The sequence below is a fragment of the Lemur catta genome, chromosome 1, assembly GCF_020740605.2.
Source record: "Lemur catta isolate mLemCat1 chromosome 1, mLemCat1.pri, whole genome shotgun sequence".
Lineage (NCBI taxonomy): Eukaryota > Metazoa > Chordata > Mammalia > Primates > Lemuridae > Lemur > Lemur catta.
Window position 1 is genome coordinate 36,916,560 of NC_059128.1, and position 72,089 is coordinate 36,988,648.

A 72,089-nucleotide genomic window follows, 5' to 3' on the forward strand; every position below is an offset into this window, starting at 1 on the left:
GGGTAACTTTCAGTGTGAAGCTTCCAACTTAACCTTCACTGCTAAAGGATTTTTAAAGCTTCCCAGGTCATTCTGCTTTGCTGGCAGGTTGAGAACCACTGCTTCAGAGAAGCCAGGGAACCAATAAACAGAAGGGAAATCTGTAATATTTTATTTTAAACCTCATTTTAATTGCTTTCCTGATCAAACCTACAAATGACAGTCAACAATCAAAGTTGCGTCATCCCTTCCTTCCCCTAACTCAGCCCCTTTGGAGGGAATAGTAAAAACATAATGGAGGGAGGGAAAAAAAGTCATGACTAATCTACCAGCCACTGACGCATTAGTGACTGCTATAACATGAGGATGATTTATGGTGCCTAAACTAATTTCATTTTGAATTTCAGAAAAATATAATTTCCTTAACTTTTAAAAAACACAACACTTTTTCACTTTAAAACAACCCTCTCTTCTTGACCTTAGTTATTACCTCCTTTTCTTTCCCTCCACATTTCCTTTTCCTCTTCCTCCCTTGCCAAATAGAAAAATGCCAACTTCATTAAATGACTCCATGTTAAAGTCAAGAAAACTGCAGATTCTAAGATTAAAAAGTATACTCATTTTCACAAAAGTATTCAAATTTTTATACCCGAACAAATGACTTTTTGAACAGAAGTGTTTGACATTCAGTCCAAGAAACTAAAATATCAAGACAGTTCCAAGAGACTTAGGAGAACCAACCATGTGATCTTCAACAATTGCCACTGCATTCATCCTCATCTCAAATTATGGACACTTGCCCTCCAGGAAGTTTCCTTCTTGGAACCCTGCTCCTCTGGAGATGAGGCTTTTACTGACATGTGGGTCCTGTCAGATGCCAAATCCATCTGGTCGTGAAACAGGCAAACCATTCTGAATGTCAAGTTGAACCAATAACACTGACAGTCACTGTAGAGTTGACCTTGAACAAGGACATTTATACATGCACATGTAATACACTTAAAATCATATTGTCATTCAATAGTCCAGCCTATTTGATATGTCGCAAAAATCAGGACAGAGCACATAGCAAACAGGCCGGGCATAGTGGCTCATGCCTGTAATCCTAGCACTCTGGAAGGCCGAGGCGGGTGGATTGTTTGAGCTCAGGAGTTTGAAACCAGCCTGAGCAAGAGCGAGACCCCGTCTCTACTAAAAATAGAAAGAAATTATCTGGCCAACTAAAAAATATATATAGAAAAAATTAGCCGGGCATGGTGGCGCATGCCTGTAGTCCCAGCTACTAGGGAGGCTGAGGCAGTAGGATCGTTTAAGCCCAGGAGTTTGAGGTTGCTGTGAGCTAGGCTGACGCCACGGCACTCACTCTAGCCCGGGCAACAAAGCGACACTCTGTCTCAAAAAAAAAAAAAAAAAAAAAATCAGGACAGAGCACATAGCAAACAAACCCTTATGAAATGCAAGGATGCAGAATTCAACGACTTCAGACTTTTCTAAGAATATTTACAGAAGCCCTAAGCCAGAAAGTAGTGTGGGACCTAGTATTTAAAACAAAACTAAAGAAAAGAAACAAAGCAAGCATTCTGATTTCACACATAAAATAATATGGAAGACACCAAGCAAGCTTCCTTTCTGTGATCTAGGCATAGAAGCAGTTTCATTGCTCTTATGAAGTGCTAAGACTTCTTTTATTTTATTAAGGATCATTGCTGCAGGGTGTCTACTGAAACACACCAAGAAAGGTGGACAGTTATAAAGTCAAATTTATATCAATTACATGAAGATGTATTTGCTATGCTTTTTAAACTATGACTAAAAAGTCACTAGGTAATGTATCTCTACTATTTCTCATCACTAGAAAATTTTAGTTTGTTAAGAATGTTCTGAAAACTTTTAGTTAAAAAATCTTTTCAGGTTGTTAGTAAGCAGTTAAAAGTTCAATGGCTAAAATAATTGAGAATAATTCTGCTCTTATAATCATATACAATGAATCTTTGCAAAAATATTTTCTTCATTAAGTAGAATCAAATATATATATTCAAGACTAATATACTGAGAATTAGAAAAATAATTCCTGGTTTCAGTGTGCTAACAGAAGGTACACACATAACTCCTCTGACCCTGAACAGTAACAAACTCTTCTAGTAAACCCTTTGATTTTTAAATACTAATACTGGACAATTTTAGTCGACTGTTACCAAAATAAACACAAAGAACAAAATACAAAAAAGATCTTCAGAAAAGGCGCAGCACAGCCACAGCCTAAGTCAGAGTCTGAATGACACCTAGAACAGCTAGAACACTCAGTCACCTTTAACAAAGATTGCACTTCAAAACAATTATTTTCAGAGAATTCCTCAGTGAGGTCTCAGAGTCATAGACTGAGGTGGATCCACACATCTCATCACACTAATAAAGTATTAGAAAGGAACTCTCTACTCACCTAGCTTATGTATTAATAATTCAAAATAAATCCTTAAAATTATTTTCCCACCTTTAGTCTTTATTATAATCCTGCCCTGAATATTTAAATTCATTATCATTCCCAGTCACTGCTGGAATAACAGTACTCTTAACAGTGTCTAAGCATGTTGATATAGTACTGGGGCATCTGTATAAATTTGATTTGTATGTTATCAAACCTCACATTTGCAAATTTATTCAAATATATATAGCTTTTCTTTAAACCTGTCATCTAGTTCTAAGGAAACCCACTTAAAACATAAATAATGAGAGAAATACCAAATACTGACTTGCTATCTGATCATTCAAGAATAACTTCAGAAACTATGAAATTGAACTAGATAAAACTGCCATTTTGGTAGATCAAAAATGGTCAAATATTGGAAATTTTGCCGGTTCAAATTAATTGCTGGAAAAACTTTTGTTAGAGCTACAGGAAAGTCATACAGGAAGTATTTTGGTCTGAAAGACCCAAGCTTGTACCTAAATTATAGCAGAGACATATAGTATGCTTTGCTAGTCCACTATTTAAGTAACAGTACAACTATTAATATGGAACACAATTTTACAAAAAGCGTTTAGATACTCTGAATCACTTAAGATAGGATATTAGAACAAATGTAGACAACAGACTCTTGCTAGTATCTGGTAAGTGGTTGGTGTTCTATCAAACAACCGAAGTTCTATAGAGGGCATGCAAACCAAGTTTTCCAGGGTTGTTCATCAAAAATTATAGTACTTTTTAACTAGAATAAAATTTGACTTCATGAGAAGTTTAATCTGACCTATTAAATGACAAGGAAAGAGAGAAGAGTACTCCAATATTAGTTTCTTCGTAAAGAATTAAGGGAAAAAATAACTGAAATAAACAATTAAAACCTACCTCAACACTCAGGAGAGAAACTCCCCCCGCCAAAAAAAAAAAAAAAAACATAAACAAAACTGCAGGATACACTTTAACAAGTGAATCAGTACCAGTTATACATAAATCAGATGAATCCTTATTTGCTTCAACCTTAGTTCTGAGAGTTGCTACCTTTCGTTATAACGCCTCATTACTGTTTTCATTACACATTTTACAATAAACAAAATGAGCTCTTGCAGCTCACCAAATGTCACTTTTATCACAAGTTCAATTCTAAAATCCCTCTAATTATGGAAGCTATGACTAGATTTACTCAAACCATCACTTTTAGACATTAATGAACATAGGATATATGTAATATAACCAATGATCAGAATTAGTAGAGGAAGTAAACACCTCCTTTTCTGTATCCTACACACACACACACACACACACACACACACACACACACAGACACACACATATTTAAGGGCTATTTTGAAGCAAGCACTATACCACAGATACTAGGTGAAGAAGTCCTTTCTCAGAGCACTCCCAATTCCCAATCTCAACACTTCAAGGGAGTAAGAAAAATATCATCTATTAGAAGACAGACAAATGGCAATGTTCTTGCCAGAAACAACTCTGGCTTATTTCTGGAATGTTTTCATGACAATAACCATCAACTTAAGCTTTTTGGCTTTCAGTAAACTTCCTAAAATTAGGAAGGGACAAGTCTAATTCAAATTGTGACTATCAGATTTAGCTCTTTAAGAAAATTAACAAGTTCAATTGAAAAAAAAGTCTTCAAGTCTCCCAATAGCTAATTCAAAATTTCTTGGCAGTACAAAAATGCTGCTTGCAATATCAAACAATCATAAATACACACACATTATTCAATTGCCTGTTTATTTAGTGGCACCAGTTTTGCAAACTAGAAATTATTTCTACTTTTCATCTCAAATACAATCTGCAACCATTCACAGGCTGAATGCAATTTCTTCAATGGACTTAAAAACAAAAAGTACATTCTTAAAGTCAGAACTGAGTTCACATATTTTCTTTGGACCAGGAAATGATACATAATACAAAATACACATTTATGGAATTTCTTTAAAAGTTTGGATCACATAAAACTGGAAACTGGATGAGTTACTGTGGAGAATTCTGTTACACATTGTGTTTAAGAAAAATATTTCTGCAATTGTATTAGTCTTATATTTATAGATTTTTAAAAAAATGATTCTATATATAATGCCACATGCTTTTAACATGTACATGTCTCTCCACTCATAACATTTACACAATTAAGTGAAATAAATCATTTCAAAAGTGAAATCAATCAGTATTGGGGCATATCACTGCAAACAAGGTATTTTCCTGAAAATAAGCTATTTAAGTCAAGGGCTAACAAGGTAAAACAAGCTTCTATGCTCCAACATTCTCACAAATGGGAATTAAGATGTAATTGAACATCTAATTTTGGCAACAAATAAAATTTTCATTGTATTTATATTGTAGTACAAATCTCATAAACCATGTATTGGTGGTTTGTCCATGTTAGATTCTATTTTAACATTCTGTACTAGTAAGTAAATACCTAATTCCCTAGAATCTGAAATGAATTGAACATTTAACGAACTCTAATACCTGGAAGCTCAAAATATTAAAACCTGAGCAAGCTCTGACAGTTAAATGTGCTGTTAATATAGTCTACCTGCACGATGGCAGTCAGAAACATTCCAGACACATTCAATTTGTTTTACCTCTTCTCTGTAGAATTTTAAAAGTGGCAAATCTTAGAGAAAGATATTACCCTCCAAAACTAGTTAGAATACTGTTTTTTTTTACCTTTAATCATTCTTTCCCCCCCCAAATATAGTTTTTAAAAAGTATATTTTAATATCAGATTCTAGCCAGGCCCCGATCCACCTCCTCTATCTTTTAGAGAGTAAAACAATTCCTTAATATTACCTTGAAATATATGGATGGGCTTTGCAGGAAAAAGGATGATGCCCTAATATACTTTAGAATGGGACTTTAACTAAGGGGCCAATGAACCACTGCAATATCATAAACTTCAGGGAGTTATATATATTAGATGCATTTTCCTGGATGAGGGAGTCCCCCCTGGGATTCATCAGTCTCAAAGGGCCTGTGACCCCAAAGGGTTTTTGTTTTTTTTTTTTTTGAGACAGAGTCTCACTCTGGTGCCTGGGCTAGAGTCCCATGGCGTCAGCCTAGCTCACAGCAACCTCAAACTCCTGGGCTCAAGCAATCCTTCTGCCTCAGCCTCCCGAGTAGCTGGGGCTACAGGCATGCGCCACCATGCCCGGCTAATTTTTTCTATATATTTTTAGTTGTCCAGCTACTTTCTATTTTTTAGTAGAGATGGGGTCTCGCTCTTGCTCAGGCTGGTCTCAAACTCCTGAGCTCAAAGGATCCACCCACCTCGGCCTCCCACAGTGCTAGGATTACAGGTGTGAGCCACCGCGCCCAGCCCCCAAAGGGTTAAGAACCATTGCTATTAATGAGTTTGTGCCATTCACTATACTTAATTAGCATATAACTAATTTTGTCCTGCTGCTACCCAACCTCTTACACAAATCTACCTCACTTTAGATAGTACCATACAAATGCACATAGTACTAAGTAGTCTTTCACTGGATCAGGAGGACTATGAAAAAGGAAAAGAAAAACTCTCAACAATTGTTCTAAACATTTAGTTTAATGAGAAAGCCATTAGTAGAAAACTGGGTTTTAGAGCAATGAAAGGAAATGAAGGGTTCAGTTTTGCATTGAAGAAGCATTACATTTATTTTTCTCAGTTGTTTCTATGTTGAAGAATCAGTAAGTTTTATCATTATCTTCCTTGTTGGAAAACCAAAATATCTGAAGCAGCAAAGGCTGATTCTTGCTGGTTTACGTGACAAAAAAAGTTCTTAAAAATCTACAGCCAGGTCCAAGGAAGACTTTCCTATGGCTTTTAAGAATTGAGAGTAATCCTCCCCTGCCCATCTCACTGACATTTCCCCATTCCTTCATCTCCCAAGTTTTCTTATTTTCAGCCCAGTTTAACATAGTATTAATAATGTTAATTGGCCTTGATGAGGTAATGCACTAAGCTTTCTTGCTCAGGAAAATGGAATTGGCCTGTTTCGGTTTGAAAAAAGAAAGAGACACCATAAATGAAATGGAGGAAATGGGAGCAACATTTCATGCAGGATAAGTAAAAAAAAAATGTCACTTTGTTGCTATGTCAACTTAATCCTTTCCCATCTCATAAAAGTATAAGTTGTTAACTGCAATTTCAATACCATCTGAGTTTTTCTAATTAGCACTCCCACCTGCTGGTAATATAAATAGGAAAACAATGACAGCAGAGGCCACTAGCTTAGTATAAAAAACAGGTAAAAGGGAAAGAATGTGTTGAGGTGAACAAAAGTGGAAAATGTTCATTTAACAATGAAGTGGAACAATGTCCCTCATCATTTCTGTGGAACATTCTATCAGTAACAACACTGAACTGAGACTTAAAATTTTGACCAAGACAATAATACAGTATTATACATTTTAAAAATGTAATCTTAAATATTTCAAGCATATTCCAAAATAATATACAATTTAAAATACAAACCAAAACACATGGCACATTATTGAATTAGGCTTCTAAAATTTTAAAATATTAAGATGACCTCCTAAAGCCTAAAAGAAAAACTAATTAGAAGATTAAATACTCAATTAAAAAATGGTCACCTCACTAGCAGTATCTGTAAGCAAAAGTATATGAAACTCTTTAAGGTCCCTTCAAAGAAAAACCTCAAATGAGAAACATTTATATACTGAAATATTTACATATCTTTTCTAATACCAAATCCTAACACAATACTGTACAAAATATTAATAGCAAAGTATGAACTAAAAGTATACACCATGAAATTCAAAATTAAAACAAAAAAAAAAAGAAAAAGCAGTACCCAATTTCATCAGCTCTTTCAGAAATCATAAGTTGAATTCCCAGATGAATTTGTCCAGTGAAGATGAGCAGTGAAATTATTTTAAAATATTAAAACACAATAATCATTTGGCTAAAATTGGATATAATACTGGCAGTTTGATATAAAGAACAGAGTTTTACTTAAATAAGATAAATTTAGCTATTTATATTTTTAAATGCCATAAACTCAACCCCATCTGTATTTCTATGGTTGAAGAATCTAAGAAATACATTACCTATTTCTCTGATTTACTGTTATCAGCAGGAAGAGTAAAGGCCAATCGTTAGAGGCAATCAAGCATGGACTTAAGCCTCCTAAGTCCTGTTTTATTCTTATGCTGAGCAAAATTTTCTTCTGAATGAGATTAACTTTGGTGAGAAGAAAATAAACAGAAGAAAAGTTCACAGGTGAATAAAGTACAAACGGACTCTTCAAGGCAGGGGCCTGCTTTGTTCAGGTAAGTTCCTGGCAGATAATAAGTGGATAATAACTATTTTTTTAATTAGTGATCCAGTTATGACATTAACATAACTAAATTATAAATGTTGCCTTCATGTAAATTTCTTGAAGGCAAGAACCTCTTCATCTCTTTATAGTCCCAAGGTGCTTAGCCTAACACAGTGTTTTGCAGATAACACTCAAAACATTTTGTGGAAAAGCTGAGTTATTAGCTGGATTAACATATGGTCAAACAGATCACTAAAAGTACTGCTGTAATTCAGATTATTTGAATTACATAACTAATTTATTCCTTAATTCAAATTTCTTAATGCTATGAAGTTAGTATAAAAAATTAAGTGGCCACAGCAGTTGCATAGTATTCTAGAAGTTAATCCACTACAATTAAAAATGTTTGAGATAGTTATAAAGCTGTGTAAGTAACACTTTGATTTTTTAAAGTCAATGCTGATACTTAGAACTGCTTCTGTCATCTGTAAAAGAATATTCCCCAAGAAAGTGGAAATTAGGAGATCCTACCTTATTAAAACAGTAATAGATCACTGAAATTTTTTAATGTTAGGGTAAAAAGAGTCTGCTATATAAAACTGAATTTCCTACTAAACGCAGCAAATAAGACATTTAAATGAAAGTATATTTTGAATACTATATTACTGTCACACAAGAACTTTTTCCCTCCAAAGAACATAGAACGCATCAAACATTTTTGAGGCATTGCCCTGAGATGCTAATTAGCACAAAAAAGTGGGGTAAGGGGTCAAGAATTTAAGTGGTACAAAAAACGAAGTGCACAACAGAGGTGCAAAAGTGCCTTTAAAAAGTGTAGTTGGTTCTCCTTCCCCATCATTACCCCCAGGAATCAGGAACACATACAGTCTGCTGTTATAATGTACAGTTCCTTCCTGTATTTTTATAATGAAAAATTATATCTAGTATGGCAGTGCTGACTCATGTGGAAAAGATTTAGTCTTCTTAGATCATACTTAAATACAATTTTCTCACTTCCAAGCATAATTTCAATACTAATAATTTTAACAGGAATATTTTAATTTCCTCTTTTTTGTTTAAAGACTCTTAAATTTAAAAAGGCTCTAAATATGCTGTTAGCGATTGAAATATAGCTTTCCATAACATACTCTACTTGTGACTTAAGTTTTGCATCTCAAAAGATTACACAGTCCAGTTCAAGGTTTTGAAATTTCTGGAACTAAAAATTTCCGTCTACTTATAAAATTAAGGAACTGGCTTGTTATTAATAGGGATTTAGCTTTCAGTACTAGTATGTCTGGTAATCAATCTACACTAGAAGCACTGGTATTAATTAAATGCACATTTAGATGCTTGCAAAGCCATAACTTAGAACATTATCATACTTCGCACTCTACCACAGATTTAGACATTAAGCATTTATTGTAAGTACGGAATTGGTTCTGTAATTCCAACTGTTATGAATTTCTAAATATAAATAGTACTTCAGTTTTTCTTCATTCATGCTGGATTAAGATATAAATTAAATACAATTAAGTTACATTTAATCACCTCACAAATAAGAGGGATAATGAAAAGATTTTGCTGGTATGTAACTACTTAAATCTGAGACATTTCACATTACTTTTCCCACTACTCCCCTAACTTTACATTAGTTTTAAGGCTATATATACAAATATGTATATTTCCAAGTTAGGGAAAAAAACAAATATAACAAAATGGATTATACTAGCTTTTATACACAAAGTTTTGATTTTGTAATTCAATGTTGTATTTTAGTCTTACATTTTAATAGTTTTCTAGTGGGGAATCTGCCTACTGAATGATTAAATTACATGGTGATAAATACAACATTCAACTTAAAGAGACAAAAATACAGAAGGGCACAGAACAGTAGTCTTTTCAATGTGACAGATTTTAAAACTTACTTTCACATGCTTAATCAGAGGACTTTAAGCCTAAATTAAATTAGGTTTTTATATCTACAATTCTTTAAGCTTTGAAAGTTATTTTTAAAGGCCAACAGCTAAATATTATCAACATGCTATATTTCAAATCACAAATACATCTTAACCACTTGGATTCTAAAGACATGGGCCAATTAAAAAACACAGGCAAACACACACTCACAAACACACACATACACTCCTACCACAGAGTGTTAGATTGTCAAACTTTGACAATTATTTTAATTAAACAGTAGGCAAATTCAAGCTGATGCACATCTTAATGAAAAATAAGCAGCCCAAAAGAAACCTATTTGAAAAACAGATTAAGGAACAACAGAGACTTGAATTTTTTAGTCTTTCTAATGTAAGGGTAACAGTTCCATCTATGCCTTGAGTAACAGAGTTGTCCAATTAAAAGAGACTAACATCTTTTCCTATGAGAAACATCTCATTTACAATGGTATGGTGTTTTAAAAGGCCGGGGTAAGAGAGGAATTACACATACATGATTAAATTTCTTGTTTGTTAAATCAAGCTTTATTGATAAAATGGAATTCAGAATATCTTACTAGGAACAGCAGCAGGCCCAGCCAATCATGATAGCAAAAATGTGGCAGTCTCCTACTATATGTAGGAAGCTGCTGCTTATCAATTAGTAATTAAACGTAAGGACTTGTAAAAGAGGTGCAAAGAATCAAGGCATTTTAGCCCCAAGATTGATATTCTTATGAATATACTGTATTACCTGCAATACTCATGGCAACAAGGAGAGAACATCCTGACAGTTAAATGAAGGGACCAGCTTTATCAACAATGCCAATCCCCTACCAAGAACATTAAGATAGTTTTCAATAACTCCTTGGATGTTCAGCTTTGTAAGATTTGGAAATTATTCTCCATCATCATGTGCATGTTTGAATATCTAGCTGAAGTGGCTGCTGCTCTCCCTGTCCCAACCCCAAGTCCAAACACAACATGACTTGAAAGGGCTATATATCTGTTGCATCACACAACAAGCCAAACATTTCTTGTAACTTTGATAGTGATTTAAAGCAGTTCATAATTAAATATGAGCATTTTGTACAAGGACAATTACACTTTACAAAAAAACAAAATCATACAACAAAAATTGCTGGAGTCTGATTTACAACATGAATTATGGTTTGAAATCATGTTTACATAAGTCTCAAATTTACAAAAAAAAAAAAATTCAGTTCTGGGCTAGCTGTTGTACTGCTGAAGTTCTCTGGTGTAATCACTCTCACCCACGTCATATCCCCTTCCTTAAAGTTGAGGATGGATGTTAAAAAGTCAACAAAGTTGAGCTTTACTCTCCTTTGGAGGTGAAGGTAAACTCCATGGCTAGATGAGCAGTTTTACCACATATCATCAGTTGATGTAGAGTCCTTTATAAAAGGAAACAAACAAAACAAGGAACTAAATTAAACCTTAGAGATGCCAAAATACACTACTTTCTGGATAATGCAGAAAGATAAGGTTTTTGTAAAGCTGACTTTTAGAATATAAATCTTTTAAAAAGTATATAAGCATGTATGTGTGTATATGAAATAGCAATATTTAATCTGTTCAAAGAATTAACCCTTTGTTTTGGAAAATATTTAAAATATGGTATTACAGTGAGTTTGACCAAATGTATTACTAACTCAATAAGGCTGCTAAAAAGAATTTTCTTTTTGATAAAACCCAATCTACTTTTAAAACACCACTTTTATGGCATCAGAAAAAATTAAGATCTCAGATAATAAGAAATTTGAGGAAGCTTCATAATATAATACATAAAATATTTCAGAGCAGTGCCCAAATGATTTTAAGTTACTACTTTTCTATAAACATCATACAATAGAACTGCAATAGTAAATTTAATTGGAAAATATGGCATTCTAATGTCTATTTATATAAACCTAATACTCTACGTTAATATTTAAATGAAGTACATAGTTCAGGATGCTTGACAAAGGTATTTTCAACCATAAAAACTATTTATTGGAGATGGACATTCTGATGTTCTGTTGCAGCTGCTTACAAAACTCAGAATAATTCAAGATTCTCTGAGTAGAGATATTTTTCCCATTCAAAAAAATAATTAGTGGAGGCAAACCTTCTGAAGTTGACTGCTTGCAGACTCTTAATAAAAATTAGAATGATTCAAAAGGACTTTCTCCTTTTTTGAGAGAGGTGGCCACTCACCATGATTATGTCCTCAATCACTAGAACTGTGGTGCAGGCAGAGATCAGAGCAAGCAGAGCTCAGAGCAATCAATCAGGGGTGTGTGTAAAAGAATGGGTACAGTGAACAGCTCTGCAAAAACAGGTAGGAAGGATATGCATTTAGAGTGGAGGGGAAAGGAAAGCAGAGGGAGCCAAAATGCTACTTACAGTGTCATCATTTTTGTAAGGATTCAGTCTATTGTAAACGGCTTCAATTACATTCCGCCTAAATTGAAAAAAATGCAGAAAATTAATTCTTCAGAAAGCACAACATTGCCTAATAACTCACAGCCAGGTGTTCATTAAGATTTCAGAGATTATTTTACACTTAGAAATTATTTTAGTTCTATTTATTGCTGTCAATTAGCAAGACCCACTTTAAGATATTTGAGTCCCAATGTTAAAGTAGAGGTAAATTTATTCTAAAATGCTAACATTCCACCAAACCAGTTAATAGAAGGCTAAAACTCATGGTTTTTAAAAAAACAGTCTACATGGTCTACTACTTCTATTTGAACTGGATTAAAGTGGTTATGAGTCAGCAATGGCTATGCTGTTTTTAAGATATAATACTAATATATATTAGTTAAAAGGTGCATCTTAGTTTTGAAGTAGAAATAACTTCAACATCTGTTGTAAAATAATTCAGATATAAAGTTTCTGCTTTTCTTAATCCCCCTTTTAAAAGCTCTATTAAAACTGAAATGTCAAATATGTCATCTCCACGACAAGTCTAGGAGTTAGTGTTTGAGTAATATTTTATTAAAAAATCTATAGTGGTATTTATAAGTTATAGCCTCCCTACTTCCAAAATGGATTTGAAGTAGTTTTATTGATAGTAATTTCATCAAAAGTCACACAGGAAAATTTTCTAAAAAATAAAACTTCAAACAGGAACTTTTATAATACAATCACTATTTAGTGAAATTATTACAAACAACATGGCTACACTTGCAAAACAATGGAGAATCAAGAAAGTTAGTCAATAATGTATTTTTGTAGGTCAATTATACGAGTATTCGGGGCAAAACTTTTAAGCTTTATTTATAAAATTGCTTGAATTCTCTAGTTTATTATGTAAAGTTGTAAGCTTAATATTTAACAAAATTAGTCCAGTTCTATAAGTGGAAAGAGAACAAGAAAAATATGCATCCTCCTGTATCTTCCCTGCCACCAAAGCCCAACTACCCAGCAATCAACAACTAAAAATGGTGGGAAAATCATATATAGAAGCATGGCCCAGATGAACTAAGAGAATCTTTCGGCTGCCATGTTTTCCAGAGTTTGACAAAAAAAATTATAATATTACTAATGACACTTAGAATTTTGCAGTTCTGTGTAATTTAGTTTAAAAAATTCTTTCATTATATTATCTCATTTATGCTCTATGAGGAAATCAATGTCACCCAAGCTTCCACTAAACACAACCCTTGGTATAATTAACACGTTGACTGCACATGAGAAAAAACATTTTTTTTCCTCGGGGTCATGGTGTTTTATTACGAAAATAGAATAAAAACTTTGAAAACAAAACGATCCTCTCTAATTTAATGAAAAATTTGTTATTTTTTATTGTTTTCTGTACATGAGTCATATGAAATTTGAAAAATAGTTCACTCGGCTCCCAAGGTAAGGAGATGTGTGTGTTACATACGCTTCACGAGGTCCCAGGCTCAAAACTAACATGAGTTAAATGCAACTCACACTGCAGTTAATGTGTTAAGTTATAAAAAATAATATTCTATGCCTATTCTAAACAAGCACCAGATATCTTAACACTAAAAAGCATTGAAATCACAGGTTAAATATTTTAAAAACATAGGTAAGTACACATCACTTTAGAAATTAAACACACATTTTATTAATGGACACCTAATATTTTCATATACTGACAAAATGTAAGAATGTGCAGAATGTAACTTACTTGCTTGCCAATTCACCCCCTGGTGGGAGGCTGGGGATGTTCTCACTCGCTAATGTGCGCATCACATGGACTAAGTCGGGGACGCCTTCCCCCTGCTTCTTTATGATTTCTGGGAATCAGAAGTACTTTTTTTGTAAGTGTTATCAAATTTAATTAAAAAGAAAACTGAAACAAAGATAACTTAGGTTTTTAAAGATGACATTTAACAGATCTGAGATTTTCTAAACTGGTATCATAAAAAAAAAAAAAAAAAAAAAAAAAAAAAGCAGGTTGACCATTCAAATTTATGACAAAAGGATGTACAAAATGACACAAAAGATTAACTTTAAAGAATGAAAACAATCAAGATAAAAATGTGAAAAGAAAAAAATATTTCATGTTAAATCAATGTATTACATAATCAGGGATATGTGTATAGAAATGAAAATATCCTTTCTTAAGATGACAACTAGTTATTTCTAAGATCACTCTTCTCTTTAGACTGGAAACATATTTCCTGAACTTTACTCTATAAAATACATTGCACAGATTTGAAAAAAAATAAACAATTTCAAGATTTAAAAAAAATAACTTTTAAGTATAGGGGAATTTATTGATTATATACTAACCCAAATTATTTTTACATGTACATTTACACTTATAAGATGATACTTAAGTAGCATGTACAGATTAGATTATGTACTTGAACATCACTCTCAGTTTTTCTCTAAAGTATCTTTAAACAATATATTGTATACATATACCATTTCCTTCGTTGATTACTTGAACAAAGCCTTGACTAGAAAAGGTCTAAATTTCATTACAAAATTTCTAAAAAGAGAAATATTTGATAAACCATACAACTGCATTTAAAATAACTTTAAAACATCCAGTTATTAAATAGGCATAGTGATATGATTTGCAGTGTTGTCATGCAGATGCATATTGCTATTTATATCACAGAATATAAAAAATTATGAACAAAGAAACTTACAAAGAATTTTAAAACTATTCAATTTAAGTAAAAAAAGTTTTAGCACACTTTATGTGCAAATTCAGGCCAAAAGTATTTGTAAGTTATATGTTCAAGTTTTGTTTTCCAATGTTTATAGCAAGAAATGGTATTTTCTTTGTCATCACTGAGGCAAGAAATTATTATACTTCTCAATTTGTAAATACCTTTGAAAATAACAATGCACATAAAGATCTTTCATCCTTTGATCAAGCCTCAAATTATTAAAAAACAGACATGGCTACCCATAATATTTCTTTACATGGTTTGAATTTTCCTTTTAGAATAAAGGCCAAATTTTACCATCTATTATTTTTCGCCTTTTTTTAAAACGAGTCTTAAATCTGAACAAAATGCAAGGATCTCAGATTTGGTTTGCCAAGTTCCTTTATTGTGCAATCTTTAACATCTAGTATATTTATTCTACATGGTTCTAATGCTGAAAATCTACTGTACAAAAATAAAGGGATTTGATGTTTACCTGAACTGCACAATATCACAATCTAAAGCTGTAAGACACTTAACATACAGTCTCTGCTAAGCCAATACAATTATTGGATAGATAACTAGATACAATAGAAATGAACACTGATGATAAATTCAATCAATATGGTTTCAGGTCTAAAAAAACATTACCTTGAATCATCTCTATTTGATGTATCTTACATCTCCTTTGTTAAAATATAAATTAGGATATTTTAACTGTGAAGAACATTACAGGAAAACAAATTCTTTTTTGAAAATGTAAGGCTTTAAAAACAGTTAATATCTCCTATTCCATATGGGACAATACATTTAAACTACCTGACCATTAATACTATACTAGCCTTGTTTCTTTCTGCTTTCAAAAAAGAAAAAGAGATGAATTTTAAGAAATATTCCTTTAATTGCTATTGGACTATGCATTTTAATTAGAATCTTAAAAAGACTGAATGGTTTGATAAAAAATATATATGTATAGAAGATCCATGTTTCACATGCATATATACAAATACATTCTGATCCCCTGTGACTCCCCTCCACCAAGTTTGAAGGATTCTATCAGTTATCTCCAAATTCACAACTTTAAAGCTCAGGTAGTCTGTAGCAAAGATTTGAGAAATATATACAAGAGTATAATCTGAAATTGGCTTAGAAGGACCACAAACTTAAGAACAGTATGGTTTAAATTATGAGCTGAATCTTTTCATATCTCCAGAGAGCCAAGTATTTAGAAAGGGACAAATAACAGGAGAAAGGAGAGCTGGAAAGCCTTTGTCGTTTTCTATGCTGTGGACAGAGAAGCCAACAATGTTTGAAGCAAAGTGAGGTTTAGTAGCCACAATAATCTTGTGAAGGCATGTATTTATAAAAACAAAGGGAAAAAAAGAAAAAGGTATTCGGTGTCTGCTTTGGAAGCTGAATGCAGTATTTTTCACTGATGAGATACAACAACTCTTACAATACAAACAGTTACATTTTTTCTATGTCTTTGAATAGTAACAGTTTTAATTAATGTAATATTTATTCTCTAGTTGCAGTCTCATCAAATCCATCTAAGTAAAAAATACCATATTTATGACATAATCTCTAATTGAATGGTACAAGTATAACAACACTTCAACATATCAAAAATACTAAGTATAATGTAAACTCTGTCCAGATGGCATCTCTTCTAGCTTGGTAAGTAATATAAAACAATATAACAAAATTATGTAAAGTAAATATTTCATAATTCCATCTAAAACTTAAAGAGTATATACTAAAGAGAAACGTAGCAATTCATTTCTAAAATTTGATCCCATTTCTTAGTAAAAATACTGAAGCACTTACGCTTATGTCTTTAAACCACTAAGATAACATGTATGCCCAAGTTAAAGTGCCAACACATTAAATATCAACTTATCCTTATACATATTCTTATGGTTTCATATGCTTCCACTAATCAACAGTTTGATCGATGATTGTAGCATTCTAAATAGTTTATTTTACTATATTATCTATAAATAATTTATATTGAAATAATTAATTTAAAATATAAAAATTCCAGGACCTTTGGTAATAGTAAGGAAACAACCTCATTGAATAGTACGTCCACTGAATGAAATACTAAATAGTACAAACACATACTAGATGTATCACTATCAAGTAGGGGAGGGCAATAAAAACAAAATAACAGCTCTAGACAGTACTGAAAATCAAAGACAATCATGATTCTAATATTAGGCTGATTATGACTGCTATCAAATAGCTAAAAGGGAAAAAACAAAATTAAAGTGAATATTAATTTTAATAATGCAGGCACAGTGGGATGTAATAGTGTGATAGGTCAATGCGTGCATGCTAGTAGAGGTCTTTAATGTGCAAATTAATGACATTAGGAGCCCAAAATGCATTTTAACACTATTAAAGTCATGTCAGGTTTGTCTGCTTACAGAAACTACACTGCATATATGCATATGCAGTAAACTGGAATTCAACAGAGAGATAATGTTTATATCAAGTAGTAGCTGCGTCAAAAATCATTTTAAATTTTTTCAAATATTTAAAGGTATTACATGTGAGAGGTATGAACCTTTCCAATTGTTTCAAAGTAATTTGCAGATTTATAAGAAATATACTTCTGGAATTTCCTAGTCTTAATTAATTTCTTAATTTTACTCAGCAGTTAAATTTCTGCCAGGTAGAGAACTATTATGTCTTCTATTCAGGTCTATCTTGTTTAGGTGAGACAATTTATGGCTTAGACAAGAAGCCTTGAAACAGTTTAAAGCAAATTTTTTAAAGCTGTGGTCAATGAAAATTGTTAATAATCAGGCTGTGCCCTTCAAGTTAGCAAAAAACAAAAACAAAGTCCTAGAGATTTTAAATTAACATACACAGCATTTCACAGAAAGATGGTATTCAAATTATCACCATCATAAATAATGTCTTGGCAACTAAATAAAGCATAAATCAGATTTTCCTGGCATAAAATTATTCATGCCAGTGAATTCTTCAAGAATTTTAGAGCATATGAACATTTTTAGCCTTTTAAAACAAAAGTATCCCTGAATAAAATGTAGGATACTTTCCACAGTAATTGTTATTTCTAATATAACTGTGTTAGGACAACTGCATACATCTAAACAACTACTACAGAAATGCCCTTTCCCACTTTTGTACCCTAAACCTAGATGTCAAAGGCATGTAAAGATCTAAAAGCTAAATTAAAGTTTGATTGTGTTGAAGATTTTTCTTTAATAAAGCTACTTATTTTTTGTTAAATGATCCACCTTCCACTCTGCATTCCAGGTACTTGTCCAACTCTGCTTCCTTCTTCACTGCTTCTGGTGATACTTTGGGTGCATTTGGAAAACAGATCAAAATCACACTCATGTTGTCTCGACTTCCCTGGGAAGAAAAAAGGTTAAGAATATTTTGGTTTTCTCTTTGCTCTTCAAACCCTTGAAAACCTTCACAGCCATGCCAATTGCAGTTATACACGTTCTAGTGAAACTATGTTATTTTTAAAGAGGAAAAGAAATGCAACCACCTCCAAAGTCCCATACACTATATAATTCAATATAACCAACACTCCAAAAGATAGGAGAAAAACATTACAGATTAAATCCCACTGTAATAATCATTTTTTGTAATTCTATAAAACAAAACAATTTCTAAACACTTACTAGTGGCCTACTTAACTTGAATTGATACCTAACACAAATACACACATACACACACATTCATTCCACACCAGACAGAAACTTCTAGTGGTATTCTTTAAAACAGGGTTTGACCTTCAGTTACATGTATATTTGACAATTTTACATTTAAAATAAATTATAATAAATTATGGGGCTAATATATTCATTTCTTAAGTAGAAATATGGAATAAGAAGTAAAACTATAAAATTTATAAACCAGCTTTTAACTTTCATAATTAGAAAAACTGACTTTTAGGAAGTATATTCATTTGAAAAGACACCTAAGTAATTAAAATATTTGAATCAGTGTTAGCTTCCCTGGACGTATTAGTAATTTTACATTTAAGTATGTAAACCAGTTATATGGAAAAACTGACCTTACATGATTAAACAACAAACAATACAGTTTGTCCAAAATTCAGAAATTTGACAGAATGCACTGTCAAGTTGTTACTCTATTGATTTTTTCAACATATGTGTTGGATGTTACATAAACCTGATTTCTAAGTATAATCAGATTATAATTAAGATTTTAAATACAGCTGGCAGTATGCATAAAACTGCAGAGAGTATTATGTTGGATTTTTATGTCTGCATGCTAAAATATCAAATATATGCCCTCAGAAAAGTTTTGCAAAATCAACATTTGTTTAAAAAAAATCAAGAAATGAGTTAATCAGCATTACTGACAAAATAGAATGTGGTAGAAAGAACACTGAACCTAAGTTAAGGACCTAGATTTTCTAGTCTTAATGCTGCTACTAAAGATGTACAACTCTGTATAAGTCATTTATAAATATGTATGTATTAAAAATACAATATATAAACTCATTAATTCCTTAACAGTCCAGTGAGTGAGATACTATACTATTATTTCCATTTCATAGCTGAGGGGGGTCAAATAATTTGTTCAAGACTGTAGAGTACAAAAGTAATAAGGGTAGCTTTGATCCCACGGCTGTCTGACTCTTAAGTCTGCAGAGCCTTCTCCAGCTTCAGTTTCCTCGTCTGTAAAATAAAGGGGCTGAACTAGCTCAGCTATGTACATGATCCCATTTGATCCTCTCAACAATCCCATGAGACAGGGCAATAAAATCTGTCTTACTCTTTTTACAATTAAAGAAACTGACTTTCCAGAGAGTTTAAATAGCTTACCTAAAGTCATACATAGTCTCATATCAAGTTCTTCTGACTCCATGTCCAAGGCTATTTCTATTACATCACACCAAACAATCACTAAAGTCCCTTTGTAAGTACTACAGAGTCATGAAACCACAGTCTCAAAGTACTGAGATATCATAAATATACTGAGATATCACATGCTAAAAAATATTAAAACTCCAAAATGCTTTTCATTTATAGACACTAAGGCCTAACCCTCCCCACTTTCTTTCTTTTCAAAACATGTACTCTGATATAATCTTTTTACCTCTGATAATCTTCCACATTATTACAAAACTCAAATAGGGTTACTAAAAGACTAAATATTCAGATTGTAACTCTTATATAGATGGTACCTGGGTAATTTATTTCTAAAAAGTGTTCCTCTGATATATTTTCGTAATTGGTGAAAAATATACTGCAATTGTGCCAAAAATTTATTTTTGAGAACTACAGGTTCTAAGATGATTAAATACTAGAATAATTAATATGACATAAGATAATTTTATGATTTTTTTAAAAAGTCTAGCTACCTTATACAAACAGGTGTCGACTACTTCATTGCAAACTTTCTCAAGGTCATCAGTGACTTCAAGTCTGGATCTTACAAAATCACAGAGCTCTTCGTTTCCCATAACATCCCAGATACCATCACATGCAAGTATAATGAACTGATCATCTTCTTCAGATCTTTCAATATCATGGACTTCAGGCTCTGGTGAGACAAGCTGCTCTGTAGGACCTTTTCCATGGACACATTTGTAATCAAAATCCCCAAGGGCTCTTGATACAGCCAGAGAGCCATTCACACGCTGAATCATTACAGAGCCACCTGCATTCTGAATTCGTTCTTTTTCCAGAGGATTACTTGGTTTGTGATCTTGTGTGAAGAAGTGAACTTTCCTGTTCCTACAAAGTAAACCTCTTGAGTCTCCACAGTTAATGAAATAAGTATGTTGGGGAGAAATTAAGACACCCACAGCTGTTGACCCACTTCTATCTGCACCATGCTTCTTCTCTGACATAACTCTCATGTGTTCATCAATCTCCAGAAAACCTGTTCTGATTCCATTCTTTACATTTTCCACAGAAGGTGATCCTGCAGACCCTTTAAAATCCTGGTTATTGGTAATGTGATCTAACAAATGCTCACAGCAGTATTTGGCAACCTGAGAACCAGCATGCCCATCATACACAGCAAAGAATGACCATGTTTCAAGTCCACTTGGCAAACCAATCACAGCTGTATGTGCATCCTCCATTTCAACACGCCAACCTTGCATGCTGCTTAGCCCATATCGCAACCCATTACCCTGCCCCTGGGCATTATGCTTTTCCATCTTTGGCTTGTCTAAAAATGCTCCCATTATGTCTTGATCCTCTAGGTCTGCAAAGGAAGAGAAACAAGAAAAGTTAATAACTGTCTTATAAACAAAATATGTGCCAAACAATCTTCTGAAGAGTGAAGGAGATACACAGCAAGCATTAAATAAGAATTTACAACTCTTGCAATAAACAGACACTACTTGTGTTGCTGACTTGGCATCTGGAGATTAACAAGGAAAAACTGAGAGGAAGGCTGATTAAGCACAGATCAACAGGCAGAGAAAACTAAAGCATTGGGACAAAGGGGAGCAAGCAGAAGGGAGACCTGGCAGTGGCCATCAACTTAAATGAACCAGGCCAAGTGTTTCAGGATGCACTGAACATGTGCAATCTCTTAGGGAATCTCAGAACTAAGTTGTGTGTATATCAATCAAGACAAACTAAATGAATTTATAGGACATATCAAAAACCTGCTAATTCAAACATCTTAGTGGAACATTCAGAAATTGTCAGTTTGATTTCAAACTACCTAGCTTTACTCCCACCACATGAACCCTTTGAAAAACTAAAAAATAATCTACTCAAAATGTTCCAAATTTGCATTCTCCTTCCTTTAAGCCTTTGCTCATGTCAGTCTCCGTAACAGGTAAATCTATTAATCTAATGGTAATAACGTATCATTATTATACTCTGTTACCATTAGGTATAAATAGTAAAGGAGATCAAAGAGTCTAGTGACAGCCTTGCTGACAAGCCTGAAAGTTCAGCTAATTTAATCCTTTCCCAATCCTCAAAAGTTAAAACCCCATGGTCAGGAATGGGCCCATACAAGGCAAGGAGACAGTTTGTCAGGATTTAGATTGGCCCTTACTTGAGTAATAGCTTAGGAATGTGCAGACTTGGGGTTCAAGTAATCAAATGAGTTACAACTGAACTAAAGGCAATCTGAAAGAATAGAATGATAAATGGAGATTTAATGGTGGTGAAGAGGAATTGGGTAGTAGGGGATAAGGGTGGGTAGGGGATAGGTAAATCACTATGCAGTTTTGAGACTAGGAGATTGATGATGTTAGTGATGCTGAGCTCAGAGAGGAAACTGGGGGAGAAAGAGAAGAAAACTTCCTAGGAAGGAAATAAAAACATTTGTTTTCCCAGCAACGCTTTCCCCCTTCTTTTTCCTCATTGGTCCAAACTATACAGGCAGAGAAGACTGGCTGATTGGTGTGACAAAAACAATCTGCCTGCTTCTCTATCTCCTACTACAATTCCACTAATGGAAGGTAAAGAATGAAAACTAACTATCATACATCCCTTACGGTGGTATTTATCAGATTACTCTTTTCTGACACTAAGTATTTTTCTCACACCAAGTTGATACACATTAATGCAAAAGTATTCTGACTGGAGAAAGGACAACGTAATGATAACATCTTATCAGCAGACAACGTTTAAGAAGAATTATAAATCATTCTGGTGTTTTAAAAGCATTACCTCATTTAATCTCCTCAACAACCCTCTGAGGTGAGTAATAATATCATCTCTAATTTATAGATGAAGAACCTTAGCCAAGGTTAAAGAACTTGGCTAAAATCACTCAACTAATAAGCTTAAAGCAATCAGGATTCTAATTCAAGTCTGCCTGTCTCTAAAGCATCATTAACCACTAAGGCAATGGGTTCCAACCATAGCTGTGCGACAGAATCTACGGGCCTTTGAAAAATAAATATTTCCAAATCAGAATTCCCAAGGTAGGGCTGAAACCTAGGCATCTGTGTATTTAAAATTTTTCACATGTGATTCTGAGGCACAGCAAGGTTGCAAACCACTGGAAAAGATTATACAGAATAGTAAGGTGGAAGATGAGGAGGGGAAAGAGATAGTCAGATAAGGGCCAAAGAGAAAGAATCAACTCAAAATGTGATCAAGACCAGAATCCTAGGTTGCAAGACCACTATCCTAGGCTAGAAATAACAAGGAGAAGTTGTACATGAGAAAAGAGTTCACTGCCTTGAGAAAGAAAAAAAAAAAGGTATCAGTGAAACTCAAAAACATAAACATATTTAATAGACAAACCAACAAAAGAGAGCAGCAATGACAAACTTTCCTCTGCTAAGAATTTACCAATAGCATAAAGTACTAAAGAACAGAAGTTATGAAGTTACAACAACCTTGATTTAAATTCTGGCTCTACTACTTAGTAATGGTGTGACTAATTAACCTTTCTGAATCTCTCCATCTGTATAATAAGGAGGTACTAATCTTACAGGGTTCTTATGAGGATTAAATGAAATAATATACACAATGCACTTAGTATAGTGTCTAGCACATTGTTAACACTCAATATGACAGATATTTTTTATTTTTATTTTTATTTTTTTTTGAGACAGAGTCTCACTTTGTTGCCCAGGCTAGAGTGAGTGCCGTGGCATCAGCCTAGCTCACAGCAATCTCAAACTCCTGGACTTAAGCGATCCTACTGCCTCAGCCTCCCGAGTAGCTGGGACTACAAGCATGCGCCACCATGCCCGGCTAATTTTTTCTATATATATTTTTAGTTGTCCAGATAATTTTTATTTCTATTTTTAGTAGAGACGGGGTCTCGCTCAGGCTGGTCTCGAACTCCTGACCTAGAGCGATCCACCCGCCTCAGCCTCCCAGAGGGCTAGGATTACAGGCGTGAGCCACCGCACCCAGCCGACAGATATTATTAAATAATTATTACACTATTCTTTTCTACCAGAGGGAGTAGTCAGTCATCATAATGTTTCCTCCTTGTCACCAGCTTTGACTACCCTTAAATTAAAAACTTCTACATGATATAGTTTAAAACACACTTTAAACACCTCATTAGTAAATAGGGGAAAGCAAATTTAAAACAAAATGCCATTTCTCATCCATCTGGCAATATCAAGAATTGGTAAGAATGTGGGGAGACAGGAACCCCTATACTGCTGACGGGAGTATAAATTGGTTCAACTACTTTGAAATGTAATAGGCAATAGCCAGTGAAGTTCAAGATGTACATAAGTAACTCCTCAGTAATTCCACTTCTGATTATATACCCTAGAGCAATGTTTTACAAATGGTAGATATGGGTGATGAAATCAATTTAGTGGGTTGTGTGTGACCTGTATTTGGAAAGGATAAAATAGGGTGCATCCCAGGTAGAAAAGGTAAGTAAATACTGTTTCTTGAGGTTTTTGTTCCAGATGTATATGTGTGCTTACTAAGCTGAGGTATATACTTCTTACTGTGGTCACAGTCAAAAGCTTGAGCTAGGCGCAATGGTGCACGCCTGTAATCCTGGCTGCTCAGGTAGCTGAGGTGGGAGGATTGCTTGAGCCCAGGAGTTCGAGATCAACTTGGGCAACACAGAGAGATCTCCTGTCAAAAAACAAAACAAAACAGAAACCAAAAGAACAAAAAGCTGGAAACATGCTGCCTTAAATGAATTGTCCCATCTGCCCAAGGTGACATGTTTAATGATCTTTTTGGAGAACTGTAATAGTAAACATGGGAAACAAACTAACTGCTGATTAGAAGGTAGAATGGATAAACAACAGAATACTATTTAGGTTTAATTATATCAACACAGATACTTTCTCAAAAACAACAATAAAAGGCAATATGCTGAATAATGCAGCAAAACAATTGTATTACTAATATATACATATTTGGTAAAAATGTAAAAACAAGGTTAGGCAGAATATATACAAACTTCAGACAGAACAGTAGTTGTAAGCTCCATGAGAGCAGAGACTTTTTTTTTTTTTATTTACTGGTGTCTCCCCAGCACTTGGAATAGAGCCTAAAACATAACAAATTCACTATTATTTGTTGAATGACAAGTTTCTCTCTGGGAATAAAAAGAGAGAAGGGAATGGCTTCAGGGAAGGGTCCAAAAAGGGGATTCAGCTGTATCTGCAACTGGTATTTCCTGGACTTTGAAGCAGTAACAGGGATTTTAAGAACATAATCTCTGCTTTACCTTTTTTAGTTTTTCTTTGGTTCATCTAAGGTAAACTGAACTCCCTTCAAAAGTTACTTGTACTAAGAAGTCAAAACAAAACCAAACAAAATCCATACCAGGAGCCAAAGAAAAGTAAACTAAGAAAAATTTTTTAAAAGCACATAGGATTCTCTTAAAACTTCACTAAGATTTACCTCTAGATTAGACAGATTAGGAGCATGGCTTTTTCTCTCATTCTTCTCTATAGCCCACATCCTCAGCTCTGAACAACCACGTGAGATAACAGGCAGGTACAGGCTTCATAACAACATCTAACATTTATGGAGGGATTACTACTAGCCAAGCACTGTTCTGAAGTTTCATATATGTGTTAACTTCTTTAATCTTCATACTAATCTTAAAAAATAAGTACTTCCATTATCCCTGTTTTACTGATGAAGAAACTGAGCCACAATAAGGTTAAGCCATCTGCTGAACCTCCTCATCTGTATAATGGGCATATTAATACTTACCTCTGAATGTTGCTGCAAGGTTTAAATGAGATTATGGCTGCTTTGTAGCCATACAGAGCCTGGCAAAAATGAGGTACTCAGCAAATGGACACTATTTATCATTACTATGTTCCTACATACACTGCCACATCTAGATTCTGATCTCAACTAGCAGGGAGGCCTTTTATAAACAAGTCCAGTAGTTACTTTTCCAGATATGCATATGAAACTAACAAATAAATAATTCTTTGAAGATAGAGTATACTTTCTAAAAACAAATCTCAGGCTTTTGAAAAATATATAGTATACTGGAATGTAAAATGGTAACAAAACAAGTCAACCATCTGATAAAATTTTAGGTCTAGTTCCACAGCAACTATAAAAATACAGTTAAAATCAAATTAATTTTGTGGCTGGACTTTTACATAGCAAAAATAGGCAATTCAGAAATCTTACCTCCTTGGGTTCTGAGTGATTTGCAGAGTCCTGGTGAAGCAGCCAACTATAAGCTACATAAATACAGCAGCTGGTTATGTAAATATAATACCAAAAAGTATTTACTTATTATAAATACTATGTTTACATAGTCATCTTCCGTAAGTGGACTACTAAAAACTCTTTTATTTAGTCAAATGATTAAATTGACATATATCTATAAATAGTAAATCCCAAGAGGATTCAATTTGTCCTTGAAAGTTCAAGTTAGTTCTGAGAGAAATTTTAGTTCTCATCTAGAGTCTTAAATCTACTCCTGAGTATATGCTGAATCTCATCACAACACTGGTATTATCAGTTAATCTCAACTTTTCAAAATAAAATACTATGACAATCATTAAGACTGAATTCATCTTTGAAATAATCAGAAAATTTGGTGAACATTTTGTCTTTTAGAATCAAACTAATCCCTAAACTGAAAAATTCTAAGGCTGGACCAGGAAGTCATTCACTAATGTTCAGCCGTTGCCTTTTATTAAACAAAGCTGATCTCACAGCAGAGCTCTGAACCTTGTCATTTGATTTAAGCCACTAAGAATTATACTGAATAATAATTTTAAAAGCTCTATTTTATTAAGATCCTTAAGCAATATATTAGCCCCAAATAAATAAGAATTATTCAACAAACAATTTGGGCAGAGTACTTAAGAAATTGAATAATAAAACTCTACCAGGTATTTTTCTGTTTACCTGTGGACACAGTCTAATATACTCCTCCAGGCTCCATAATCAGAGGAAAAAATAGATACACGTAAACCATGTGGAGAAAACTGTATTCTCTTAGCAAATGATACCAGAACTATTCTTAGGGCAATCCCCAAATTTTTCTGAAAAGCACTACTTTGATAAGATGCTTAAGGTAAGGGGTGGTAAGGCTCAAAAGATCATACTGTTTAACAAAATGTCACTGCTAAACAGGCATTCCAAGAAGGGTGGATACTGTTAACTAGAGGTCCTTAGTTTGATGAGTACGAAGATGGGTTTGGTTTTAAAAATTTGGGAGGAAAATCTGGAGTAGACTTGCATAAGAGACGAGAATTCTAAAGACTGAAGGGAAATCCAGAGAGAAAAAATATATAGCAAGAGAGACTAGAAGTTCCTTGGGGAAAGTAGGAACCAAAGGAATACTAGCTAATGGATAGGCAGTAGTGTGTAACATGGCAATATTCAAGTTATTTGCAGTGGAATGTAAACCCTCTATTACTACCAAATCACTATATTCTCCACTGCTCACTAATGCTTATATATTTTCTAAATATTCTCCACTGCTCACTAATGCTTATATGTGAATGGACTTTGTCCTCAAAGACAAGGACAAATGGTCTTCTGGAATATACAGTTATTGAATGATAGAATATTAAACAATATATTACATAGCTGGAGTTCAGTGAAGAAACACAGAAACACATACTCTTCTAGTCAAATCTCTGTAAAGGATAATTTAGGCTATATTAAAATACTTTTAAATTCCCAAATTGTGACACAGTAATTAAAAAATTGTATTTTGTAATTCAAGGCAGTCATCTCAAGGTTATCTATGGTAATGACAAATAAGCACCTTAACAAAACTACAGTAAATCTTGGGGGAAAAAAGGCTAATTTTGGGGTCATTTTTCTCCCATTTGGAGTCTGAAATTTCTCACTGATCATTGCTTTAAAAAATGATTACACATATTTATATTTAAAAATTTGACTTTGGTAACTTGTGTAATTAATTAGAGCCAAAATGTAGAAACAATCTGTCTAAACCTACTTTACAAATGACAAGGCTCAGAGAAATAAAATAATTTGCCCAAGGTTACAAAGATAGTTCAGCCGTTTCTGGACTTGCACTTCAATTCTTCTACACATGCTATCCGATATACTTGTAAATGAAGTAATAAAAATCTAAATATGTAGGTTTTTAAAAGATAACATAGAAGATAGGGAAGATTGTCACAGAACAAAGCTGAGACTTCCTTCAGTGCCATATTTTTCTCTGCCTACAAATCTATATAATTTCTTCTCTGAATCTCTAAATTGCCAAAGATAAATGACCTAAAAAAAGAGAAGGGAAAAAAGCAAGAAAAGAAAAAAATCTAAACTTACTGAAAGAAAACAACAGTGAACTAATTATAAATTCTAGCAAAGCCAATTTCAGGTACTTGGACTAGATAAAATATAAAGATGAGCACAGTAAAATAAAATGACTTTTAAAAAAATTCAGAACTTAAAACAAGGGAGACTCAGTATTCATCAGCTCAAAATTAGAAACTACCCATCAAGATAGGAGATGACGCTGAAAGAATAAAACTGCAGACTGTCAATTGAAAAAAAAAAAGAGGTACTCTGAAAATAGGTTCATGGAAATGAAAAACAATTACTGAACTAAAAATTGCAATAGAGATAATGAATAGCAGATTGGATACCACAGGAAAAACAAATAAATCAATAAATGAGTGGATCACATCAAAGAATTCTTTTAGAAACCTATCCTCACACCTCTCTGTTACAATAGAGGACTCCATGTCCTCTCCCTAATGATAAATCCCTCTACTAGAGCTTGAGCACCAATGCCTCAAAGGAATCTTAAATGAATTACATGTTTTTTCAGGAACCTTACACTATTACTCTCTTTCCTCCTTTGTTATCAACCTCTCTCTTTCAATTGCAATGTGATTTTTAAAGACACTCAAGTGTCACCCATGTCCATCCATTAAAAATAAGTCTTCATGTACCTCATTCCCCTCTAATTTACTCACCTGCCTCTCTTCTCTTTATAGTTAAACTTCTTGAAAAAAGTGTTGATACTTCAAAATATAGTCTGGCCATTCCACCAAATCAAGTTCTTCCATGTCACTTAATCCAATGGACACTTTTAGCCCTCATCTGACTGTTCCCAGTGGCATTCAACACAACACTCCCTCCTGAAACACTCTTTCCATTGGCTTTTCAAGATGCTACACACTCCCAGCTTTCCTCCTATCCCTAACTTTTCCATCATTGTCTCCTTTGCAGGCTCATCCTCATCTCCCAAGCCATTAAATACTGGCGTAAACCTCAAGGTTTACATCTAGGCCCTCTTCTACTCCATGCTGCCTTCCTAGGCACTCTTTCACATATCTGCTGTTTTTACCAGTGATTGGCACCATCATCCACCAAAGTGAATAGAAACCAAGGACATCTTTGACACCTCTCTCTACCTCATCTCCCATCAGTCCACCATCAAATCCTATGGATTATTTATTTTCTAAATATTCTCAAATCTGTTCACTGTTTTCTATCACACCCCAGTCTCTTAGCTACCATCATTCTCACTGCAGAATACCAGCTTATTTTTTCTCTTCACATGCATGCTGGCATCCCTAATTCATTCTCAAACTGCAGCCTAATTAAACCTTTCAAAATACAAATTTCAGGCTGGGCGCCCGGTGGCTCATACCTGTAATCCTAATACTCTGGGAGGCTGAGACAGGCGGATTGTTTGAGCTCACGAGTTCGAGTCCAGCCAGAGCAAGACCCCGTCTCTACTAAAAATAGAAAGAAATTATATGGACAAATAAAAATATATATAGAAAAAATTAGCTGGGCATGGTGGCACACGCCTATAGGCCCAGCTACTCAGGAGGCTGAGGCAGGAGGATTGCTTGAGCCCAGGAGTTTGAGGTTGCTGTGAGCTAGGCTGATGCCATGGAACTCTAGCCCAGGCAACTGAGTGAGACTCTGTCTCAAAAAAAAGAAAAAACAAATACAAATTTCACTATATCACTTCTGTACTGAAAGTTTTTCAATGGCTTTCCACTGTTTTGGAAGATAAAGAACTACTTAATATAGCTTACATGAAGGCCCTAAGTGGTCCGACCCTTACCTACCTTCTCCAGTCTCACGTCACTTCATACTGTCTCTGCCCCCACCCCACTCTCTACTCCAACTATAAAAGGCTTCCTTACAGTACTTAGTACTCACCATGCTTCCTTCCTCTACCTAAACAGCTATTCCCTCATCTCTTAGTCAACTGCTATTCATTCTTCAGATCTCAATTCAACCATCAGTTCTTCAGGAGAAACTTCTTTGAATTCCCTAAATTCCCCTATCACAGAACATATAGTAGGCCATCAACAGATATGCTGAATAAATGAACTCAAAGAAAAATCAGATGAAAATAAAAATCCAATAACAGAGTAAATACACATACAAAAATAAGACTTTCTGAAGGAGAAAACAGAGAAGCTATAATTAAAGAAATAAGAGAAGAAAGCTTTCCTCAATTGAAGTCTTTTCAAACTTGAAAAGATCACTGGATTAACTGCTAAATACCCACTCCTAGTTACCCACAACCATAGATATTCAAGGAAAAGAGAAAATACTAAAATGTAAGATTCTAAACAGAAAACATGAGTACTCAAAGAGCATCAAATTGGTATCAGCCATCTCAACTGCAAAACTGAATCCTAAAAGACAGAGAATAACCCAAGTTCTAAGAGTAAAGGTTCACAAACCTAGAATTACATAACCACTCAAACTATTATTTATATGTGGGTGTATACTGGGATGGAGAGGTAGAAGAGGGTACAATACATTTTAAGACACACAAGAACACAAAGAATATACCATACCCACTTTTTATTAAAAAAATTTTTTTCAAGAAAAAATTCCAACTAAGCAAACATTCACTCACTATATTTTAAAACAAAGTTCATCTTTCTATGACTTTTCATTAGTTTAACCCTGTAATAACGTTACAGGAAAAGTCAGAAGTAACCTGAATTCTTAAAAATAACATATCCAGAAAATCAAAATCCCAAATGTAAAATAAAAAAAAAACTTTAAAAATTGCCCAATTATCCAATTTAATACTACGGAGACACTCCTTTCATGTCATCCAACACATCAACATCAAAACACATATGAACCATCAAAAAATGGAACCACCTGTTATAAGAGTAAAGTTAAAAAGTTACAGGTCTATTAAGACCTTTAGCTTGTCTAACTTAATCCATTAGCTTAATGTCTAACTTCCCTCATCAGTAAATAAGCAACTTGGATTACTTGCCAATTACTTTGTTCTGAGAAATGTATAAGTTGTAAAAGTTAAGTGAGAAGACTAAAATTCTAGGAATACCTAGGTAAACATTAGTAAATTAATACTTTAGAGGTTAGTCTAAAACCATGCTGATGAATTCCAATTAAAAAAAATCTTATTCTCAATACCAAGATGAAGATTTTAAGAGACATACAAGATTATTTTACTATAGAAAGATCAACTTGTAAGAAATGAAAAAAGAAAAAAGCAGCTACAAACTAGGCCTGCAAACTGATAACCAGAATTTGACCTTGACATATGTTGTTAGCCTCTCTCCCCAGAACAACATGCATTCATTCTCTGGAGTCCCTACCACTCCTTATTAACCACATTCAGCCCATTTCATCCACTTTTCCACCGTGGCATCTGAGTTTGCATGATTTGGTAAAGAGGACAATATCTCTGATCCTAACAAACAGCACAGACTCTGTGAGACTTTAATCTGATTTCTGACTAATATGGCTGCCTCACCACAAAGGAGCAAAACAAAATGATACCTATAGTAATCTGAATAAATGGCTCCTGAAACTATCAGGTCCTAATCCTATACATGTTAACTTATTTTGAAAAAAAGTCTTTGCAGATGTGACTGAGAATCTTGACACAGAGAGAGAATCCTGGATTATTCAGAGGCCTTTAACTGCAATCACATATCTTCAGAAGAGCAAAGCAGAGGAAGATTTGATACATGCAGAGAAGGTGATGTGAAAACAGAGCAGAGAGAGATTTAAAGATGCAGGCCTTGAATAATGCAGTGATGTGACTAGAAGGCAAGTGATGTGGCTGACACCCACCAGAAGGTGGAAAACACAAGGAACAAATTAATGTGTCCCTTAAAGCCTTTGGAGTGAGCACATTCCTGCTGACACCCTGATTGCAGCCCAGTCAAACTGATTTTGGACTTGCGGCCTCCAAAACTGTAAGAGAATAAATCTGTATTGTTTTAAGCCACCAAGATGGTGCTAATTTGTTACAACAGCTATGGAAACTAATACAACATCCAACAGTAAATCCATCTATTGGGGGAAAAAAATCTGCGAAGTTAGTGAAGACAGAAATCTGTGGTATTTTTAACAAGCATTAAGAGAAAAATCAATGGAGACAAAGTTTCTTACCAGTAACAGACTAATAGGACCAGCTTCCTATCACTTCTCTTAAAAAACTGGGTATCATAACTAAAATGATAATTCTGCATAATTCAGCTCGTTAAGTTTAAATTCCAAAGGAAAGATATGAATGGTACCCAGGTATCCTGAGACGAAAGGAGTATCCAGCCACGCAATTTTGGGGCAAACAACAGAGAAAATATAAAATATATTTAAATATAAAACAGAAACAAAATTTACGGAACCCATATCAAAATTCTAAAATAAAAAATCATAATTTTTAAAAAGTACTCAAGAACATGATTTCACTGAAAGATTTAACCTAGAAAACAGAAGAAAACAAAATAACTTACATATGAGAAACTAAAAAAACCTGATTTGTGAAATAAGAGATGAAAAATAAGAAACTAGAATATAATAAGTATTAACAGAGCTAAGAAAATGAATTTAAGAGATAAAAAAGTTATTATAATATTTTAAATGGCATGAGAAGCAATAACAAGGAGGGAAGACCCTATAGCAAAAAATCTGCAAGGGTAAAAACTGAAATAAGAGAAAAACCATCCAGTAGGCAAATAAGTATAAAAAAACAAAAATGAGTAGATTGGAGAAAAAGTACAAAACCAACGCAGATCCAATAGTCTAATTAGTACGTTGTGAAAAGAAAACTAAATAATGGAAGAGAAATTAAATTTCTAAGAAAGAAATTAATCCTAAACTGAAAGACTGAACTTTATGGTTGAAAGGGTTTATCAGTACTAGATAAATTTAGTAGAAAATAACTAACACCGGCAGGGCACGGTGGCTCACGCCTGTAATCCTAGCCCTCTGGGAGGCCGAGGTGGGTGGGTCGCTTGAGGTCAGGAGTTCGAGACCAGCCTGAGTGAAACCCCGTCTCTACTAAAAAAATAGAAATAAATTATCTGGACAAATAAAAATATATATAGAAAAAATTAGCCGGGCATTGGTGGCACATGCTTGTAGTCCCAGCTACTCGGGAGGCTGAGGCAGTAGGATCGCTTTAGCCCAGGAGTTTGAGGTTGCTGTGAGCTAGGCTGATGCCACGGCACTCACTCTAGCCAGGGCAACAAAGTGAGACTCTGTCTCAAAAAAAAAAAAAAAAAAAAGAAAACAACTAACATCAAAGCATAATTTTAAGACTATGAATTTCAAGAATACAATTCAGACAAAATAAACATGCCAAATAATAAATAAAAATAGGAATAAATTAGGTTGGCCTCAGACTTCTTTGCAACATAAGATGACAGGCAATGAAGTAATGCCTATAAATGCTGAGGGTAAGAGGTACATTCCAAGAATTCTGTACTCAGCAAAGTTGTCATTTATTTGTGAAAACAACAGAAAGACATTATCAAATATGTCAGCACTAAAGAAGTGTTATTATCCATGTTCCATTTCTGAAAAATCTATTTAAAGATACAGATCCATGCAACCAAGAAATTAGTCAAAATCAAGAAACTCTGGCCAGTCACAGTGGCTCATGCCTGTAATCCCAGCACTTTGGAAAGCCAAGGCAGGAGGATCCCTTGAGGACAGGAGTTTGAGACCAGCCTGGGAAACATAGCAAGACCCCATCTCTGCAAAAAATTTAAAAAATGAAGCAGGCATGATGGTGCACACCTGTACTCCCAGCTACTTTAGGAGGCTGAGCCAGGAGGATCACTTGAGTTCAAGACTTCAGTGAGCTATGATCACACCACTGCACTCCAGCCTGGGCAACAGAGTGAGACCTTGTCTCTTAAAAACAAAACAAATTCAAAAAACAAAAACACCAAGAAACTAAAAAATGAAGATGTCAAAATAAAAGTGCTCTGGGGTAGGCAAAAATTACTAGGCAAATGTAACCAAAGAGAAATAAAGGATTACAATTTTAATTTCAGATAAAGGAAATTACAAGGACTAAAGCAATAAACGGAACAAGAGCCATTTTTTAGTTGGTGAAAGATATAGTCCAAACTTATAATTGAACTCTTATGAATTTTTACGTGCCAAATATTTTCATGCCAGATAATTCATAGCAGAACTACCAAAAATACTATACATTGAAATCTGGACTATCTATTCTGTCCAAACACACTTAAAAAGAAAATGAAATGACACGGATCACATTATCTAATGTTAGTAACAGTAGACACTGATAATGAAAGCAAGAAGAAAACCTCAAACATCTGCAAATTGCTTTAAAAAGCATGCTCCTAAGCCATTTTGCATTGAGATTGTGTATTTCTACAGTTATACAATATTTAGAAACAATGAGAAAAATCTCCTACCAAACTCTATGAGAAGTTCAAACCTTATTCAAGAAAATTCAGTTAAAAAAAAAAATCAGTATACTAAACATTTGACTCAAAAAGAGAAAAAAATAACCACACACACAAAATATAAGGGAAGTTGAAGGAATAAATTATGAAACATTATGGCAAAACATGTTACATGAGAGAAAAATTAAAATAGGTAAGCCACTAGTTGAGCTAACTGAAAAGAATTATTTAAAATTAAAAACTAAACAGGTTATACTCACCTCTTACAGAGAAATTTAGTTTTAAAAAATAAATCACACTACAATTCTCTTCTAATAAATTTGAAAATATGGATGAAAATGACAGTTCTTAGAAGACAAATTACCTTTTTTTTTTTTTTTAATCAGGACATGCTAGAATAAAGACCAGTTACTCTGGAACAAGATGATAAAGTTATCAAAAAAAACTGTCCCTCAAAAAACTCCAGCACTCATGAAAAACAAAAACCAAAAGGCTAAAAGACCATTCCGGGTTAAAGGAAATGAAAGAAATATAACAACAAACTGTAATGCATGACTGGACTGGCTTAGAAGGAGTAAAGAGTGAAGGAGTAGGGTTGGGAGGATTACTATAAAAGGACATTATTGGGACAATTGATAAACTCTGACTATTGGTTTATTGGTTGTATATTAGATAACAGTATTGCATGAATGTAAAATTTCCTAAATTTGATAACTGCTATGGTTATGAGAGACTATTCTAGTCCTTGTTCTTTAGGGATACACATTTAAACATTTAAGGGTAAAGGGTCATGATGTCCATTTAGTTTAGCAAAACTACAAACAACAAAATGTGTATGTGGGCACCAAGACAATATGCAGATACACAAGTACGCACAGAGGGAAAAAAGAAAGTTTAGAAAAGAAATGTGGCAAAATGTTAATAATTGGTCATTAAAATAAATATGGAAGTTCACTGTACTATTTTTACAAATTTTCTTAAAGTTTGGATTGTTTACAAAATAAAGCTATTAAAAGTGTATCAAACAAGATAATTTCAAAATCAATATCTTCGAAGCCCTAAAGGAACATATAACTCCCAAATCACCTAAACTATGTGAACTATGTAAAAAGCTTTCCACCAACCATAATCCTTATATAAAATTTGACAAAGAGAGGACTAAAAATAAAACTATAGTCCAAACATATTCATTAATACAGATGCAAAAGCTATAAGTAAAATACATATTACAAATCACCAAACGGGGTTCATTTTAGGAACGTAACTATAAGCCAACATTATGTAGCTTAAAAGTTCAAAAAAAACTCTACCATAGGATCTTCTATCATATGCTAAAAGGGATTTGATATAATTCATTTCTTAAAATGATAATACATATTTCAAGCCAAATAGGAAGCACAGTGATTAGTACAATTCCCAGGAAAGAAACAATAACAAGGACATCAAGTCTTATCCCTGTAACTTAGCAATGTCTAGAAATAGTAGTCAATGCAGTAAGACAAGACAAAAAGAGGCATAAAATTATAAGAGATTAAACTATTATTTGTAGGCTAATGATTACGTGATGGCAAACTCAAAACTTCAAATATTAGGGAAAAAAATTCATAAGGTTATCTGACTATAGAAAAATCATATGAAAAACCATTAACAATAATCCCTTAGAAAATCAATGGAAAACAGTAATAAAAATATAACTAAATTAAATAATTAACAAGAAATATTCAGGACATTTAAGAGGGCTTTGGAATAAAAGATACTCCTTGGATAGGAAGATTCAATGTTGTAATGATGGTTATCCTCCTTTTATTAATCTATGAATTCAATATAATCACAACTGGACCTTTGTGTTCCCAGACCTTGATGAAATGATTCCAAAATACATAAAAACAAATAAATGTGTGTGAGTAGCCAAAACATTCTTTAAAACATGATAGCTTATAATATCTGATATTAAAACTTAATTTCAAATTGTGGTATTTAAGAGGCAGCATTGATATACGAATAATTAATCAGTGGAAAAGAACTCTCCCAGAGAGTTCTGGGAAGAGAGATTCAATAAATAGCGTTAGAACAGCTAGCAGCTAGCCTATTCCACTCCTGCCCTCCAGTGGTGTTGGTTAAATCCCTACCTTACACCTTAAAATAAATACCAGGAGATTAAAGATTTAAGTTTAAAGTACTAATAATGAAACCATACTAGTATATCTAGGCAAATATTTCTATAATCTTATGTTAGGGAAGGATCTTTCTAAGGATGACAATAATGGCACAAACGAAAAGACTGACTCCAGAGGAATAAAACTTCTACATTATAAAACAAAGTTCATAAACCTGAAAGGCAAACATCTTTTAAGTATTTGCAATATATATGATAAAAGTTAACATTCCTACAATACATACGGACTCTTACAAGACAATAAAAGTGAACACTTTAAAGGAAAAGAAATGGGCAATGAATATGAACAGGCAATTCAATGAATAAAAGAATATAAGTGGCTAATATATGGAGCAATGACCAACCTCACTAGCCATTAAACACAAATTTAGTTTTTACATATCACTTTTTCAAAGATTTAGAATTTATGGGCGACTTCTTGGGCCCCTCTCTCGGGACCCGTGAACCTCGCCTGGGCCCCTCTCTTGGGACCTGTTAAAAAAAAAAAAAAAAGAATTTATGGCCTGGCACGGTGGCTCACACCTGTAATCCTAGCACTCTGGGAGGCCGAGGCGAGAGGATCACTCAAGGTTGGGAGTTCAACACCAGCCCCGAGCAACAGCGAGACCCCGTCTCTACTAAAAATAGAAAAAAATTAGCCAAACAACTAAAAATATATATAGAAAAAATTAGCCGGGCATGGTGGCACATGCCTGTAGTCCCAGCTACTTGGGAGGCTGAGGCAGAAGGATTGCTTAAGCCTAGGAGTTTGAGGTTGCTGTGAGCTAGGCTGATGCCACGGCACTCTAGTCTGAGCAACAGAACCAGACTCTGTCTCAAAAAAAAAAAGAAAAGAATTTATAATGCCCACTACTGGCAAAGAAGTAAAAAATATACTTCTCATAGGTAGGAGAGTAAACTGGTATCTTTCTGAAGAATATGTAGAATATACATTAATTTTAAATGCTGATTTCTGCTATGATTTGAATGTCACCTTCAAAACTCATGTTGAAGCTGAATTGCCATTGTGACAGTATTAAAATACGGGACTGTCAAGAGGTGAATAGGCTATGAGGGCTCTGCTCTTATGAATGGATTAATGCCCTTATCTCAGGAATGGGTTCCTGGTAGAAATGAGTCTGCCCCCCTCCCTTGCCCTTCTGCCTTCTGTCATGGAATGTTGCAGCAAGAAGGCCCTCACCAGATGCAACTTCTTGACCTTGGACTTCCCCGCCTCCAGAACCATGAGCCAAATAAACTTCTATTGTTTATAAATTACCCAGTCTGTTGTATTCTGTGATAGGAACATGAAATGGACTAAAAGAACTCCCAATCAAATGGTTTTGTACATTCACACTTTGATGTGGTACTTCAGTTACAAACATATTTAAAAATACATCAACTATAAAAACAGAAAATTTAAGACCAAGCCACTGCAAAAGATAAACTCTTGAAATACAAAACAGTTTGGGCTCCAGTAACAGATGGCCCCAAATCCACATCCTACAGGACTGTAACAGGGACTAAAAAGGTCCCCATGCAAGACTGGAATACAACTCAGTCTCATTTCTTGAAACCAATGCCTGGGGTGAAGAGGCTCTTCCAGCCTTGTGAGAGGAGCCAGAAAAAGCTACTAACCTTTGCCTGAGGCTATAATTTAAGTGAAGTTACATGCCCAGTGAGAAGAAATATAAAACCTTCTTAGTCCGTGTCTTATTCTTGGAGAGGTAAGTCTGATCCTGATGTTACCAAGAATCGTGGAAACCAAGCCTTCAATAAAAGACACAGTTTCAGATGGAAGCCCCAAGACCAAAATGTAGGTGCATGCAAAAACATTAGATAAGAACAGTGAAAAAAACAAAACAAAAACAGAACTTCCATTCAATATAAGACTACAAAACCAAACTCCAAAACACGAGGAAAACTAAACTAAGATGGTCAGCCAACAAAATCAACAACTGTAGGAATTCAATCCAGAAGAAAAAAAAAACCTGAAAATAACTTCAAATGTTAAAAGAAGGAACAACAGCCATGGGGGAGAGTGAATTTTAAAAACAGGCAGAAATCAAACCAGAATAGGTGGCTATTACAGAGAGAAGAGAGACAGAGACAGAGAGAGAAAGTCTGAATATGGGAAAAAATATTCACTAAAGCTTTGTCTCTAGCTAGGCAGTCAAGGTGTGAATTAGTAAACAATGATACTGAAGAATTGCCTAGAACATAATGTAGAGACTAAGAAAGAATATTGAAAAAGCAATATTCAAAGATATAAAGACTAAGGAATTTTCTAAAACTGACAAGTCTTCCGGTGAACAACATATTTCAGAGTAGCTATGGATAAAATAACATACACACATACCTAATCATATCATACAAATGTGTTCAGAACATCCAGTAGGGTAAAACAAAACAAATACTAGTATTTATATTATACTTAAAATATGCAAAATTCTGTTCTACGTGCTTCACATATATTAACTTAATCCTCATTACAAGCCTATGATGCAGACACAATTTTATCTCCATTTCAAACTTGCCCAAGGTCACACAGTAAATAGTGGTGACAGCATACAGGAAAGGAATTAAGAAAAAAAAACTACTAGAGAGAAAAATTATACACAAAGGTATAGCAATGAGGCAGAGACCAGACATCTTAGAGATTCAAGTGTACAAAGCTTCATAAGACAATGAAATAATATTCTGAGGGTGCTGATGGGAAGGGGAAAGAAACTTAATAGGCCAAAAATTCTATATCCAGCTAAGAAAGAAAATAAAATATACTTGCAGATAAAAACTAAGGACATTTACAAGTCATACTCTCTTACTAAAAGGATTACCAAAGGACTGAGAAAAGTAAACCCAGAGGAGTAAGATGCAAGTGCAGAAACTAGTAAAATATACTGGCTAATTAAATAAGTTATATATAATAAAGAAAATGAAACTTTTTATGCTAGAAAAAGGGGAAACTAAATTACAGGCAATTATACAGATGATGGAGAAATGTTTAATGTTTAATCAAATATGAGCTCATTAAAAAAAATAAAATCACCAAATGCACAAGGAAACAAGCTACCGTGAATAGGAGTTAGTGTATAACAAATACAACTCCCTAAGGACCTCAGATATTAAAATTAGCAAATATAAGTAAGAAATAAACTATATATGAAACGTTAGGCGAGATTTAAAAAATAAATAAATAAAAAAAGAAAGAAATTATAAAAAATTACCAGGCAGATCTAGAAAGAGCTAAATATCACTTTCAGAAATTAAAAATATGTATATTGCAGATATTAAAAACTCAAAGAATGAGTTAAACAACAGATTACACACAAATGTAGTAAATTAGATGACTGAGTTGAAGAAATGAAAAAATAAAATTAGTTGACTGCAAAATACCTATAACCAAAGGACAAGAGAAAGGAGAAGATAAAAAAGAAAATCAAATTCTCCAGCAGTAAATAACATAAATAGTCCACAGATGTAGGCTCTAAGAAATTTAAGACCTAGACATTGTAGTGCCCCTGAAGCCCAGGAAATATAATCTCTCTGTTCATGTCAACTTCCTAGAACATGGCTAAGGTAGTAGCGGAGTTGTCTAATATCAACATTTATTGCACTGAGAGAATCAGAAAACACCAGCAAAATAGTAGTATCTTACTCTATGTAATAGAGCACAGTCTTGTTTAACAAATGCTCTTCTCGTATCTCAGATTTTCTAAATATATTTAAATTGTAGCAATTTAAATTTCCATATCTTATTTCACTTAGACACAGTTTTCTTATAGAGTCTACCAGTTTGCAGTTTACAGACCTGTCTCTAGAATACCCCTCCCATCGCCCTCCGCACTAAAAATACTTTCAGATTTCTGTTTAAATATTTTTAATAAAACTTAATCCTATAGATTAGCCAGTTAAATCAACAGATACTTTTCTCCTTCTATAATACAGATCATCTATAAAACAGTTATGAAGTTATATAGATGAAATCTTTTATAAAGAAAGAAATCTTTGTTATTAAAAACAAATTAAACATACCCATTTTGTAAACCTGGTTTTCCATTACTATAAGCATTCAGTTAAGTCAGATAACATACTTTATCTGTTAAATAATGAATCTCAATTGCCCTAAAGAAAATATAATCTATCTTTATTACCTGCTCCTTAAAAAATTATATGCAAGATATTTTGGCAATATTTCTGATAAGAAACCGAATATAGGGTTTAAAATATATCATCTAGTGATCAATACAGGTATTAACAGTTGCCAACAGTTTGCATTTCCTTGCCCCTAAATTTCTAGTTTACTTGCTACAAGACTTTATTGACTTTACAGCTATATGTGGGTTTCTTATTCTCTTTTACTGACTGCCTCTAAAATCTCACTAATAATTCTGATCCAACCAGAAAGCCCTGATCTACCATATCAAGGTAAGATTTTCTTTGGCAGCTGCAATTTCTCATTTAGCTCCACTTTCTGGCTAATGCTAGACCTCTGAAGCAGCCCACTGAGTATAGCGGCACCCAGAATAGGATTCTGCCCTTCCAACTTGGAAACCCAAGGGGGGGGGGGGCTGGTGTCATTTAATCTTCTGGAAGATATCTCTGAAAAATAATACAAAAAAGATATATATGGGTTTCCTACTCTGCACCATTTCCAACCTGAAGATCTTGGAACAACCTAAAGAGAACACATGATTATGATTCAGTTTCAAAATTCCTACACAAAATTCTAGAAAGAAAATAATCTTAAGGGTACTAAATCTCATCAGAAAAGGGAGCTTTTTGTGCTTCACTGACATATAACTAAAATTCAAAATTCAGAACTGAAAATTTAAAAAATTTCACCTATATTATCTTCTACCACATTATATTATCTTTGCCTTTTGTTTCTTCCCTCTAGGTCTTACTCTCTCCTAAACAGCCTCCAAGTTTCATTCTGCTACCCACAAATTCAGTAGCCTTGAAATTTTAATACTCCCTTTCTAATCCTACTCTTACCACTTTGCCCTCCTCAGCCCAAGCAATCTCTTCTATATTTCCTTTCTTGCTTTTATTTCTTCATCATTCTTGGACTTAGCAGGAGAGTAAGAAGGTAGACTCTAGACAAGCCAGCTGCAAAGGTAAACATATTTCAATAAACTCAATGCAAGTCTGAAGTCCAAGATGTAGGTGAAAAATAGCAATTTTACTACAGTGTCTTTTTAGGGAAAGCTGAATGAAGGGCTACTGAGCAATCCACAGTGAAAAGCACTACTGGAGGTGAGGACTAATGATATATATTCTTCTGAGTTATAATGCTAGTAAAGGGTTTGATTCTTGGTTTAAATTGGGATACAGTCTCCCAATTACTGCATATTTTTTCCTGGTCATACAAGAGGGAAACAATTGTTATTTAAGCTGTGAAATAAGGCTAACTTATTCATAACTGATCATCTCATGAGACATGCAAGACACGTATAAGGGTTAAAATCACTGATCAAAAAGTTACTGGTATTCGATTTATATGAAATATCCAAAATAGACGAATCTATAGAGACAGAAAGTAGAATTAGTGGTTGAAAAGGGCAGGGAGAATGGGGAGTGACTGCTAATCAGTACATGGTTTCTCTCTGAGGTGATGAAAATGTTCTAAAATTAAATTGTGGTAATGGTTGTTTAAGTCCGTGAATATACTAAAAACTACTGAACTGTAAACTTTAAACGGCTGAATTTTATGCTATGAGTTATAAGGCCATTTAAAAAGATTACTATGGTTTTATATTAATTTTCTATATCTCTATTTTATTTTACATAGAAAGGTTAAAAAAGATTACGGATTATACATAGTAATATGAAAAATACTTGTTATATTAAATTTTTTTCAAAGATTAAAAGTTACCTGAAAATTTCTCAGCTGCAAAATATTTCATCTTCAGCCTCTACTAAACATTTACATTTTCATTTTTTTCAATTAAATATTTACTTAACCTCTTCCACTAGAAACTTCACCCAAATAAATTCTAATGCAGATTTACTGTTAAATTCAAAGTGCCCAAAATTAAGACCATAAATACAAAACTTCAACAAGTAAACCAAAATCAACAAATTGAACCAACCAAAGTAAGTCAGATAAAGCTCTTCTACGCTAAAGACCATTTTTTCTACCCCCCCAAATTATTAAAAAATAATTAGTCTTAGTTAAATTAAGTAAAAAGTTACAAGTACTCAAACCATAGTCAGTTTATACAGAAATTGGCAGAAGTTTCAATCTCACTAACTGCAAGTGAGACAGAACTTGCCACTTTTGATGTTTCCTTCATATGTTTCACAATCTTTTAATGTATTAACATCTTCTAGACACATGCTGTGATCTGAATTACATATTCCATAAGGTTGCGTTCTTAAATATCTACAAAGGTATGTATTACACAAGTAAATTGTAATAAGTATGTAATTACATGAAAAATATCTAAGCTAATTAAATTTGGTTTGAAGGCTCTGTTGACTATAAAAATTAGATACTGACCTATTTTCACTATATCAACTATAGTATAAGCAAAATATTGAAAAGATTTACATGGCATGCAGCAGTCTCCAACCTTTTTGGCACCAGGGACTGAGTCCACTGCTCACCTCCTGTCATGCAGCCTGTTTCCTAAGTTTGATGGAAGACAATTTTTCCACCTTCCACCTATGGGCTGGGGGAGGTGGGGTGCAGGGGGATGAAGGAGTGGGACAATGGGATGGAGCTCAGGCAGTGACGTGTGGCCAAATTCCTAATAGGCCAAGGACTGGTACCAGGCCATGGCCAGAGGACTGGGGACGGACGTCAGGCATAAAGCTATTTAGTGTTTAAAGTTTTCTAAGGATGTTCTAGTATTTACAATCCCAATTTGCTTTATGTGTTAACTAACTCAAATTTATCAGTTTTGTATGACTTGCCTGCAAATTCAAGAGTGAATTCAATTCCTAGTTTGCTACTTTTTAATTCCTGCATTAAAAATTCACACTCAGATTAACCCAGAAAACAATATCTGATTTCCTGAGCCAATCCATCCTTTTTTTTTCTTTTGCTTAGAACACCCCCCCACCGACAGCATTTATAATAACTTTATATACTTAAATTGAAAGAAGGGAAAAATATAACATTTAAGATGGTAAAACGTTCATAGATACACAAAATGTATGGGGATTCTACGTATTTTACACATAGGAAATGTTCTTATGTTGGAAAAAATGCATTTGCTTCTAACAGACTTCTTTCAATAAAATCTAACATTTTTCAAAGCAGAATCATTCACTGAGTCCACAAATTGTCCTATGAGATGCTTTATGTACAGGGAAATGGGTGCTAGGGAAAGTAAGAGGGGAAAAAATTTTTTTTTCAAGTGAAAGTCCTATTTAAAAGCTTCAAAGATGTATATCCAACTACTTCCTATATTGGAATAGCCATACCTCAAGTCACGTGGCCCAAAATTAACTTCTCAATTCCTTGCCACTTCTCAGTTCTTTGTCTCAGGAAATAGAACTACCATTAGTCATAAGCTCATAGAATTCTATATTTCCCTTAACATAGCACCTCGAGGATTATTTGTCACTTTAGATTTCAAGATCCGTGAAGAAAGAGATCATGCCTTTTGTTCATATTTAACACACAATGACACTTGATGTATATGTGAGACAAATGAATGACAGCCATCATCTTGACTTCTCCCTTGTCAACAGTTAGTAATTCCTTTCTACGCATGGAAAGGTATTCCCAAAGAAGCTAGCCTGCCAACAAGCTGTATCCTAGCATTTCCATCTATAGAATACATAGTTCTATTTTTTTTATCCCTACAGAAATATCATAATGGATTTCTAATGAGAAAATATTGGACCCTAAAATAAATCTGCAGTTTACCAATCAAAAACTTACTTGATTTTCAGATTACTGTTAATCAATCACTTTAAAAAGTTTATGAACATCATTAGATACACACTCTCATTACTGAAGAGTGCCACATTATACCTTATGAAGGGACAAAAGAGAAACGATGTAGCTATGACTAAAGGTTACAGCACACAAATTTTCTTTCCCTGAGCTATTTATTCATTCATCTGCTCATTCATTCAACATTCGTGGATGGGTTAACTTTTTAAAAAGTTTTTCTACATGAGAAGCAAAGTATAAGGAAATTTAGACACAAAGAGGAATAATTTCTGGGAGCTAGGAACTCCACTTTCCATGTATTTTAGACAAAAATAACTTAGTCTTTGAGTTTTACTATATAGAACAAATAATCCCATTTACATTTAAGGGGCTCCTTATTCTGCTGACTGTAGCAAACAAGTACAAGATCATACTAGGTGGCTGACTGGTTGTTGAAACATTTGCTTATAGTATCAGGAAGCGTGCAGACAGAGAAAATGAAGACAACACCAGATATGGATAACACATGGTAAACTGTGGGTTGATCACAAAATGAAAACTGCCACTTCTAAGATCTGCCCCTTGACATCCAAAATAGCCTTACAGGCTTTCAGCAAGGATAATATTCTACTGCTTTCGATAAGTGAAAATTTTATTTACTATCTACTTCACATTCTGAAGCATGATGGCACACTGCGAAAATATTTTTTTAAAGCCTGGTGAGTTTTGAGATTCTGCTTGGAAAACAAATACAAAACAAAACAAAACAAACAATACACAGCTTTACCTTATCTTTTATCAGTAATATTTTCATTTCTGAATTTTGGTAACAAAGGTAAGCAAGCTGCACCTTCTGTAGACATAATACCAAATTTGATGCAATTTTCTATCACTCATGCTAAAGAAAAAGGTAGTACTAAAAATCCAAGGCATGCAAACTCAGTAATGAATTATGTTCTTAGTCTTTAAAACAGCACAACAGACAGTTCTAAAATAAAATATTCTTTAACTAAAATGATTAAGCCACATACAGTATGACTCAAAAAAGAATGTTTATCTACATCCCTGTCTGAGACAGTCATATCATAGATGAATACAAAGCACCAGCCTAAATTTAAACTAGATTATACATGACCTATGCTTTCTCATAGTCTGCTGTATTTCTGGCACACATTCAATTTTCTCTGTCATGTGTTCATATATTGAGAACCTATTTAAAACGAATGAGACAAGGTCCCTGTTTTTAAAGAATTTATTTTCAATAAACTTAACACTGAAGTTTCCATTTATAGTATAATCTCTTTTGTAAGCCCAATTAGGTAGCTTGTGTTTAAGACTATCTTCTTAAACTCACTAAGAATTTCATTTGAATAAAGGATCGATGAAATAATTTACTTCAATGGGTTGCAAAGCAGTGAACATGAATAAAATAAGCCATATGAAAAAATTATATATGGCTTGTAGAATGAACTGTAGTATAGCTATATGCTATATGCTTTTTTGGTATTAAAAATATAAAGCCCTTTTTGGTGAAAAGTACAAAAGGGAGCTGACATGACATATGATAAAATAATTCTCAAATTTAGTATACACTGCCACCTCAGATCCCAATGCAATCACAAGATTCACTCTCTGGATACAATGGAACTGTAATCATATCCTTCATACACAGAGATTTTCTGACCCATCACAACTGCCAACAAACTTTCTTTCAGCAGTAGCAATGAAACTGCAGTCAGTGACCCACATATATAATTATTTTTGAAAAGTCCAAGGACATGTATTTGGCTTCTGTTACTACCTGTGAGACTTCAGGCAAATAACCATTCTGTCTCAATTTTCTCATCTGTTAAGATAATAGGTACTAATTCTACCTCATAGGGGTGTTGTGCAGATTTAATGAGACAATAATTAAAAATTTCTTATAATAGCTCCTGACACATAAGTGCTCAATAATGTTAGCTATTATTGTTACTAGCTTATGTCAAGACTAGAAAAATGTAAGAGGTACATAAAGAATCAAATTCTTAATACTGGTCTCATTAGCATCATGCTCCAATAAATGGATCCAAGCAGCCACTGACTATATGAAATTATCCATTTAAAAATCCAATAAAGGAAATTTTACTATCTATTTTCCAAATATTCAAAGTAGTTTAACATTTTAACAAGCTTCAAAGTTTAGCTTGGAGGTTTATATGACTGCAGACTAGTCACATATTAGACATATGTTTGGTTCAAATTAAATCAGTTGATACTTACCTCCCTTCTTTAACTAATACATTGTCTAATTCCTATGATCCCACAATTCCTCTCCAGTTAAAAGGATACCACGTTCATGATAATATTTGCAAATGTAAAATACTCTGAAAAGGGATACATGATTATAAATGTCCTGTTAACTCTCAAAGCCAAAGTGTAGGAAGTTAAAATGAAACCTACAGATCCAGAATCAGTCAACCTAGTCCTCTATACCAATATAAAAATTCAGCCACACTTCAGATTTGTATAATCTTCACACTTAAATATCCAGGTTCAGACAAAATAACACACAGGAATTGAGTTAAAAATGTTTGCTACCAGAAAGTTCATGACTACTTGCACTACCTCCTCCTACAGCAATCACTCCCATGCCCAGGTATTTTCCTTAATATCCTTCAAATATCTGAACGTCTACTATCCACAAAACACTCCCTAGCCTTTGGGTAAAATAGAAAGATACTGTACTTTTCCCTTCAGAATTAATTGAACACAATTATAATTAAGACACAAATACCTAGAAGTAAAATAGATGATTAAAGCCTACAAATAATACAGAGGCATTGCTATAGAATTACAGAGAACGGAGAGAAGAAACACACTGGTGGTCAGAGAACATTTTGTGGAGAAGGAAATATTAGAAATGAGCCTTAATAAAAGTGAAAACAAAAGCTAGAGAAAAGAAAAGAATTCCAGGCTGCAAATTAGCATGTGGAAAGATCCATGAAGTGAAAAGTAAAGGGTGTGTTCCAGAGATGGCAAGAGTATCAGTTTGGTTGAAATACATCAGTCCCAAGGTCCATTCATGGAAAGTGTCAAAAGCCAAACCAAGAATTCTGAACTTTTTCCTAGAGGTAAAAGGGAGTCATTTAAGTATAACGAAAAGAGAAACAATGAGGAAAAACAGTATTTTAGGAAGAATTTTATGATGGTTTATAGACTGGGGTAGGGGATGCAGTACAAGATGCTAGCAGTAAAGAGACCAGCTGGAGTGCTAATATGTTGGTTTGGGTAGGAGTAATAAGACCTGAACTGTTCCAAGACAATTTTTAACCTTAAATAACCTAGGACCCAAATATAAAGCCTTAATGGCTTTTATTATATAAAGACTCCATTTTTTAAAAAACTGGAAGAACTGAGTTAATCAGAATGATTTAGTTTCCTTACCTTCTTGCATCTTTTCCTGTAGCAATGCTATCTTCTTGCTCATTTCTAAACATGAACTATAACTCCTCTTCAAAATACCAACCCTTGTCCCTCCTTACTTACTGATCATTCTAGTCTGACCATTCACTTTTGCTATACTGTTACTCTTTATCTTCAATTTAACTATCTACTCCCACCTAATCATTAACTCCAAACCCATGACTTCTTTCAAGCTTCATGCAACCAAATAAATCTACTCATACTCAACTTTTTCTTTTTTCTATCACCTCTTAACTTTTAGTCTATTCATATGCAAGTTCTATATACCCACAGCTTTTATAACCTCTTATAAATTCTTTACTCTATCTCTTCTAGTTTGGCATCCAGGCTCACTACAAAAGCTATACTCAAAGACAACCTCTCATACCCAGCAACTCTCTATTTCTATAAGTATCTTAAGATTTCATATACTCAATAATAGCAGCTACCATTTATTTGGCACTGTCTTCATGGTAGAAAATATGTCAAGTGCTTCACACAGTTATTTCACTGAATCTTCATGATAACCTTATGAGGAAGGTATTTCCATTTGACAGAGAAAGAAAACTGAGGTTTAGAGAAATCAAATACTTTACTGAGTAACACCCCACTAGGAAGTAAGACAGTAGGGACTCAAACCCAGACCCTTCTGACTTTCAAGGGCTAGTTATATCACCTTCTGTTCTCTGGGTCCTTCAGTGAGACTCTATTGATTATATCTACTAAGAAACATTTCCCTAGGTCCTTCATCAAGGCTATCAGCCCTCTGAGAATTAACATAAATTCCATTCCTCAATCTAAACAATGGTAATTGAAGAAATAAAATGTTTAACTCTGTTAACTTCTGAAACTTTGGAAATCAGAAAATTAATCTAATTTCTTAAATCTTTTCCGAATATTTTCGAAGGGATACTTACATTGGAAGACTTAACTACATAAACCTATAAGGACTCTTTTAACTTCAGGAATCTATGAATCAGAAGTGTTAACATTCAGAATTTTTAAATTTTGGTTCCTAGGAACAAGAAAGGTCACCTAACTGGGCAAAATCCACTAAGGAATATTTTGAAAATACTTTTATATCTACACAGATCTCATCCTGGCATGTTACTTAGGTTCTCTGAGCCCATATTTATTTGTAAAATGGAGACAACGCTGTATATTTCAGAGGGTTGTGGCCAAAAATTAAAGCCTGATACAAATAAATGCCCAATAAAGTATGGCTTTCATTATTTACTTTCTTCTGTATCTGGAAGTAGTTGTCTCATAGGATTTTAATTCAAATCATATCAGTCACAAAAACTAATGCCTTTCAATCCAGATCTTAAATATGAATAATAAATAAAATTGGTCCATGGATTCCAAATAAACACATTAAGAATTATAAAAATTCAAGCCCCCTTCTTTATCACACATTTACTCAAGGAATACTTAAAACAACTTTAATATTATTAATGAAGTATCAATAGAGTCTAATTTATTGATAAACAATATCCAGTATCTTTTCTGCAGTTTCTTAAAAAATTCTAAAGTGTATTACATTTTAGATAAAGGTATATAGAAACTTGCCTCTTCCTCTAGCCCCTCCTACCTGCCTCAACAACAGAAAAGCTAGGTAAAGAGATTATCTAGGACCGTAGTAAATAGATCACAAAGACATACAAAGGTCAAAATCATTAAGGAATATATTCTAGAGAGTCATAATGAAGTATAAAATTGTTACTTGTAAAATATGGAGCACATTAGACATTAGAAAGAGTGAAGGAAGAAAGAATAGAGACAATCAACCTTTTGATTTCGATATAGGTTAATCAAAGCTTCTTTTATGTAAGAATGGCTAATAATCCCAGGTCAGGGAATTTATATATGCTGGCTAATAGTGAAATAATAAACAAAGCAATCGAAATTAAATTTTTTTTATCTGAGATAGAAGACAGGACACATTGTGACGTAAAATTACTATCCAAGAAATAAGACACAACTTTTACCTAGTTGCCTCACACCTATTCCCTGACCCCAAGGTCCATATATCTCACAGGGCCATGCCTTTTTCATCTTCTTGCTTAACTCTTACAAAACTCTGCCTGGGCCAATTTTATTACATGGCTGACTCCTTCTGATTTGATCAAGGATGAAAAGTGTTCCAGAGTATACTAACTCAGAATCAGGTGCCTAGGAAAAGTTAATCATTTGAGGGGATCATCAAAATATTACCTTACAATTAGTTATTTCTACATAAGTAGACTTACACCCAGCTCATGAGTGAGCACTTCAGAGATAACAAGCTCCTTGTAGACACGTCAGTCTTTGGTTTAAAATTATACAATAAATAAGCATACATAGTTAAACCAGAATCAGCTGTACACACTATTAACCATTATAATAAACAGTGTAGGTGTAATCTGAACAAATTCAAAGACTGTAGGTATTTGGTAACTGCTCAGCAATATTTACAATGTGACAAATGATGTTGCTATAGATTTCTTTCAAAAACAAATGAGGTATTAGGGAACAAAGTTTCAAACAAAGGTTCAACAAGATAATTAACACCCAACTTGAACTGACAGAAAAACCTTTGTAATATGTTCTTATAATGCTCTTCACACCCAACTACCAAGGGTCCTGTGCCTGTGCAAACTATAGTCTCAACCACCCTTTGTCTCCCATGAACTCTCCATCCTCCTCCTCCCAAGAGTTTCTCTAGACTTCCCAATCCCAACAGAAAAATCAATAAAGGCAGCCTACAAGAATAGATTGTCTTAAAGAAGAACCAACTTAAAATTCTTTTAAATAAAACAGAACCCAGACAGAAAAATCAGCTTTAGAAGGCTGAAACATCTAATGCCTCACACATATCAGGTATTTATTTGATAAAGGGTATGTTGAATAGACAATGTTGATAATAAAAAAATAATTGGACAGTACATATGATAATATAACCTATTTATTTGGCTTTACTGATTTGGAAACTGAGACTCAAAAGGTTAAAGAACTTATCCACGGACCCAGATATTTTGGAGCACAGCCATGACTAAACAATTCTTGTCTCCTACTGCAGTGTTCCCTTCAACAGGTTATACTTCAGTCCTTTATCTTAAAATATAAAAAGATATAATCTATGTAAAAAATATATAAAAAGATGCAAGCCATGTAAAAAAGCAATCTGATAACTTTTATTTCTCAAATATATATTGAGGTAGTTAACTTCAAATGTTATCAATCTTAATACACCTTTCCCATATTATACTTCATTGATATAAAAATGTTTAATGACATCAAATAAAAATGTCTTAAGCAACTTCCACATGCAATTCACTATAGTTTCAATAATGTGGTATTGTTATAAACTTCCAGGTTAAAAGTAATCATCCCTACATGATTGAATGTTAAATCAGGTATATGTAAATTACACATAAGCACAGTACTATAACATAGGCAAGAAATGTTACTTTGTGCTTCAAATTATTTACTGACAAAATATTAAGTCAATAAAGGTAACATCTAAGATTAGAAAACTGGGGGGGGGGGTCACTATCTCCATAGTCTCAGTTTTTCTTATTTGTAAAATAAGCAGTTACAGAAAAACAATCTTTGAAAAAGGCCCAATATGTAAAAAGATAAAAGTATAAAAGTAAAGTGTTTCAGTTAAAGGGAGTTGGGGATCAAAAACTGATGGATTCCTGAGAGCTCTGGAACCCCTAAGGCTCAGCAGAGTACTGTTTAAACAAATAAATCCTTTGACTCTTCAGAGTGTTCTGGCATCTAAATGGTGGTTGTGTTTAAAATCTCAATGTGTAAGTTTGAAAAGATTATGCCTTTTTCCTTAGAACAATTTTCTAAAGTTCACATTTCTCTCAATAATGTCAATATAACTTATTCCGCAAAAATAATACCCTATCTTCCACAGTCCTCCAATTACTTTCTAAAACACATTCGGCTCACTATTCCAATCAGCAGGAAACGTGGGGTGAGGTGAGGGTGGCACATAGGTTCCTTGGCTTGGACAACTGAAGCCATGACCTTTGTGGATTTGTAGGTACCATCTGGTGCTTGAGAACAGAGAAGAAAAATACCTCGGGTGATGAATTTTCAAAACGTATCTAAAACTGCAGTTGGTAGAAGGGGCTCTCCACGGCCAGATGTCTTTCTAGAAAAGGCTCCAAGTTTATTTAAAATCTACAAGCAGAACAAAACCATACCTCAACCAAACTCTGAACATCAAGAACTTTTGCCCAATTTACACGGTTAAAAGGACGAGAAATCAGTGGAATTTACTTCAATGGATTTGTTCGATGCCTTAATAATGAATGAATTAGAGGCATCACTGACTTGAGTTCTGAAGGAGCCTCACTCTCAGCCCTGCCCCCTGTAAAACCTGAAGCAAATCCCCTAGAATTTGGTTTTTCGAGGTTAAGTCCGGTTCCAAGGAAGCCTCCTCCCCCGTTCTTTATGCCCGCCTCCCTCCCAGGGGTTGGAGTCCGGGACAGCCGGGGCGGCGCGCCCGGGCGGGTGGGGGCGCCGGGCGCCGCGACGCCCCCTCCTCGCTCGGGAAAAGTTCCGCCTGCCCCTCTCGGACCAGGCCACCCCGCGGCCCTCGCTCGCGTCGCCGCCACAAACACCCCGCCCGGCCACGGACCGCGGACTGCCGGAGGGTCGCGCCCCCTCCCAGCGCAGCCGCCACAAACACCCCGCCCCCGCCTCCCCGCCACCGCCCTCACGGAGCGTTAACCCCTCGCCGCCCGGCTCCGGGGAGGAGGCCGGCCAGGGGGTGGAGTTGTCGCGTCTCCTCCCGGGAGCGCTCGGGCAAACGCCCGGCTTGTTTACAGGCCCCAGGCCTGCCCGCCGCCGCCCCCGCGCAGGCCCGCGCCGCCCGCCCTCGGCCCGAGCGCCGCGCTTACCCGGAGCAGCCGCGGGAGGACAGGTCCCTGGTCGGCCGAGGCGGCGGTGGCGGCGGCCGGGGAGGAGGCAGGGAGGGGGTCACCGCGGCGGCGGCGGGCCAGGTCAGGCCCGGGACCAGGCGGAGGAGGGGAGGAGCCGGGCTGCGTCCGGGCCCCCGGCTCTGGGCGCCCTCGCGGCTCAGATCATCCGGGCGTTGGAGCGGCCGGCAGAGAGCGGGTCCCGGAGGAGGAGGAGGAAGAGCCGAGGATTCATCGCTTTCACGTCCCACCTGCCTGGCGTCCCCCCACCCCCCCTCCCCAAACCACCCGTTCCGGAGCTGCTGCCGCCAAAGGACCCAAAGCTGTGGGCCGGGCCGGCGCGGAGACCACTGCTCTCTAGCTCCTGAGCGCGTTCCCGTCCCTAGCGCCGCCGCCGCCTCTAGCGCGGCCCCGCGCAGGCGCGCTCACGGCGGCGCCGCGCCGCCCCTCCCCCACTCCTCCGCTCGCCCCGCCCCGCCGGCTCGGCCGCTGCTACAGCTGCGGCGCGGCCCAGCAGCTGGAGAGACCCGGATGTCGTTGGGCAGAAACTGCGGCGAGAGCCGGCGGGCGGGGGAGGGGCGGCCGCATATGACGTCACTGCCCTACCCAGCGCGTCTAGCCGCCACCGCCTAACGTGCAGCCTGGGCCCCAGGCTGAGGCTGAAGGGCTAAGGATCCGGGCTTTCACGCCCCGTGCCGGGGGCTGGACAGAGTGTGCGACTGTTCGGAGCCCAGTGGAGCGAGAGCCTCTCCACGCCCGGCCGTGACTCGAAAGCTTCCCCCTAGGGCGTCCGCGCCTCGGGTCCTGGCTTTTCTGTCTGCCTGCAAATAAATACACACACCACTCCCTGCAAAGATGGTGTTCACGCAGCCCGGAGGACTGACCCAGAGCTTTCGTCCTCTCCCGGGTGCAGTCACGGTCTGGCCACTGCCCTTCAAACATGCGATCAGTCCCCAGGCAGCCGCCAGACTCCCTCCCCCAGGTCCCCACGCCTCCGGAGCCTTCCTCCCCCAGTGACCCCAGGAGGCCCACGCAGGTGCCAGGGCCACACACCTCGGGTCAGTAATCCACGCATCTTACCCACCAGCCACCCACACTCGAGTGCAACTGATTCACACAAGGGGCACATGCTCTGAGTTTCTGGCAGGTTTTCCCCCTGTAGCTCAGGGGATTCCACATTGTATTTATTTGCACATGTTAGACAGTCACATGATTCTGTCACAGGGGACCTGGAACGACCTCCAATGAAGTTAAAGGAACCGAGGATTTTTCAAAATCTGGAGGATAATCAGAAACGTAACAGCTGCTTCTATTAAGAGCTAGAGATGAGCTAAAGTTAATAGAAACTGCACGTGCAGACAGCCAAAATCCAGTTTAGCTAGCTAGACTACCGAAAACCCGACCCACGCTGCTTGCAGACGCCAGGGATAGAATGACAGACCCTAGGCAGCCAATGAATCAGAACTGGGGAGCAGTACATCACCAGCACGGCGTCCCATTGGCTGGAGTGCCTTTCCCTCTCCTGTCAGAGGCTTAACCTGTTCACCGATTTGACCTACACCACATTCTCAGGAACAGAAGTTAAAAGAAAAATCTGTATTTTAAAAAGATGTTTTGGTATATACAAAGACAAACCAAATACTTCATTGTGGAAGGCGGGTTCTACTGGCCAAATTGAGTTCTGACTAGCAAAAAGGTGAATTTTTGACAAGGCCTCTCCATTTTATCTCAGGAGCAATTTGCACCCTGCTACTTTGTATCTCCTAAACCATTTTGTTGCCCAACTCTTAGATCAAAAGCAACCTATTTATTCCCTCTTTCTGCCATTCAGCAAACATTATTCAGCTGCTTTAAAATTGTAAAAGCCATCTCCAATTTTTTCAACATGACTTCTGTGGGATGATTCTGTTTCCTTCATTTTTAGACCTGGAACCTAACAACAGGATCAAATATAATCACCAGTCACTGGTAGACCAAATCCTCAAGTCACCCCAAAATCCCTCTACTTGGTATCTTTGGGGTTAGAATTTCTTACAGTAAGATGAAGACAGGTTATTTCCAGGTATACAAAGTAAAGATAAAATTTAGTATGCATTTGGTCCCAGTATCATCTGAAGATACATTTCCTAATTCTCCACACACCTGCCAAAAAAGGAAAATTAGATCAAAGATCTTTGAAACGCTGCCTTATTGGAATCCTTAGTACTTCAGACAAGTAACAGCATGATTAGCATGCTAGTGGACTCACTGACATTCTGTAATAGAAAAACCCATGTGGCAACCACCATTTGGAGTGCTCTTAAAAAGCAAATTTTCTTATTCATAAGGCAGAAGCTGGGTCACTGACGGCAGTAGTGGACCATAGAAAATTTGAGGGTCTTGCCTTTCTGCTTCTTTCCTTTAGGCATCCACACCATTCTTCTTTCTATTCTACACTTATAGGAGAATCTGGGTTAATTGTAGCAGAAAAGGTAATAACATAGAAAATATGAACATAAAGAGATTTTTAAGGAGTCTGCACCATGTACTATAGACTGCCAATAAAGCTGCACCTTCCTACTATTTGTTATTTCTGGATACAGCTTGGGTATGAACTAGGAAACTCATGGGTTATAAGATTAACATTTTAAAATTTAGAAGAAAGATATCTTAATATTGTCTGATTAAATATGCTTGATATTATATTAAGAATATCGCCGTCTGCATTATTAAAGCTTATGCTGAGGGGAAGAACTAAATATTTACAAGGGGGAAAAGATCATTAAAAAAAGAGAGTTGAAAGTTTTCTTTTCTTTTGAACTACAAGACTTTGCTTGGGCCTCCTACATATATTTGGGATGTTCATAGTAAGTTTTTGAAACAGCAGGAATATATTGCCATGACTGTATTTTAGTGATTTTTATAGGTATATTATAAAACCATACTACTCTGCTTTGGAAATCTGTTTATATTTCAATTAACAAAGAGAAAGAAGATTGAAAGATTAGCTTTAAAGTCCTGAACTTCTGGTGTGCTAATAGCCTGGTAACTGAGAGTCTTGGGGTAAGGAAGGGGGGACAGTGGTGGTAAATCTAAAGCTTTAGTGTAGTCAGCAATACTCTCTCCCCATTTCCACCACAACCATGACTTAAAGAAAAGGTTTACATTTCTTATTCCCAAATTACTGTTGCAAATGCATCCAGGGGAGTCCCCTTTGAGACAGCCTTGCCTGGGCCTCTCAAAATATATCTCAGCAACTTAAGTGACCCCTCAGGGGTATAGTACTTGAGAATCCCTCCCACCCAAGCCTGAAGCCAGTCACTACCCAAGAGTTACAAAACCAAGAACACAGGTTCAACTCTTCCTTCCTCCTCCTCCTTCACTACCTGTTTCGTGTTTTTTTCTCATACTTATCCTCTTCCTTTGGCTTTCTCTTCTTGTATTTCTCCTTCTGGTGTCTCTTTTCCTTTTCTCCTCTTCTCTTTTTACCTTCTTTGCCTTTCGTTTCCCCATTCTTCTCTTTCCTCTTTTTATTAGTTTAATCCAAATTGTAAATTCTTGTACCCCTATTCTCTCGCAGCAGAACATGTGAGCAGATAGTGCCCCTGAACTAATTTCACTCAGGGAGGGGGCGTACCCCCTACCCTGGTCATCCTTCCTCTCTCCCCCATCATCAGATCATGTTATGAAAAACTGTGCTGTGTAGAGCACAGTTACAGAATGGAAAGGATTAGAGAATTCTGTCCTGTGTGACATCATTGGGGCAGCTCCATTAGGGTGGGCAGAGGGGAGCCAGCAGTCTTATGCTACCACCGTGGCTCTTCCTGGGGCCTGAGAGAAACGTGTGCAATCACAAGCACCACAGGCCAAGTCCTGGATAGTCTTTAGGACAGGCTCTCACTTCAAGATAACTACCACAGCCTTACAACACTAGTGTGGATCTTGTCAGATAAGTTCCTCTGTTCAACAGATAGCTATTGTGTGCCAGGCACTGTACTGGATGCTCTGGGGTAGATGATGGCATCAATGGGCAAGGTCCCCTGCCCTTGAGGAGCTAACATTATATATTAGTAGTAGTAGTAATAACGGACATAGACAAAGTAAAGTAAACAAATAAAAAGGAAATTGCTTATAGTGATGAGTGCTTTGAAGGAAATAAATAAGGAAATAGATTGGGGAGATTACTTGAAACAGGTGCTCAGGGAAGACCTCTCTAACAAGATGGCATATGAGCTAAAGGATGAGACGGAGTCAGCTTTGCAAAGGATCAGGGGAGTACACTCCAGACAGAGGGATCAGCATGGGCAAAGGGCTCGACGTGGAAAAGAGCTTGGCAGAAAGAGTTGTGTACAGCCCAAAGAGAAGTTCAGTAAGTTCAAATTGTTCAAGTTTAAATAGTTTCAGCTTGGATATTTGGGATATTTACTCTAATTTATGTTTAGAAAACTGTCTTAGCAGAGGTGTATAATCCATAAGAACTAACTTCGTGAGTTGATCTGGCCCAAATATCAAAGTAGCTTTAAAAAATCAAAATTAAAAAATAAAGCGATCTTTATTCAACTATGGAAATTGAGAAGCATTCCACAACCCCAGAGAGAGGCCCCATCAGACAATCCAATAGCAGCTAGAAAAGAGTAAACTATAAGCTTTGAAAAAATAATTTTTCTCCCAATATATATAGCTATTTGTAGTAAGTAAAGACTAGCAAAAATTTGAGTGAACTTCTTGAGAACAATTCTCCTGAGTGTTTACTATCCATTCTGGGCATTACAGAAGATCTCAAACTAAACAATACCTTTGAAAGCAGCAACACACTTTGCATCTTTAACAATGGTGGTCTGGTTGAAAACCAGTGATGAAATGGTCGTCATAATAAAGCCTTTTATCTGGACCTGGCTCTGCAGTTTACAAAGCACTGTCACATAGTCTAACTAGTCTCAGTGGTTGGTCTTAATCCTTTCTGGTAGATAGGGCAAGGACCATTATTCTTATCCTTTACAGAAGAGAAAACTGAGTGTCAGAGAGGTAGTAACTACCCAAGGTCACAGAAAGTAATGGCAGGTACCCCGGTTTTTCCGTGAGTACTGAGCATCACTAGCTTTCACATGCCAGTAATAAAGGAAGCAGGCAAGTCGAGAGTGGAAAGAGGACTGGACTTAGTTTTAGACAGCTGTGTAGAGCTAGCTTGTACTAATTTATGAGAACAGATTGTTAAATGTTCAGGAATTTTGCCAGCTGTTTGTTAAATACAACCATCATTAAAAAACTACATAAATTTCCAATTAAATAAATTTCCAACAAAGATAATCTTTGATAAACATTATCACTTTCAAATTATTTTAATACTTTTTATTATTATCTATGACCTTTAGGTAATTTACACGTATTTTGTCTGTGTGGTGGAAATTCTCTATAATGTGTTATTGTACATCTTCCCAACACCACATTGAGTGACTTCACTTTGATAGCTTGATCAGAAAACACCATGGATTACAGCTTGACTTATTGCTTTGTTGATTGTCTAGATTTATGTGACAGAGAAAATGTTTTATGCAGATTAAACTTAAAAAGGCATGTGGTGTCTATAGCTGTTCCATTGTGAATAGCACAAAAACATCCAATTCAGCAAAGAAGTCACTCACATCATTGACAAATAAATTGACAAGCAACATATTTGTTGTTTTATTTTTATCTTAAGTGAAAATATTAAACAACAGTCATGTCAAAATTACATTTGGAGAGGTGGTTGTTAAACATTTACCAGCATGACACTGGATCTGCATCTGCTGTGCCAACTGAGCCACTTACTGGTTCTGTGACCTTAAGCAAGTCACTGAAATTATTAGCCTCAGGCCAGGTGTAGTGGCTCATGCCTGTAATCCAGCACTTTGGGACGCTGAGGCAGGAGGATTGCTTGAGGCTAGGAGTTTGAGACTACCCGGGCAGCATAGTAAGATCCCTTCTCTACAAAACAATTTAAAAGTTAGCTGGGCTCGATGATGTTCACCTGTAGTCTTAGCTATCTGGGAGGCTGAGGTGGGAGGATCACTTGAGTCAGGAGTTTGAGGTTGCAGTGAGCTATGTTTGGGCCATGTCTCTAGCCTGGGTGATAATGAGACCCTGTCTCTAAAAAACAAACAAACAAAAAAATCATTAGCCTCAGTTTTCTTCTCCACAAAATACTTTCTCCTAGGATGTATTGTGAGAATTAGAACAGAAAGGCACCCTTGAAAATATGACTGACAGTGTTGGTTGCCCCCACCACTGCCTGCTTCTTCCTCCTCATTAGCAGATCCTTCTCTCACTAGAGTTTGCATTTGGACCCATGCTCTCTCCCTCCCTTATAGCTTAGAGCAGAGTATACCACTCTATGTGCCAGCACATTCTGGTATAACTCAAATGGGTCATAGATGTGACAAAGTATTGATCCCTTAAGCCCTTGGGACATTCAAGTGAAGCTGAGCTGCTGAAGTCCTGGGATGGTGCCATCTGGTAATCTGACCTGGGTACTTACTATTTTCTGTCATAAATACATTATCTTTCTATTTGTGTCATGATGTGAAAAAATTGGGAAGCACTGACATAGAGCCTGGATATGTGACCTAATTCTGGACAATGGGACTTGAGAAGATGTCTTGAGGGTATGGCTTTGGGAAAGGTTTTCCCCCCTAATATAAAGGATCACATGAGAGAAAAGGTCTTCTTCAGCCATATGTTGTTATGTCTATATGGGAGCCTGGAATTTCAGGGTCATCTTGCAAAGAACTAAGGTAATGCAGAGAAGAGGAATGATAAGAAGAGGGTGGCTCTTTCACATTGTTGAACCATTGAACCATCCCTGCAATTGCCTCCCTTAGGAACTTAATTTTAGGAGGGATAATAAATATTCCTCATTGTTAAAACCACTTTTATTTTTGTGTTTGGTTATTTGTAGTTAAAAGTACCAAATGCAGAAGAACTAATCAGTCCCTGACACCTAATGAGTGCTCAGCATGGTTAATCACCAGATTAGATCCTTTGCCTTTAGAAAAGCTGCCATGGTCAGATGTGTACTGATATTATTCTTCTTAAATATTTAAGGAATTTATTCAGTAATTAGCTTAACTTTTTAATCTTTATCTTGCTTTTTTCCCTAAGAGTGTTTTTTATCGGATGGAAAAAGCAGTAATTGAAAAACAGTCATTTTAAGCTTGAAAGCAATTAGATACAGAGATATTAATATGCATTTTCTCTTTTTGAAAGATCTAGACAAACTGGAGCATTATCGCATAAAAAATTTTGCAGAATCACTTAATGTTCTGCAGAGTAGAACTGGAATCAATTCATGGGAGTTACAGAGAAGATAATTTAGTTCAATATAAAGAGGGGAAAGAACTTGGCTGGGAATGTGTCATGCTCCATACAAGACCCCTTCTGAGTGTTATCTTATTTCATTCTCACAATAACTTTGTGAACAAGATACTACCTTTTTCCCATTTCACAAAGTTGGAAACTAAGACTGTGACAATAGCTCTTTTGCAAACCTGGGACCATCTGATTCCAAAATCCCTACTGTTTCTGTTGCAGAAGTTGACTAGGCTTTCTTGAGATGACTTGCTCTCTCCTTGAGGCCCTTTTCAGTGCATTGTCCCATCCAAAAAAAAAAAAAAAAGAGGTCTTTACTGAAGAAGTCCTGGGGAGATGGGAGAGGAGTTATGATAAACATTATAGCAAAATTTTTCTTGAGCTCCATGTAAATTTGTTGTCTCTTTTCCTACAGTTTTGCTTTCAGCTGTCACTTCTTCCATTCTCTGGCTTTGTTCACATAAGGAAGACTTCTGTCCTGCCTACCCCTAATACCTCTCTTTTCTTTTCTGTGGACTTCTTAAAAATTCCATGTGACACAAAAGCTAATACAACATCTATTGACAGCCCCCCTGCCCCACTCCATGTCCATGTGTCATCCTGCAACAGGTACATACATGGCAGGGGCCTCTTTGTAGAGAAGCAGCAGGTAGTGGGAAGGATTCAGGTTAGCATCAGAAACTGAAAACTCAAGCACCTATGGTAGGTACCAGGCTGGTAATATTAATGTTAGGTCAGGCTGGGTGTAGCACAATAGGGATCAGTGGGAACTGTGGGGAGGTAGAATATGTTTGTTCCATTTGAAGGCATTCAAAACAATAATAACAGTTAAACATTTTGAACATATTGGAGTCAAAGAGGACACCCCTTGGCCACTGCAATGGATCAAATGAATTCAAATCCCATCTCTTCCCTTTCTAGGCTGTGGACTAGTTATTTAACCTCTCTCAGACTTGGTTTCCCCCTCTGGAACAGGGAATAATCACCTACCTTGAAGAAACAAATGAAATCCCAAAATCCTGCACATAATGTACCTACCACATTGCCTGATACTACAGTGCATAGATATGCAAGAAAATATAACTGTTACTTTTAAGCACACAATGTATTTTTAATAACAACACATTGTAAATAATTTGACACTATCCATTCAACGTTTTATGTAGTCTTATAGGTTCACACTAGAGTTGCCAGTTAAGGGGCAAAAATTATTCTTTTCAAGATTTGTTTTAACTTCTAGTCCTTCATCTTAGTGAGAGCCTGTGGGAACGTACATATGGTCTACAAGGAGTCAAGGGAAGACAAGGATCCTCTGCTGGAAAATTCTGCCTCCCCTACCAGTGCTGAACCCTTTTGTGTGAGTTTTCTCCTTCATGCCATCTGCACCAAAGGTGACCATTTGGTTCTGAATCTAACTCTAGATCGTTCTTCTTCAAAAGAAGGACTCCAAACCCTATTTCTGTATTTTATATGTTACAGTGTTTATAATTTTATGTTATAGAACTTGGCCTGGTGCGGTGGCTCACACCTGTAATCCTAGCACTCTGGATGGCTGAGGCGGGAGGATTGCTTGAGCCCAGGAGTTTGAGGTTCTAGGGAGCTAGGCTGACGCCACGGCACTTTACCCAGGGCAACAGAGCGAGACTCTGTCTCTAAAAACATGAAAAGAAAGAAATAGTAAAAAACAGAGCTTGATTCACCATGCATTTTATTCATTCAACAGGTGTTGAGCCCCTGGAACATGCCATACACGCTCTAGATGCTGGAGATATTGTGCTAAAGAAGAGAGGCCGTTTTTCTGGAGTTTACCTGGGGTCAAGAGAAAACAAGCAAGGTCAATGGAGAGAGGGATAAGTACTGTAAACGTAGAGCAAAGTACGACATGGGCAGGCAGGGTGGGGGAGGGGCTGAAGGAGAGGTTACTTTAGATGGATTGGTCAGAGAAAGTGGTTAGAGTGGGTGGCAGCTGGGTAGACCTGAATAACAGGAGGAAGTCACCTTGGAAAATCTTGGAGTGTCCCAGGCAAGGGCAAAGGCCCTGGGATGGAAATGAGCTTGGCATGTCCAGGAACAGACAGAATTCTGGGATGTCTGGGCATGCTGAGGGAGGAAGAGTGTGATATAGGCAGGGTGCCTACAGGCCACAGTAAGAATTTTTTTTGAGTTTTATTCTAAGTGTGATGGAAAACCACTGGAGGTTTTTATGCAGGGGAGTGACGTGATCTGATTTACGTTTTGCTCTTGCTGTGGTATAGAAAAGAGATTTTAGGAAAGCACAAGTGGAAGCAGAAAAATCCTTTCACGTCAGTTTCACATATCCTTAAAGAGGAGATGAAATTAGCTTTCAGCTTTAAATGACACAGAGTGATTACATTTTGGTGGTAAGAATGTGGTCTTTTAAAGAGCTCTTGTTACGGAGGTTCATGTTTTCATTTTCTGGGAACTATATATGGATATTTTTGCCAATGATTCATCAAGTAACCTTTCTTGGTAAATTTAGTAAAATGTAGCAAGGAGTGCCTTGTGGGAAAGGCCAGGTTAAGTATAGGTAAAATAGAACCACTTAAGTGGTTCAGTTTCAGGTGAATACCTGTTACCCGTCCCCCTCAAATATTCTCCAAGAACCTCTCTCAACACATGTCTGAAAGCTGAAGACTAATACTCTACTAAGTAATTTTGACCTTGTGCTATCCAGTGAGGATGGTAGTTAGGGTGTCTTTATCTAAGAAGGACATTTACATCTTGATATAAAAGTCTTGTGATACTTTGCAGAGAAAAGTTTTAATATTTGTGAAGCAAGTTGCCTTGACATGTGTTGGTGAGATGGGGTGAAAGAAATACAGAAAAGATTTACCGAAGATGAATTCTACTTCTTTCACACTGTGTTTAGGTTTGTTTTTGCTCACAGACCTATGAAAGAAATATATACACTTCACATGTTCAGTCCTTATTGCTATTGTGTTTTCTTCATTTAATTTAATGGTCTATATTGGTAGTCTTCAAATAAACCTAGAATAGGCCTTTGGAAAAGGAAGATAGCTAATTTTATGTTTGATCTTATAACTAGTACATTATAGGATTTTATTAAAGTAAAATAAGTATTTTATTAAAAAATTATTATGGCTATTATATTACAACTGTAGAATCTGTAGACACTATATTGATGAGCCAAAACACCTACAGTGTCAAATTCAGCCTATGCATTAGATGGTGTAAATCACAAGCACTCACCACTGGAAAGAATAATTCATCCAACCAAGTATTAATTAAAACCTACTGTGTGTCAAACACCATTAAACATGGAAGGGAATGCAAAAAATTTACAGCAGTCCCCTCCTTACCTGTGGGGATACATTCCAAGACTCCCAGTGGGTACGTGAAACCGCAGATAGTACTGAACCTTATATACACTACGTTTCTTCTATACATGCCTATGATAAAGTTTAATTTATAAATTAGGCACAGTAAGAGATGAACAATAACTAATAATTAAATCTAATAATTATAACAATATACTGTAATAAAAGTTATATGAGTGTGGTCTATCCCCCCCAGAATATCTTATTGTACTATACTCACCCCTCTTTGTGTGATGACGTGAGATGATAAAATGCCTGTGATAAGATGAAATGAGGTGACCAACATAAGCGTGGTGATGCAGTGTTAGGCTACTATTGACCTTCTGACAATATGTCAGAGGGAGGATCGAAGGAGGATCATCTGTTTTGGGTGACCCTAGATCACTGAGCCATGACAATGTCAATGGTTGGATGTCAGAAGCAAATGATGTCTGGAATTTTCCATTTAAGATTTTTGGACTGCAGATGACCGCAGGTAACTGAAACGGCAGAAAGTGAAACTGCAAAGAAGAGGGGACGACTGTATTGCAACTTCCTATTCACCAGGCTCTTATATATGTCATATCAATGCTATTATAAATATCTGTTAGAAATAATTTGCTGTTCATATTATACTTTATGACAATTCTAAGTTCTTGAAAGAAATAATTAATAAAATATATGCATCTGAACTTTTAAAGAACCAAATGCACATTTCTTGAGGGACAGTACAAGTACTGACCTTTGTCCAAGCAGGCAAGACACACAAAACTCTTTTGTGTTGTCAATCACAACAAAAGCATGGAAAGGTTAAGGGGAACAATGTGAGTACTTGAAACATGCAATGCCAAAAGAAAAATCTTGGCTTGATATAAAATACCAGTGATTTATATGGCCTAGTGAGTCATGTGTATCATATCTGGGTTATGTACCCATAAACATTAGCTTGAAGGCAGTCAGACTATTTAGACTGTCATCACTAAAATCATCATCACATGTCAGTCCTGTCTGAATGCAACAGCAAAAGCTGAAATACAGTAACACGTGGAATTGACAACATATAAAATGTCTTCTGTCCTACACTTAAATTCCCAAAGGCAATGTTACAAAAGGGTATTTAAAAGCTCATGAAATGCTCCTTGTAGTGCTATCTAATTTGGATATATCCTTCTTGGTTATTTAAGACTAGTTTGAAGCCTGTTAAAGGCAAGAACTTTCACTGACTTCTCAGTAAAATTCTCTAGATGGTGTGAATCATACTCCCTATCTGAAAAGAATTAAGTTAGTCAAACACCATGTATGCAATAAAAACATAGTATATGTCAGACTCTATTAAACATGGCAAGAGATATAAATAATAGCTACCGTTTATTGACAAATTGCTATTTGCTAGAATCTTTATTTCTACGATATCTAATTTAATCTTGATAATATCCCTTCAAGGTAGGTGTTATTACCTATGTTTTATAGAGGAGAAATAGAGGCTCACAAAGGGTAAGCCACTTGTCTAAATTTGTAGAGCAAATGAGTAGATAGAATTTGAACCGTGTTTGATTCCAGTTTTGCTATTTTTTATACAGATAAAAAACAGATAAGATTTTAGAGGTTCTTGAGGAAAAAGTTGGGGATTTTGCACACGAGAGAGTTGTGAATTATTATGGTTAGAGAGCAGATTGTGGCAAACTGTATTTTCCCCAATGGCCACAACAATATTTCTAGTCCCATATGCTCTTCTAGAACTTCACCATTTCCTCATAAAGAGTTGGAATATAAGTCCATTTTCCTTAAAATTAGGTATAACATTTGTAACTGCCGTAATAGTAGAATATGGCAAAAGTGACACTGCAGGACATCTGAGGTTAGGTTTTAGAAGAGAGAGAAAATGGCAGACTAAGGACCTCAGAAAATCCTTTCCTCCATAAAAGCAAAAAGAACACTAACAAAATTGTTGAAATCAATTTTTTCTGAACTCTGGAAATTAACTATAGGCTTTTGGCAATATCAGGAGCATTTATTCAAGAAAATGATTGACTATTGGTAAGAACAGTGAGCTTTGTGATGTTTTATTAATAACTTATCCTGTTCTCATACTCCCCACCCTCCTGGCTCTAGGGGAGCCTTGAAAGCCGGCAGCCTGCAGTCATGGTGGAAACCAGCAGCCTGGAAACCACTGGGAAGGATGGAATAGTACTGGAGCTTTTTCAAAGCTCCACTCTCAGAGAATTGTCATTATTTGACTTGCCTGGTAGTTCTTCAGAAGACTCCACTCCCAAGGCTGGCTTTATTGACATGACTCAAAGTTTGCTCAGCACAAACAGCGTTTTTCCTGGGGATGTTTGTCAAAAACAATCAATAATGTTTAACATCATGGAAAGCTGAAGCAGTGGATAACAGTTGGGGGTGAACAATAGGCTAACCAAAAAGCTTAAAATAAAAGTTGAGGAATGACATGTCCATGGGGGCTTTGAAAAGTGCCAATATATTCCTGAGAATCTAGAAGGCCTGTGCATACGTAAAGCTATGTATGTGCCCAGGGATGTATGCATGCTGATGAAAGGCCTGAGAATGCCCAAAGCTTTCACTTCTGGATAACTTTGAGGCTCTACACAACCGGGTAATAAAACCTAAGGCAGAGTTGTACACTGTCTGGCTGAGTATATGGGAAACTTATTGATTCTAAGCATTTAAGGACATTTCTGTTCAAGGATTAGCTGACTACTAGGCTAACTGAGCAGAGACTTCAGTGGCTACACATGACTAAGGATGCAGACTCTACAGAATTTGTTCAGAAAAGTCATTAAACAAGCAAACAACAACAACAAACAGCAGCAATAACAAACTCCTGAAAAGAGTGGAGAATCTGATTCCTAGAGTTGCCTGATTACACTATTTAAAATGTCTAGTTTTCAAAAAAAGTTATAAGACATGTTGTATTAGAGTTCTCCAGAGATACAGAACCAACACACACACACACACACCACACACACACACACAAATATTCTAAGGAATTGGCTCATGCTATTATGCAGGCTAAGAAGTCCCATGATTTGCCATCTACAAGCTGGAGGCCCAGGAAAGCTGGTGATGTAGTTTCAGTCCGAGTTCAAAGGCCTGAGAATCAGTAGTGCTAATGGTGTAAATCCCAGTCTGAGGGCAGGAGAAAACCAATGTCACAGCTCATGTAGTCAAGCAGAGAGCAAATTCTCTGTTCTTCTGCCTTTTTGTTCCATTCCGGCCCTAAATGGATTGTATGATGTCCACCCACATCAAGGAAGCAATTTGTTTTACTTATCCTATTGATTCAAATGCTAATCTCACCCAGAAATACCCTCACAGACACAATAAAAAATAATTTTTAGCTACATATCTGGATACCTCATGATTCAGTCACATTTACACAAAAAATTAGCCATCATATATGAAAAATAAAACCTGGAAAATATGATCTATACACCAGGAAAAAAAACAGTTGATAGAAACCATCCTTGAGGAAGCCCAGGCATTGCACTTACTAGACAAAAGCTTTAAGTCATCTATTTAAAAAAATGTTCAAATAATTAAAGGAAATCATGTCTACAGAACTAAAAGAAAGCACGAGAACAGTGACTTAGCAAAAAGAAAACATTAATAGAGTTAGTGATTATAAAAAAGAACCAATTGAAATCCTTGAGTTGAAAACTTCAACAGCATATTTGAGCTAGAAAAAGAGAGATCAGTGAATTTGAAGATAGATTAACTGATATTATCCAGTCTAAGAAACAGAAAAAACAATGAAGACAAATGAACAGAGCTTCAGAGATTTGTACCAACATATTCATAATAGGAGTCCCATACAAAGAGTAGAGAAAGTGGAAAAAAGAACATTGAAAAAATAATAGCCGAAAACTTCCCAAAATTGATGAAAAACTGTAATATATACAATTAATAAGATTAACAAACTCCAAGTAAGAAAAACTCAAAGAAATCCACACCTAGACACAATGTAATCAAACCACCAAAAGCTAAAAACAAAGAGGGAATATTGATAGCAGCAAGAGAGAAATAACTCATCACATACAGAAATCCTCAATAAGATTAATAGTTGATTTCTCATTAAAAAAATATGGAAGGCAGAAGGCAGTGAGATGGCATATTCAAAGGACTGAAAGGAAAAGACTGGCAACCAAGAGCTCTATATTCAGTAAAACTATACTTCAAAAATGAAGAAAAAATTAAGACATTCTCAGATATTTAAAAAAAACCCTGAGAGAATTTGCTACTAGAAAACCTGTTCTACAAGAAGTACTAAAGTGAATCCTTCAGGCTGAAACAAAAGGACACTAGAGAGTAATTTGAATCCACATGAGGAAATAAAGAGCACCTGTAAGCAAAACTGCACTGGTAAATTAAAAAGACAGTATAAATGCATTTTTTATGTAATACTTTTCTTTGTCTGATTTAAAAGATAATTGCATAATGCAATAATTATAAACCTGTGTTGATGGGCATACAATGTACAAGGATGTAATTTGTATGACAATAACAGTACAAAGGAAGAATGAGGGAACGGAACTATGTAGAAGCAAAGTTTTTTGTATACAACTGAAAGTGAGTTGGTTTTAATCTGAATTAGATAGTTATAAATTAAGATGTTAATTGTGACCCCTGAGGCAACCACTAAAAAAGAACCTCAATATATATAGTAAAAGAAATGACAAGGAAATTAAAATGGTACACTAGGAAGTATCTATTTAACATTTAAGAGGGTAATAGTGGAGGAATAGAGAAATAAAACAGACATAAGACATATAGGAAACAAATAGCAAAGTGGCAGACATAAATCCTACCTTTCTAGTAATACATTAAATTTAAATGGATTAAACACTTCAATGAAAAGGCACAAATTGGCAGAATGGATTTTAAAAAACCCAACAATAGGCCGGGGTGTGGTGACTCATGCCTGTAATCCTAGCACTCTGGGAGGCCGAGGCGGGAGGATCGTTGGAGCTCAGGAGTTCGAGACCAGCCTGAGCAAGAGTGAGACCCCGTCTCTACTAAAAATAGAAAGAAATTATATAGACAGCTAAAACATATATATATATATAAAATTAGTCGGCCATGGTGGCGCATGCCTGTAATCCCAGCTACTCAGGAGGCTGAGGCAGTAGGATTGCTTGAGCTCAGGAGTTTGAGGTTGCTGTGAGCTAGGCTGATGCCACAGCACTCTAGCCCAGGCAACAGAGTGAGACTCTGTCTCAAAAACAAAACAAAACAAAACAAAAAAACCCCAACATGATCCAACTGTATTCTGTTAACAAGAGAGACACCCAAGATTCAAAGACACAAACAACGTTGAAGGTATAGAAATAGAAAGATATGCCATGCAGTCAGTAACAAAATGAGTCCCGGGGAATCTATACTAATATCAGACAATATAAACTTTAAGACAAAGTTTAGTATTAGAGAAAAGGAAGGACATTTTATAATGACAAAGTGAGCCAATCCATCAAGAAGATATAAGAATTATAAACCATGTCAAGGTTTTAACTGAAGGACATCAACGAGCTACTTCTTAGGGAAATGAGAAGATTAGATAAGCACTCTAGAAAGATTACTCTGGTGGAAATGTGGAATTTGGACTGGAAGGCAGCAGTCAGGAGGTACAACATGCACACAGTAGGAAGTCACTGCAGTTTATCAGCATCTAAAAACACAGTGGAAGAGACAGGGTCAGAAGCTAGCTGCATCCATTTCTGTAGTGATAATGACAAACCCAGTGTGACTGACAGCTAGAATTTAGGAAAAAGAAAAATAAATGTCATAAAGTAATAGAACAGCAGGGTAGACATCCGTCTTTATGTTTAACATCTGTAGTAGGCAGCCTTCTAAGGTGGCCACAATGATCCCTACCATCCTTGTGTAACTCCCCTCCCACTATGTGTGGGCTGGACCTGGTGACTCCTTTCTAACGAATAGAATATTGCAAAAGTAATGGGATGTTATTTCCAAGAATAGGTTACAAAAGACTGGTTTCCATCTTGCTGAAACTCTCTCTGCCCTCTAGTTTGTTTGCACTGATGAAGCAAGCTGGCATGGTGCGGACTGTCCTATGGAGAGGTCCATTTGGCAAGAACTAAGGTCGGCCTCTAGCCAACAGCCAGTAAAGGAATGGAGGCCCTTGATCTAACAGCCTGGAAGAAACTGAATCCTCTGACAACCGTGTGAATGAGCTTGGAAATGGATCCATCCCCAGTAGAGCCTTGAGATGACTGCAGCTGCAGCCAGTACGTTGGCTGTGGTCTCATGAGCACTCCAGAGCCAGGGGACCAAGCTAAGCCACACCCAGATTCCTGACCTGCAGAAACTGTGAGATAAGAAATGTTTATTGCTTGAAGCTGCAGAGTTTTGGGTGTAATTTTAAAGGAGTAATAATAGATAACTAATATACCATATGAGTTCATGATTTCTACCCACCCACCCCCTACTCCTCTGCCTGGCAATATTATCATGTGTTGATGCTTGAAAAGGGTTTTCGTAACACAGTTCTTTCTACCCCCAACATATGTATTTATTTACTTATATTTATATATATATATGATATATACATTCCTCTATATATATAGGAATAAATTTCATCTTGATACATTTTTGAAAATTTAACAGCATCCTTTGAAATAGAAAAGGTCCTGTGCATCCCAAATGCATAGTCTATAATTTTGAAAACAAAACAAAACAAAAAGGACTAAAAGAGATTCTGTCCTCTTGTTTTCCAAAGGCATCCAAACACTAGTAAGTTTATTTCAAGATTGCTGCTCGTAAAATGCTAGTTCTTAATTGAAAATCAGAAAGTGGAGAGGATGGCTCTATAAATTACCATAGGCCTAAAGAGTCCAAATTGTAAATAGAAAGGGTATGGATCATTAGCATCTTAAAACAATAATAATTTTAATTCAAAAAGAGAAAAAATTCATAAAACAACTTTCTTATACTGTGGTAAACCGAATAACGGTCCTACAAAAATGTCCACATCCTAATGCCTGGAACCTGCAAATACGTTACCTTACATGGCAAAAGGAACTTGGAGATGTCATTAAGTTAAGGATGCTGAGATGGGGAAATGATCATGGATTGTCTGAGCGGGCCCAGTGTAATCCCAAGTGTCCTTTATAAGAGGGAGGCAGGAGAGTGGAGTCAGAGAAGGAGCCATAATGAGGGAAGCAGAGGTCAGAGAGATGTGAGGAGGGGACACACACCAGGAAGTGCAGGCGGCCTCTAGCAGCTGGAAAGGGCAGGGAAGTTGACTCTTCCCTAGGCCTCCAGAAGGATTGGGGTGCTGCAGACAGATCTTACTGCTTCTGCCCCCCAGAACTGTAAGATAATACATTTTTGCTGTTTTAAGCCCCTAAATCTGTGGTAATTTGTTACGGCAGCAATAGGAAACTATCCATGCCCTTTACTTCTTGAGGATCTTGGTTTGCTGTTTATTGCAATCAGGTGATATTTTCAAATGTCATTAAATAATGTCATTTTATTCCAGAAAACCAACTGGTCAAGAAAATCACTTGGAAAACTTTCTAAAATTACATTTTCCTGAGCTTCATTCCCTGGGATTCTAGGCTGGGAATTACTGCTGCAGAGTAAGCGTGGATTGCAGGGGGAGCCCTGTCTCCTCGGGTGCTGGGTAAAGTGTAAATGGCAACTTTAAGCTCATCTGTGGTTAAGGTATGTTTGTAATTAGAGCTTTACAATCAAGACTGATTTTTCTTTTTAAACCTGGGGGTCTGGACTTCTTCAGCATTCACAGATTTTCCTTTTGATGGCCTTTCTCTGCTGAACAAACTTGGATGAAAGAAAGGGCCACAGAGGGCAGCTGATTGCAATCCATTGCCGGTAGAACTTCATGGAACTGTGTGTTGGCACCGACACAGCCGCACCAGTGCCACACTGAGGAGGCGACTGCATTAGTTTTCCTGAGGCTACGACAATAAAGTACTGCAAACCAAGCAGCTTAAACAACCAACATTTATTTTCTCACAGTTTGGGGGCCTCATTTTAACTAATTACATTTGCTAAGACCTTATTTCCAAATAAGGTCATATTCTGAGGTATTGGGGATTAGGAATTCAAAATATGAATTTTGGGAGGGTACAACTTGACTTACAATGGGGATGTAGACCCCAGGAGACTGAAAGCAAGGCTTGTCAGGGATATGGTGGGGTAATGATAATAATAGCTACTTTTCATTCTCATAGGGACTCTCTAGGGTAGGTGTTTTTATCCCTACCTGAGATGAGGAAACTGAGGCTGAGAGGAACTAAGCAATTTCTCCAAGTTCACACATTTAGTAGGTGGCAGAGCTAAGCGCATGCCCAGGTTTGTCTGCTCCAAAGCCCAGGCTTTAGATCACTTTGCTCTGCCACCTCCAGGGATGGTAAAAAGAGCAGAAGTCCTGGTTTCTATGCCCAGTTCTGCCACATAATAAATATGAGACATTTAACAAATCATTTCAGTTCTCTAGGGCTTAATTTTCCCTCCAGTAAAATGAGCCTAATAATAATATGAGGGGAAGTACAAGTACAGCACCCTGGCACTGTAAGGAATGTTATTAAAAGCAAACATCAGTGTAAGGAAACAACAATTAACATGCTCAGTGCAGAATGA

The 72,089-nt window shown here is 36.0% G+C and overlaps 1 protein-coding gene and 1 long non-coding RNA gene across 6 annotated transcripts in view; both read right to left on the reverse strand.

Moving 5' to 3' along the window:
- Positions 1-10,191: 10,191 nt before the first annotated feature.
- On the reverse strand, positions 10,192-52,876 carry PPM1A (protein phosphatase, Mg2+/Mn2+ dependent 1A). 5 transcript variants are annotated; one of them, XM_045566216.1, is made up of 8 exons: positions 52,771-52,876; positions 51,946-52,048; positions 25,894-25,946; positions 20,184-21,037; positions 18,076-18,193; positions 13,831-13,939; positions 12,075-12,132; positions 10,192-11,083 (listed from the first exon to the last, which is right to left on the reverse strand). In XM_045566216.1, exons 4-8 carry the CDS (start codon positions 21,015-21,017, stop codon positions 11,054-11,056), a joined length of 1,149 nt encoding a protein of 382 aa, XP_045422172.1. In that variant the 5' UTR covers positions 21,018-21,037; positions 25,894-25,946; positions 51,946-52,048; positions 52,771-52,876; the 3' UTR covers positions 10,192-11,053. The 5 variants fall into 5 exon arrangements, with proteins under 5 accessions (XP_045422172.1, XP_045422182.1, XP_045422199.1 ...); XM_045566226.1 differs by lacking the exon at positions 51,946-52,048; XM_045566243.1 differs by lacking the exon at positions 25,894-25,946.
- Positions 52,877-65,696: 12,820 nt separating this feature from the next.
- Positions 65,697-72,089, reverse strand: part of LOC123640347 — a 9,040-nt gene continuing 2,647 nt past the window's right edge. The window contains exon 3 of the long non-coding RNA XR_006735951.1: positions 65,697-65,775. This is a non-coding gene — a long non-coding RNA (uncharacterized LOC123640347). The remainder of the gene's footprint in view (positions 65,776-72,089) is intronic.

Coding starts and splice junctions, on each gene's coding strand:
- PPM1A (XM_045566249.1), bottom strand. CDS start 21,017: ATGGGAGCATTTTTAGACAAGCCAAAGATGGAAAAGCATAATGCCCAG. Junction 18,194..20,183: donor TCGACACCTGTTTGTATAAG/GTAGCTAGACTT, acceptor TTTTCTTCCCAG/GGAAGTCGAGACAACATGAG. Junction 11,084..12,074: donor CTTACAAAAATGATGACACT/GTAAGTAGCATT, acceptor CCTTTTATAAAG/GACTCTACATCAACTGATGA.